This window comes from Miscanthus floridulus, chromosome 13, assembly GCF_019320115.1.
Source record: "Miscanthus floridulus cultivar M001 chromosome 13, ASM1932011v1, whole genome shotgun sequence".
In the NCBI taxonomy this organism is placed as follows: Eukaryota; Viridiplantae; Streptophyta; class Magnoliopsida; order Poales; family Poaceae; genus Miscanthus; species Miscanthus floridulus.
The window spans coordinates 66,207,812-66,268,759 of record NC_089592.1 but is presented as its reverse complement, the minus strand read 5'-3'; the positions used below and the strand labels follow the sequence as shown (position 1 = coordinate 66,268,759).

The following is a 60,948-nucleotide window of genomic DNA, read 5'->3' as shown; positions in this document are numbered from 1 at the left end:
GGCGGCAGCCGCTCATGGTGACCAGAGGAAAAGAGTGGTGGTGCCACCGCAGGGTCCCTCACCGATGAGCGCGCTCGCCCGAGGCTGAGCGCGCCGACGTTGAGTGACCTTGCGACGTTGCCCTTGACGCCGCGTGGCTCCGCTCTCGAAACCCTAACCCTCATTTTCTTCCTCCGCTTCTCTCTCCTCGCCACAACCATCGGCTTACTCTCCCCCTTCTCACCTGAAACACGATGGCCGAAGAGAAGAGTGATGGCGCCGTCATGGCGCCCTTCGCCGGTGCATGCATGTGGCCAGAGCCACGCGCGGCGCCGTTGAGCAGCACCGCGGTGGTGCTCTTTGCGCCCCCACACACACTCTTCCCTAAACCCTAGATCCCTTTCTCCTTTGTCAGCCCTCAAAGCAGCAGACGCGAAAGAAGAAGGGCGGTGCCACCGCGGGTCCCCTTGCCAGAGCGCGCGCTCCCCAGTGGGTGAGCGCGCTACCGTCGAGCGGTCCTGTGACGGTGCTTCTTCCCGCGCGTGGCGGTAGCGATGGCGGCGAGGAACCGGGTAGGTCCTCCCCTTTCTTCGTCCATCCATCTAGGGTTAGGGTTGGTGTTAAGGTTGGGGTTTAATCCGATTCATCTCCTTGATTTCTTTTCACTTTTCTACCCCAGTCTAGATCTACATACTCACAACACTGCTTTGATATCATTGATGGATCTGAAAGTACTTCTAGGCGTAGATCAGTGGGTAATACTTAGCTTAGATAGAAGACTTGGGCCGCCAAGCGCAGTCGCGGCCATGGTGACACAGCGACATGGCCACTGGTGTTGGAGTAGGGGAAGCCATGCAGGCGCGGTCCAGATCGTCGAATGCAGCAGCAGTGTAGGTGCGGTGCTATGGCGGCGACGAAGGTGATGGCGCTTCTCGTCGCTCACAGCACCCCTCTCGATCGGTCTAGGATTAGGAACTTCAGGGTGGGGCTGGCAGCTACCGGTGACCTCATGTCTTGTGCCCCAACCCCCACCGTTCTTTTATGGCGCTGTGCGATGGGGGCCCATCAGCCAGAAGAACCGTCTGAGTGCCCCCGGCCAGGGCATAGATCAAGGGCCCAATTGGTCGTTTGGCCAACTGGTGGAGATCATCCTAACATTACTTAGCCTTTTGACGTGCGGCCGCAAAAATTGATCTCACGTGGGAGCTTGGCCACGAGAAAGTAGATGAGTAGTAGCCGATCTATACGTGCTTGCCTCACGCCCACATGTGATCAGGCAAGATCTGTATTTGCTTGTTGCAAGATGCCCACATGCGCGCTCATGATGTCAAATCGCCTTTCAATGATGTTGACGAAAATCTTAATCGCCCGCCACTATAGCCTCGTTCCGGTGTCATCACATCATCACGTGATAGGTGCAGTTGCTGTCAGCAGGGACAACGGCGATCGGCCCTAGATGCAAGGATGCATCAATGAGTGTCGAGGCTGCCGCCGAACAACTCCATGAACCATCTTGTGCCGCTTAGCATAGTGTGAATTTGCCTCCGGATGTTGAGGCTTGTCGTGCGGGACACCGCTGCGATCAACTAGGTTGCCACGGTCAACGTTGATGTCGAGGTATGCCATCTGGTTCATCATGGGATAAGCACGCACATCCTCTACCTGGCGCGCCACTGTCGATGAATCGATGGAGATGCGAGTGAAGGGAACTAAAGGTGACACAGAACGTAAGAGACAGTGATTAGCTTGACGTAATACCCTACGTCCTGTGTCTTTGGTGTATTGTATTATGAGATGAGGTGCCTTAGGCTAAGCCTAGGATCCATATGAGGATGTTGACTAAGGGACCCCTGTCCCTCCTTATATACTCTGGACAGGTAGGGTTAAAAAGAAAGTATCCTATTTAGTATTATAATATCTAGTAAATCATATCTTCTTGTAGCCTTACGGTGCACGCCAAGTAGTACCGTGCGCCGCACGTCTTGATTTTGTGGGCTGGACCACCTCTGATGGCATGGCTCATGTCTTGTCTTGTGAGTATCAGGGGACATACCCCCACAACAGCCCACAATTCACAACAACTTTTTCAAAAGCCAAGTCTCAACTAAACAAGCTATCCACCGCGCTTCTTCCAAATCATTGCAGACTAGTAGATGATTACGCCAAACAGCTGTCACAAGAATTTGCCGTACGCAGCATGGCATCATCGCACTGCGCTATAGGAAAAGCACAAGCACAATACTTGCAGCGAACCCATGCATGACACCGCAGGCCCACGACAACAGGCATGTTTGGATCTCTGGATAGATTTTGCCTTGCCTTGCTTACACATATCAAGATAAAACTAGTGTTTGGTTTTCCGGTGAAGTTATCTTGGGGTTCGTGCTGGCAAGATTTTGCCTGCTGCAGGTGGAGGAGAGCCAAATTGCTTCACCCATGCTGGCAAAGCTTGCCTTGCTAAGTGTGGATTGTGGTGGTTTCGTAGTCTCTTCGTGTGTTCTCACTTCTCAGTCAGCACATGAAGAAGGCACACGTAGTAGGGTTATGGTGACCCTCTGTGCAGGAATTCAGCCCTCTCCTAACCAAAATGGAAAGGAGATTATCAGGAGTAAGTAAATTTCTCTCATGCCAAGGGAGACTCATACTGGTCAACTCTGTTTTTTCTGTCTTGCCCACATATTACATGTGCATTGCTTGTGGAGCAAGGGAGATATCAGTAGAAAAGGCACCTACCTTGCTGCTTGGGAACCAGCTTGTAGGCTCAAAGAAGAAGGTGGACTTGGGATTATTGATATGAGAAACCAGAACACAGCTCTGCTAATGAAATTCCTTGACAAATTCTACAATCATGCAAACATTCCCTGGGTCAAGTTAACCTGGTTAAAGTTATACCAGAACTCTAACATCACACCCCATGATAGATGCCCAAGTGGATCCTTTTGGTGGAAAGATATCATGAAGTTGTTTGGGAAATTTAAAGCTTTTGATTTGCCACCCTAACTCTGGTATTTCTGTCTTCTTTTGGAAAGACAATTGGACTGGTCAGGTTCTGGAAAACAAATACCCACACCTCTTCTCCTACACCAGGAAGGCAAATTGCTCCCTTCAGTTTTTCTTCAGTAACCAGACCAACCGAATCTTTTTCCTACGTTTATCAATGCAAGCCTCACAGCAGCTCAGTGATCTTCAGGAAATCATCAGTGACAATGGGATCTAAATACACATGATTCTTGGCATTATACATGGGGAAGTACTTTCTTCTCAAAGAGGGCATATTCCCAACTCCAGGGATCCTTGAAGGCATCACCACTCTTTAAATGGATTTGGAAATCAGGTAATTTGGGCAAACACAATTTTTTTGCTTGGCTTCTGCTTAAAGATAGACTTAGTACCAGAAACCTCTTAAGGAGAAAGAATATGTATCTTGATGACTACTCCTGTGTTCTTTGCCCCAATGGCCCTGAGGAAACTTGCTTCCACCTGTTTTTTGAGTGCCCATTTAGTGCTGACTGCTGGAACTCTATTAATATTCATTGGAACTTCAACCTTCAGCCTCTGGACATGATCATCCAAGCTAGAACAGACTTTGACAGTCACATATCCAGAGAAATCTCCATCTTCGCGTGCTGGGTAATTTGAAAAGCGAGAAATGGAATTGTTTTTGATAACCAAGCTGCCTGAGAGCACCTCTTAAGAAAGATCTTGACCATGTCTGTATCAAAGCCAAGAAGAGCATCTCGGACCCTTTATTTGTGTGGAGAGAGAATCACTTGTAATTTTTGCTCTCTTTTGTTTTTGGGCTTTGGAAGCCTTGTACTTTGTATTTGTTTTTTTTTTTGTACATCCCCCCTGTACAGTTGTATTTCACAGAAAATAAAAATAGAAAAAAATAGGTAGGGAACTTCCCTGCCGTTTCCTTAAAAAAAGGGGGTTATGGTGACGAATCTAGAAATATATATGTATACTACTTCCTCGTTCTAAACTGTAAGATGTTTTGTTGTTTCTAGATACACGACTTTTGTTATATACTTTGATATACACTACGTTTAGATACTGAATAAAATCAATATATCCAGAAAAGTCAAAACTTCTTACGGTATTGAACGGATGGAGTAGAAATGGACTTCTTCTTTTTTCTATATATATTTGACAACGTAGGTTCATTCTTTGGAAATCATAGAGACAAGAAAAGGAAAAAAAGAATTTTAATCAAATCAATAGAAGGAATGATCCCTTACCCGATTTGAATTTCGTCCTCCTTCAATACTAGGATATGCTCTAAGTTCCTAGACTTCCTATAATGACCGCAATGATTTTCTCCATTTTGTGAATTTCCATTTTAGTTTTGAGGACTTCTAGGCTCAGTTAGTGAAGGGCCCGAAAATATTTCTATAGTTATGAATCGGTTATAGAATTTGGGGTGGGGGTGGGGGGGGGGGGGGTGGAGGGTTGGTTACAATTTTGATTATACTATCTCTATAAAAAACAATTATAGGTAGGGATTGGATTTGACGAAATATTTATGACTTCAGATAGTTATACTATGAAATAAAAAAATGAAAATATATTTCATGATTAATCTAATGGTAATTATTCGCTGTCATATATGCTAGTATATTTTTTTTATAAATTAGTCTAAATTAAAGTTGTTTGACTTCTCGCTGAGTGGATCCATTCGTGGACCAAAATAGGATGTTAATTGATCTATGAGAGTCTTAATAGCCCTCTAGGGTAAAGCCTATTAGCATAGTCTATATATATGAGGTGTGGGGCTAGGGGTGATATATAGTTCTGTCTTCCCTAAACCCTAGCCGCCACTCCTCTCTCCCTCACCATGAAACCCTTAGTTGCGCGTGATGCTAGCACAACGTTTCATCCCCACACTTATGGATAAGAGTAAAGCACACCAACAGTCCCTAAACTTGCGCTGATCGATGATGAACACGAGCTGAATGGGCGAGGCGGGTGCACACGAGACTTTGAATCTCGATGAACATCCTATTAATAGTCTTCAAATCTTGATGAAGATCCTTGCTTAACTGGTTGGGCCGACCGCTACAGTGCCAAATAAAATAGAGGTCCACACAAAATATGCATGATTAGAAAGAGCCAATTTTATTGTACTACTATGGAGTTTAATGCCCCTTTGTTCATAGGAAACAACCAAAATTGTACTACTATGGAGTTTAATGCCCCTTTGTTCACAGGAACGAACCAAAAAATGGGGTTATTTGCCGTATACGTGTGTACTCAAAAGAAGAAAGAATCCATTGTCCATTGATGTGTTCTTATTGCTCACAGGTGTCGGTCGGTAGTACCGACACTAATGTGTTTGATTAGGACACGGGTTAGCATATCTGGCCTCCAAATTAAGGCGACACAGTTTCCGTCCTTTGATTGAGGAGCTGACGCAGGGCAGATAGAGCTAATTTGATCTGCCGAAGCAATGGCGACTTGGACTTGGTATTTCATCAAAAAAATGCAGAGTGAAATAATTAGCATAGATTTGGACTGAATGACTAATTCAGTGCAAGGTTGTACGATAACACTCATGGGTTTGCTTGTATATCTGTATACGTTCACCTAGCATCAGCACTTAGCAGTCTCTGAAAACACCCATTACGCCAAAAAAAAAAAACTTGGTAGGTTGGGTTAGGCCGTAGACAGGCGACCTGCTACCAGCCGGCAAAAGCCAACTAACCTCATCAGATAGCCTACCCGGCCGGCCCAGCCGTCACCTAAACTGAAGGCAAATTGTCAAAATATTCTTGTCCAGCACTACTCCGTAGCAAAGCATTTCAGAAATCGAAGTTGAGAACCATCATATCCTCGAGACCTCGAGTGAGCAGCAGTACGGTCGGAAACGGTCGAAAAACTCCTAAATTGTTTTCTATTTTTACATTTGAAATACAAAAACGAAAGCGAAAACGGTAAAACCGGACACGAAAACGAACGCGAACTTACGAGTTATCGAGAATTTCGAAAACGAACCAATTCGAGCGGATTTACGTCGAACACGGTCGATATATGAAAACGCAATACGGAATACCGACCCGTAGACCAAGTGCATGACTAAGTGCATACATGATTAAGTTCAAGTGCATATAATAATTAACAAGTGCATATTATAGAAACATGAACTCGAACTGAGTCAGAATAATTTTATTAATCTTTTTAGAATAGATGTAGTATTTTATTTTAAAGATTTATTCAGATTTTTCTTTTGAGTCACAAAGATTTATTCGGCTGATGCAAAAACTATCAAATGATTGACTTTGCAGGTGGAGGTTAAACCGATGAGCTTGATGGGCTATGGCCCAGGTGGGCTTTCGTGTAGATGCTGCTGGTTTCCTGACATTTAACACCATCTCGTGAGGTGAAGAGAGATGAGGCTGGGCGCTGTCTATAAGAGAGGGCAGCTAGCCACCAGTAGAAAGAACGCAGTTGCGTGATGAACAACCTGTAATTGGGCTGTATGACCTGTGCAGTTGGCCAAATTCGGTTTAAACCGAATTTTCAATTCGGAATATTTCAAATTAAAAGTAGAAAAGTAGAAAACGGTCAAAAAAAAATGTCTAAACCGTTTTCTACTTTTACATTTCAAATATGAAACATCTGAAATGCGAAATTGAAAACGATAAAGTCGGACAAGAAAATACGGATTTGATCGAATTAAATATAGAAAACGATGCGGTTCGATTTGTTCCGTTTTCATCCTTAGCCGGCAGGGCCAAAATCATGGTGGCACGACCCGTGCTTTAATCGGCAGCACAGTTGTCACCCTTGAAACCCTTTGTCCGGAGAAAAGGCGGCAGATTAGACTAGTGTGTGTAACTGCAGGTTGCAAAAGAAAAGAAGGGTCAAAAAGCTAAGCTAAGCGAGAGCGCCTCTTCTTATGTTAATTAATTGGTGCCTCAAATCATTGCAGATTTGCAATGGAGTACGATAGAAAAGAAGGGCTTAGCCGTAGACTAATCACTAATGACGACCAATGCAAGAGAGAAGGTAGCTAGCCTGCAAGCATCCGAAATGAGCTTGCACGCACACTTGCTTGGCGCAAGTGGCAATGGCAACTGCGAGTCTGCGAGCTTGCAGCCAGCCAGCCGCAATGCCTTCGCTTGACTGATAAACTACGGCTGAAAGTACTGTTGGCTGATTTGTTGTGAGAGAAAAATACATTTCGTTGGCTGAAAAAGTACGACTTATAAGCCAAACGAACATGACACCGTGGCCTGCCTGTGGAGCTTTTTGACACCTCGACAGCCTGTTCGCTTGCTCGTAAACGATCGTAAATTTCCAGCCAGGAACAGTGTTTTTCTCTCACACCAAACCAGCCAGCAGTAAATAATCCACGATACGATACGGCCTCCCGAACAGGCCGCGAGTTGACCATCTAATTCTTCACGACCGATCGCAGATGACCAGACCGTTTGATGCAGCTTATATGATCGTGCAGAATCTCTGTCGGAGACGCCAGTGAAGAAATGCAGACTACTCTGCTTAATTTGCTTGTTGTTAAGCTGCAACAGAAGAAAAAAAACCTACTCTATCGCGCTTGACACAGCTTTTGCTTGATCTGCGGGGGCTAAAGATTAAACTAAGTTAATTAACAGGGACTACTAAGCTGTCTAACAAACAGACGATGATATATGGCCTTGGCCCCCATGCCAGCAGGGACTGGGGAGCCCAGGCACCCAAACGTGCGGCCTCGTCTCGTATTTTGCCGTGGAGTGGAAACACCTGTCCCTGTCACGGCAGATGGGAGTTTGTTTGTTTTGGCACACAGCTGTCCTCTCTTCTCTCCGTTGGAAGACAGAGACGAGGGTGTTGGAATGAGAGGGACTTTCGCTTTCGATGATTCCAACCAATTCCTTTGTAATTCTGAATTCTCTATCTCAGAACTGGGGGAAAAAATGAACGGGATGCAGCAAAAAACGTCCTCCCCAACTCTTTGTTAAGGCAATCAATGAATATAAGCTCTTGCATTGAAATGTACATCTGTGGACACTGAGGAAAGGAAATTTAAATGGAAATGTCTGTTACACGACCGAGGAAATTGGAGAAGATGGAATGGAATCCAATCGAAAGAGCGGCAGCGGTCTTGGGCTGCATATATGGTAAACTCCTACAGTAACAACAATCAAATTAACAGCGGTGGAAGTAAATCGGCAGCGAGTGCGCCTCTTGGACTAGCACCGACGCCGAGAGCTACGCGAGAAGCAACGCAACATTCGGTAGTACCAAGATCCTACATACCCCTGGCAAGACGCACGGAATGATTGGGTTTACCGCAGCTATGAGCTTCTTTCAGCTCCGGCGGGCCGGGGGCTCTGTGCGTGCGGTCAGCACGCGTAGTAGTCGACGAGCTCGTCGAGGGACTCCGGCTGCGGGTCCGCGTTCTCCAGCATCCACAGCAGGTGCTCGAACAGCACCACCTCGCAGCCGACGACGGTAGTACCCGCCACCGCTCCCCCGGTGCGGTCGACGAGGGTCTGGAACAGCGGGTGGCCCACGAGCTCCTCGGCGATGAGGTACCGGCGCCGCGACTTGCCGACGTACACCGGGTGCAGGCCCTTGGGCACCTCGTCCGCACCGTGGAACGACGACGCGCCGCCGCCGCCGGAGACGATGGTGGCGCCGTCGTCGATGATGGCCGGTGGCGTGCGGGCGATGCGGCTGGACGAGTGCCACCTCCTGATCATGCACCGCAGCTTGCCTAGCCCGCCCTTCGCCATTGGATGGGTGCCCTCTCCACCGCCGCTTCTCCTTCGATGCGACGCGCGGTAGCCAACGACCCACGACCACGAATTCTGCGTGGAGAGAAAGAGAGAGAGGGGAACAGAGAGGTTTGAGCGAGAGGATTCAGGAGCTCGGTGGTGATGATTGGGAAGAAGGCAGCGGAGGCGACGGCCGGAAGCCGCTTCTTATATAATCGGGAGCTCCTCAAACTTGAAAGGGCAAGGTGGTGGCCGGGGACCGCATGTCCGACGGGCTCGTTTGGATGAGACCCTGGAGCGTATTTGCCTGGGTCCAAACCCTGCCTGGACCTTGCCCGTGCTTCGTCTGAATTGAGCCCTGATGAGATTCCTGAGGCAGGCAAGTGCGTGTGCGTATGCAGCGAGGCAAGCAAAATTGAGCGCCTGGGGCTGCTGTTTCCCGAGGTTGCCTGGACCAATGACTGTGATTATTAGCCATTTAATGGAACACAACTTAATTAATATTTTTATTTGGAAAAAAATAATCTGTTACTATTAGTCTATTATTAAATACATGAGACTTTGTGTTATTATATAAACATACAATATTAGTTAGCGTGTAAAGTAATTAAGTTATTAAGGCTTTGTTTAGTTCCTCCCCTAAAGTTTACTTCCTTGGAAAGTATTAAATATAGGCTAAAAAATAACTAATTGCATAGGCCTTGTTCGCTTGAACTTATCAACCGACTTATCAGCTAGAATCTACAGTATTTTCTCTCACAACAAAACAGCTCCAGCCGGCTTATCAGCCAGCTTATGTATCAGCCGAACAGAGCCATAGTTTGCGACTAATTTGCGAGACGAATCTTTTAAGCCTAATTAGTCCATAATTTGACAATGTGGTGCTACAGTACACACATGTGCTAATGACGGATTAATTAGGCTTAATAAATTCGTCTCGCGGATTACTGACGGGTTCTGTAATTTGTTTTTTTATTAGTATCAGAACACCCCATGCGACACCTCATGTGACACCCGATGTGACACTCCAAAACTTTACACTCTGGATTTAAACAAGACCTAAGTGTAGTTAACTTTTTAATAAATTATTTTTAGTTAATCAAAAAACAATATTAATCTAAATCATCTAGTTTATTAATCAAGCTATATAAGTATATGCTATTCTCACATCATAGATATTTTAATACACATCCATGTTAAGCATATTCTCACATTAATATTTTCAGGCATAGGCTTCTAACCCAACAACATTTTTCGGACTTGCCTGGCTGCAAATATCACTAACTTATAGACAGGTGGACTGTTGATATATATTGATGTAAATGTCTGTGTTTGCTGCTACAAACTAGGTTGGAGCCACCTAATGGATCATTGCTAGTTGGGTTATTGTCCTTTTATCAGTTATTCAATAAGCTTACCTCTGTTTTGATGAGCTATAACTTTTATTAGTTTTAGTTGATCCAAATAGGCCCTTAGAAAAAGCATGTGGATTTGTAGAGGTACCAAGAAAGCACAAGTGAAAAACTATTTACACATGTAATTGATGTAATAAGCACCTATAAATATTACTCCATCTATTCCAAATTATAAGACGTTTTGACTTTTCTAGATATATTGTTTTTATTATGTATCAGACATATTTGTGTAGCTACGTATCTAGAAAAGCCTAGACATTTTATACTTTGGAATGGAGGGAGTAGAACGATACCTCACGTATTGCTGCGAGACTTTCTTAAGGAATAAAAGTTTTGCATATGTGAGTTGGACATACATGTGTTCTTTCATTAGTTCTGATAAAAAGGCAAGGTAATGGAAAAACCAATACAAGCAACTAACTAAATGTTAGATCAAATTATAAGATGATAGAAAAGCATAAACAAATAGCAACATTTGGATGCCTTGTATTTTTGATAGATTTATAATAATAATTGAAGATAGTGGAGGATGATACGGATTGTTTGCATGTTACTGAAACTGCATAGCAGTCCACATAAATGTACCAAGCATTTATGTCACCTATGTTATACTGATTTTTGGAGTGTTCGGCTGGACTTTAAAAAGACTGTTTATACCGGTTTTACTGTTTATATAGGTTTTTTTTTAAGAGAAAAACACTGCTCCGGTTAAAAAAAGGATAGCCAGCCAGCCAAATCTGGCCAGCCGAACACGTCCATTATTTTAAAGAGAACTATTTCTCCTAATTATTACCATTGCTTTGTAACAGTCACTAAGAACCTTAGTATAATGCAAAACTTTGAAAAACTAGAGTGTTCCAAATTAAATTCCAACGCCATTGACACCAAACTCCCGGGATACAACCGTAGAGCTAGCTCGAGAAGTTAAAAGGTGCGTCGATTGCATGTTTGGTAGAGATTTTGGCATAGCTTTACAAAGTTGTTCTGCCACTTCTCTGTTCAAACGGTTCCAGGAAACAACTTCTGCTCACAATCTCCGGAAGATGCGCTCTCACATGCGAAGCGTAGAAGCTAAATGCCCTGTTGGCATGGATAAAAGTACTATTGATTTGATTTGTTGTGAGAGAAAAAAACTATTCGTTGATTGAAAAAGTATGGCTTATAAGTCAATCTCTCACATGCAAAGTGTAGATGGTAAAGCTAAATGTCTTGTTTGTTTGGCTGATAAGCCGTGACTAAAAGTATTATTGGTTGATTTATTGTGAGAGAAAAATAATATTCGTTTGCTAAAAAAGTACAGTTTATAAGCCCAGCGAAGAGGACTTAAGCAGCTTCATCTGATGCGGGTGGGTCCCAGCATTGCCATGGGCGAAGTTGCCCTCCAGGCCGACCGGAGGCGGGTACCGGCGCTAGAGCGATGCCCGGCGCGGTGGCGGACGCTGGTGCAGGAGCAGCAGAGGCCGTCGCGGTGGCGGAGCCCGGCGTGGGTGGGAGCGGAAGCCACACGGGAGTGGAGTCCGGCGTGGTGGCGGATCCCCGCCTGGGAGCGGAGCCCATCGCGGTGGTAGAGCCCGGCGTGGGAGCGGCGACCGGCTGGGGGCGGATGCTGGTGTGGGAGCAGAAGCCGGCGCAGGGGGCGGGTCGCCGTGTATGGGGCGGCGCAGATGAGGGCGCGGGTCGCCGAGACAGGAGCGAAGGCCGGCGCCAGGGACGGGGGGTGGGTCGCCCGGGACGGAGCGAGATGTGGCGTGTCGCACGCGTGTGGCAGGGACATGCCATGCAACGCGAGGCAACACGTTTGGCCCGCACCGTCACTGGCCACTGCGCTGTGCGGTGGACGGTAGTAGACCGTATGAGTGTGTGACTCAGCCTGCCGTAGACAAAAAGAGAAACACAGTCAGCTATGGAGAGCGACTTCCTTGTAGCCTTGTATGCCCGTACGTAATAACAAGCGTGACCGACTGGGGCACGCAACCTCGCTGGGCGCAAGCTGTATCCGAGGGTGCCGCTGCCTGCTGGACTGCTGCAGCCTGTTCGCTCGATGGTTTCAGTCAGTCCAAACTAGCCAGTCAACAGTGTTTTTCTTTCACAATAAATCAGCACCAGTCAGCCCAAACCAGCTCAGAAACCAACCGACGAATAGGCCGCTGGTAGCCTAGGCCCTGAGTTGTCACTGTGTTCTGTATGCTGAAATTTGTTCTCAGCTCAGGTACGCCACATTATTTGAACTGATTGATTCGCAGAAAAAGAGCCTTTAGAAATCAAATTCCGAGTTGGAAATTAGCAAACTACAATATTTCCCGATCCTTAGAATTGAAAATCATTTTAATAATCATAATTTAGACATAGATCAATTAAGTTAATATGGTTATATTCGGAATATATTTATATACTACTATTGGTCTTATGTGCTGTATTTCTGCCTTATGGGAACGAGCCGAAGAGTGTGCTACAATCTAGAGTAAAACATAGCATGGTGATCTATATAATCAATTTCCATCTTTCGTTCTATGAATTTAAGATAGGTATATATCTGAACTTTGAAAAGTTACGGAATATTAAATTTGAAGTCAATTCCGAAATGGCCCCTAATATAGATTACATATTAACCTGAAGTCTGAATCCTGGGTGCCGTTCTTTCGTTCGCCGTATCATGGCGTCATTTGGTATTATTGCCATGGATTTCTTCGTAAAGAAGCCAAGTGAGCTAGTTTGCGGAGAACATCACGGCGTTTTGAATGCATCCTGTTATCTGTGCTGGTGGAAGCATTAACAAAAACTAGCAAACAAAACAAAGGATAAAAGTGATACTCCTCTCTATCTCTTCTCCATCGCATATCTTGCATTTTCTATTTTTCTCATTCTTTTTCTTTTTCAAACAGCAGCTTCTTCATTCCAATTGCTCTAAACAATCATGATAGCTTGCAAATTGGAAGATTTCCCGGGCACAACATCAGGCCTCAATCTCAACACATGGTGGCAGCTAGGGATCGATCGATCGATAAGATATTACAGCCTGTAATTTTGAAAACATGTAATATTTATTTGCACTAATTGTTTCTCACAAAGTGACATATACTACTACTACAGGGAGTATTTCTGAAGATAGATTTTTTTTGTTAGTTTTTAGAGGCGGGTAAACCCTCCATCTCTAACCAATCATCACTGTTAATCACATCTCCGTAAACTAATTAACGGAGGCGGATATCTTAAGATGTCCGTCTCTGTCATTTGCTTCCACCTCTGTTAATGGTTTCCCCGCCTCTGTTAATGGAATCCAGAAAACTAAAAAAACAAAATAATTTATGTCTTTGAGGGTTCAAACCGAAAACCTTTAACAAACACATAACGCTTCTTTACCACTAGACTACACACTATTTTGTGAGTACATCTATATAGCTATCTTTTTTAAATCAACATGTCGTAACGTTATATTAAATATTTTAGCCGCCCCAAAATGATTTTAAAAGGAAAAAGTTTCGACTACAAAGTTTTATATCTCGCCGAGCTCCACAATTTTGATAAGGGTCGTGTTTCCATCCGAGATTATTTGAAAATTTTAAAAATTCAAAATATATGAATTTAAAATAATATTTAATAAGATACTAAAAAACTTTAAATCAAAAACTTGTCAACAGCAAACATGTAGATCAAGTTAGCCACTACAACTTTGGTATTAACTATGTAAACATTTAAGATTGTTTATAAATTCTAAATTTTGAATTTCAAAATCTATAAACTTAAATTCTTGTGACATCTTCTTGCTTTGTACCGCAATATTGATTTGGGCCATTTTGAGTGTCAACAACATCATACAAATAAAAGTGATGCACGCAACATTATACAGCAACTTTAGGCAATTGTATCCTATCGTCGCAACAGCATGTACTGACCACATAATAAGAACAGAGCACCAAGCTGTACATCTAGATAACGCAGGAGGATTCCTATTCATTTCCGATTGATCAAACAAACAAATTAGATTACTGATGACGACAGTGACAGACATGCGCAAGGAAGTTTGGTGTGTCGCTATCTATCCCCGGCTAAGGCCCAACACATTCCCCTCGTCTTGTTAATTCAGATTTCGGCGAGATGCCCTGATGCTTAAGAGCATGACCATGGTCCATGGGAATCGCTCGGAGATTTCTGCCCTCTGCCTAATAAATTGGTGTGATATCAAGTAATATCGCAACATTATTCTTACAAAATTCATGCAATCTGAAGGTGATATGAACCGCACATACGTACTCCATCCGTCCTAAAATAAGTGTACTTCTAGAGGATAGGTCAAGAGATCGAGGTTAGTGAGAAATTACATATATGCACCTATGAAGGTGTAATTATTACACATTGGAAAGAGAGAAAGTAGAAAAATACAAGTGAAGTTAGTTTGTCTTATATGTAAATGTGCACTTATTTTGAGAAAAAAAATTGAACTCTACAAATGCACTTATTATGGGACTGGAGGGAGTACGCCCGTTGGTGGTAGTCGGCCGACTGATCATGCAGCAGCATACTCTTTTTTTTCTTTTTTTTTAAACAAATTTGATTGCAGCAGCATACTCCCTTTGTCAAAAAAAAGAGTGTCGTATTTTACTGTAACACCCAAAAATTTTAGTCTTTTGAAATAAGAAGATTCGATTTAATTATGTTATTATGTGAGCATTGAAATATAGGAAAGAAATATTTTTTATGGAATTAAAATCAATTATAAGGTTAGTAACCTCTTAATGCATACATGTTGTTGCATATTCATTCTTGGGATGATTGGTTTGACCAAATTTGAAAACAATAATTCAAATCCATTTGAAAAAATACTTTTGAAAAACTCTAAAAATAAAAAGAAAAAAAGGGGATTTCTTCTTTTCTCTCCATCTCTTCCTCACTTTCGGCCCGTAGGCCATTTCCCTGGCAGCCGCCGGCCCAACTCCCCTCCTTCCTTGCGCACGCAACCGCCCGCGCCCTGGCTCACGCGGCCCAGCAACGCGCCGGCCCAGCTCGGCCAGGCAGCCGTTGCCGCGCGCCTCCGCCCCGCTCTCAGCCGCTGCCAGCCCGGGCCCACGCGTCAGCGCCATCCCTCTCCACCCGCAACCGCAGCGCCGGTCAAGCTGGTCTAGCCGCAACCGCCCCGCGCCCACTCCTCGCGTCGTGGGCGCGTCGCCCCGCGCCCGGCCTCTACAAAAGGGTGCCGTGACCCCCGCGCGCACCCCTACGGCCTATCCCCGCTCCCTTTTCATACTCGCTCGAGCCGTGGAAGCCGAAAACCGCTGCGCCGAGGATTGCCGTGGTCCGCCGTCCGCCTCCATGTGGCCGCCGTCCCCGAGCCGTCGACGACGTTGATTCTCCCCGCTGTGAGCTTCGCCGTTCTCCCCTCTCTCTCCCCGTGCAATTTATTTCTCGTTTTGAGGCTTCTAGAGCCTTAGCCGCGTGCGCCCGTGTGCTCTCGCCGTCGGCCATGGCGACCGTCGCCTCAGCCGCATCCTCCGGCCCCGTTCTCGGCCTGGTCGAGGTCCCCTGCTTCCCCTCCGTCTCCCAGTGTCCTCGGTTCTTCGAACCGTGGCCCGTAGGCCATGTTCCCCGCGTGTCGGTGACCACCTCGCCGCCGGCCATGGCCAAGCTGCCGCGGCTGCACTGTTCCCCGCCGGCCTCCCTCTCTCTCTTCCCCTCTCTAATCCAGGCCGTCCCTTGCTTGATCGACGGCCCAGAATGGCCGATACCCTTTCGCCCTGGCAGTTTTGCTTAAGAGACCCTGGGTTTTTCTAAGTCCTAACCCGCCGTCCTTAGCGCAGATTCCAAAGTACGCTTTCTCGTTTTGAAAACGTAAAGTACACTGTTTTAGTCCAAAATACGTTTTTAGTATTTACAGAAATGCCACTAGATTTGTTTTGCTCATAAAAACTTCGTTTTAGCTCTGAATTAACCCGTTCAAATTGTGTTAGCTTCATAATTTCATAATCTACGTGTTAGTACCACTGTTAATCAAGTTTGCAACTTTTAAATTTCATGGTTAGGTTTAATTAAATAAAGTGCTATAGGAAAACCCGTTTAATTCATAACTTTCGCGTTTTAGCTCCGATTTTCGTAAACTTCGCGTTGACGTGATCGTAGCGAGACGTAGGTTCTTTTTATAAACATTTTATCTTGTTTTCTATACTATTGGTGTACTGTTCTAACTATAGGATTGTTTACTTTGGATGAATGTTCCTAGAATGTTGTGTGTTGCCGTGTTGGTCGTGTTCAGACGGTGAGGAGAACGTTGGAGATCAAGAGTTCTTCGACGACCAGCAGGACCAGCAAGAGTTTGTGAACCAAGACAAGTATAGCATGGGCCTACCTTGATGTCCTATTCACTTTAATCATTTACTCATGTGCATGTGTCTAACTTTGATAACCATAAGGACATTCTAGTCATTTAATGACATGTTCCCTTGACTCCTATGGGTTAATTGTATATGGGTAGATTGCTAGTGCTCTAACTGAACATGATCTATACCATGGTTAATGGTTCTATGAAACTAAAAGTATAACATGATTTATAACAACTGATCCATAGGGCGAAGGTGCAAATGACTTTTGATCATGTTGCTCCCGGCCCTCCATAAGGACTTATCTGTCGATAAAAGCTGGGACTGACAGTGCAACCGTAAGAGTCATATGGCTCTGACTTTAGCTCAGTAATAGAACCTTTTCTAGCTTGTTAGAGGTTACCTTTATGACGCAAAAGGGGCTTGCCATGTTGGGTATAGGGCTGCCTCTGTTCCTATGTGTATAGCCGCGATGGATATGTGCCATAGAAAAGGGGGTTCCTACATCTGCCTGTCGAGGAAACCTAGCGGCCCTAACTTGTTAGAGAAACCTATGAAATGGCTTCATAGTGTACCCTGCCCGCTCACCTTGGCAGTGACATGGGAGTAATTAACCCGGGCATATGGGAATCATGACTCATGGTGAATGTGCACCACCTCTGCAGAGGGTTACAAACTGTTATAACAGCCGTGCTCACGGTCATGAGCGGCCTGGAAAACTCATAGAATAATTGGTTACCCATTGCGGTTCATTTATGAGAGTATACGATGATAATATAATGCAAATGACTTTGATATCTGCTTATGTGAGATTAAATGGGAGCTTAAGCATAACTTGATTAAACTTGATAATAAAATCTGGACTTACTAAAAGTGCTAACTGCAGTAAACCTGTGTCATCCTTTTTGAGCTACATAACCCCATGTTATCTTGTTAAGTACGGGAAGTACTTACGCTTGTTTACTTTCTATATTTGGATAAAAATCCTAGATGGGTAACAGATGACAACGGGTATGAGGAGTTTTCTGAGGATTATTAGGCTTGTAGTCAACCAGTTGACCTTCCCTGTGATGAAGTTCCACGAGAGAGTTATCTTTTATTTTTCCGCTATGATGTGTAAGACTAAGTTATATTATTATCGTGATGTAAGATACACTGTGATGATATTCTTTTATAATTTATCAGCTTGTGTGTGTGACTGATCCCTAGGCACACACGGGTTAGTGCATTCAATTTTATCCTTAAAATTGGGTGTGATAAATTGGTATCAGAGCCGTGTTGACTGTAGGACGCAAGCCTATTTAGAAATGGTCGTTCTAGCATCTTTGCTCCTCTGGTTTCATGCTTACTGACTTATTCTTGATATTTTATTAAAACATTTATGCTTTTCATACCTTAATCTATTATATAAAATTATTGATTCTAATTCTATCTCACTTTAAATCTATAGATGTCTCATAACCCGAAGACTGCCCGCCTTAGCACTGCAGGCTACCGTGCCTTGTTCACCCCACGTGCTCCATAGGCGGAGAAGGAGATTGTGATCATCTCTGATGATGAGGAGATGGCTACCCCGACACCTGCACCTGCTCCTACTCTAGCTGTTGCACTGGTCTATCCTGCTGTAGCTACACCCGAGGAGTCATCAGCTACTTCACCTACACCTGTGCCATCCCTAGCTGTCCCTATGATGGATGAGGAGATAGGCTAGAAGTGCAAGTATTACTTCAAGCCTGCCCCTGAGACAGCCTACTACCAACCCTCCTCACCTATGTGCTGGATGATTACTATCCTAATCTGCACGCCTCCATCAGCTATCATTGTGCAGAGTACCAGCATCCTTTGGAGGCAACCTTTTGGAAGGTAGAGCTGGTTGTCACCGCATGGAATGATATAAAGAATGGACATGAGGTGGAGACTGTCCACCGTGCCACTGCCAGGAGGGCCCATGCATTGGATGGCATGGAAGATGCAGCGCAGGACGCCTATATCTACTACCATGGTCGTCGCTTTGAGGCCATGAGGGAGGATCATTTCAGGTTCCTTCCTTGCAATGATCATGAGGGTGTTTGACAGGTCTTGGCACCACCAGAGAGTGACCCAACTCTAGAAGCAACAGTGCAGCATGTCCATGCCATGCAGGGGGTGGATGAAGAAGTCAAGGGAGAGCTGCGTGCATCATAGAGGGCCGAGAGACGCCTCCAGAAGCAAGTTGATGAACTATGTGCTTAACTTGGGCAACCACCGATCTACAAGAAGAAGCGTCGGTCGTTCACCATGATTGATACCGCCCTATAGGTGTTAGGTGCCTTGTTTAAGATTACAACGTTGTTAGTTCGTGAGTCATGTTTAGACTTGTTGGTCTTGTGAACTTTGATGATTAGATGTTTTTAATTGTGAACTTGGTTGATTTGAAGTTTGGTTGTTTGCTGGAAGTTTATGGGCATGTCCACAACTTCCTTAGGTTGGAACCTTAAGTTTAGATGAAATCTTAATGCAGATGGTTTGCTTTATCTTATCTCTGTTGTGCTGTTTTCTGGAGCAGCCTGTGATCTTTATTTGTATCTCGAAATCTGGGCTGTCAAAAATTCTAAATTTTTTGTGGAGATAACTAGACTTCTGTGTCTTTCAAATGTCTCTAGAATCATGTCAAAATCTGTTCAGGTTTGTGAGATCTAGCTGTCGCAAGTTGATGTTCCTGTGCATACTGGAACTCAGAACAGATTCGGTTTAGCCCTATTTATGACCATGTGTATGTCAGAATCTGTAAAAGCGATCTAAATAAAAGTTGTATCTGATCTCCTAAGCTTTCCAACCGTTCTTGGTACACCTCTGTTGGATCTCTGAAACTCGAGTTATAATAGATTTACTGAACTACTGTATTTGAATCTTGTCCAGAAAATTTTCAGCATTGTCCCTTATCTTTATAAGCTATGTATAAATGGGAAATTTCTAAAATTTTGCGCATTTGTTGAAAAACAGATGGCTGCAAGAGGAGGAAGAGGCAGAGGCCGTGGTCGTGGATGTGATGCTCTCATAAATCCACCACCGCCGCCACCTGTGACCATGGAACAATTGACGGGAATGCAAGCGCAGTTAATGCAAGCCATGATGCAACGCTTGGATAATGAACCTACAAGAGGACTACCACCTGTTCAGGTCAGGGATAAGCGTGGAGAGTTTATGAAGGGTCGCCCACCGGTGTTCACCCATGCCTTAGATCCTATGGAGGCAGATAATTGGTTGTGTGTTATGGAGAAGCAACTTAACATAGCACAATGCAATGATCTTGAGAAGGTGTTATATGCTTCTGGTCAACTCCAGGGAGCAGCTCAGGATTGGTGGGATTCTTTCTAGTATGGACGTCCCAACAACACTCCTGCTATCACCTAGCAAGAATTCACGGACAACTTCCGGTCATATCATATCCCCGATGGACTGGTGGAATTGAAGCAAGAGGAATTCAGATCCCTTAAGCAAGGATCCATGACTATGGCGGAGTATCATGACAAGTTTGCTCAACTGTTATGCTATGCTCCAAATGATGTAGCTGAGGATAAGGATAAGCAACGCTGCTTCCTCAAGGGGCTCTATGATGGACTGCAGCTTCAGCTGATGTCCAACACCTATTCTAACTTTCAGTCTTTGGTGAACTGCGCTATTGTGATCGATGATAAGCGCAAAGAGATGGAAGCCAAGAAGAGGAGGCTTCAAGGGCAAGCTTTTGGAAGCAACACACGCCTGCAAGCGTATCCCCAGTAGGGTTTTCAACAAAGGAATCAAGGACAATCTAACCAGGGAAACCATGGTCAGTACCCTTAGCGTAATCAGTTCCAGCAACGCCCTCAGTACCAGCAATAGTATGGTAATCAGCATCCCCCGCAATAGACTAGTAATCCGGCAACACACTAGGGAATGCCCAACAATGCTCCTATGAAGAGTGGTGCATCCAATAACCCCAATGCATGCTACCGCTGTGGAGAAGTAGGTCACTATGCTCATTAGTGTCCAAAGAAGCAGAACCAGCAAGTCCCTCGGAACCAGAATGGCAATCAAAAGTTCAACGCCCGACTACCTCACACTACGAAGGTGAACTATGTGTTATCTGATGCAGCTCAGGAGACGCCCGAGGTCATGTTGGGTACGTTTAGTATCAACTCTATCTCTACTACAGTACTTTTTGATTCTGATGCTTCGCATTCTTTTATTTCCCAAGCTTTTGTTAGAATACATAGCATATCTTTGTGTTCCATGAAAAACCCCATACTAGTAAATTCACCAGGAGGTAGTATGCCCACTTCTTATTGGAGTCCCTCAACTAGCATTTCCTTAAGGGAGGTAGACTTCAAAGTGAAACCAATTGTGTTGAGAACAGCGGGAATTGATCTTATCCTAGGAATGGATTGGATGAAACAACACCGGGCAGTGATTCAGTGTCAGGAGAAATCTATGGTTGTGACATCACTCAATGGAGATAGAATCTGTGTGGAAGTGGTAGTGCAAGCTTAGCCTACAGCCATAGTGAACCAGCTGGATGGTGATGCCCATAAACAAGATCGTGTTGTGGAGGAGTTCTCGGATGTCATCTCCGATGACTTGCCAGGTATGCCACCTGACCGAGACATTGAATTCATTATTGAATTATTACCTAGAACTGCACCAATAGCTAAACGTCCATATAGAATGGGGATTAATGAATTAGAAGAGCTTAAGAAACAACTAAAAGAGTTGCAAGAAAAAAGTTTCATATGCCCTAGTTCTTCCCCATGGGGGGCACCTGTGATCTTTGTGGATAAGAAGGATGGTAGTCAACGGATGTGTGTGGATTAGCGTTCACTTAATGAGGTTACAATCAAGAATAAATACCCTTTGCCTAGGATTGATAATTTATTTGATCAGTTGAGGGGAGCCTATGTGTTCTTCAAGATTGATCTCCGCTCAGGATACCATCAGCTTAAGATTCATAACTCAGACATACCCAAGACAGCATTCACTACACGGTATGGCTTGTATGAGTATATTGTTATGTCTTTTGGATTGACCAATGCACCTACATACTTTATGTATCTGATGAATAAGGTGTTCATGGAGTTTCTTGATAAATTTGTGGTGGTATTCATTGATGACATACTGATATTCTCCAAGACCGAAGAAGAACATGCTGAACATATAAGGTTAGTCTTGCAAAAGCTTAGAGAACATAAGTTGTACGCTAAGCGGAGCAGGTGTGAGTTTTGGTTGAAGGAGGTCTCTTTTCTGGGTCATGTTGTCTCCAATGGTGGAATAGCAGTGGATCCAGGCAAAGTACAAGATGTGTTGAATTGGAAACCACCAACCAGTGTAAGTGAGATTCATAGCTTTTTGGGATTGGCTGGATATTATAGGAGGTTCATTGAAGGTTTTTCCAAACTTGCTAAGCCTATGACAACACTATTGGAAAAAGAATGCTAGGTATGTATGGTCGGATAAATGCCAGGCAAACTTTGATGAGCTAAAGAAGAGATTGACTACAGCTCCAGTATTGATTTTGCCCGACTTAAGCAAGAACTTCTCTATATATTGTGATGCATCCCGTTTGGGCCTTGGATGTGTGCTTATGCAAGAAGGAAGAGTGGTGGCATATGCATCTAGACAATTGAGGAAGCATGAGTTGAATTACCCTACTCATGACTTAGAATTGGCAGCTGTGGTTCATGCTTTAAAAATCTGGAGACATTATCTAATTGGGCATAAAAGTAATATATATACAGATCACAAGAGTTTGAAGTATATCTTTACCCAATTAGATCTGAATCTAAGACAACGTCGTTGGTTAGAATTGATCAAAGACTATGACTTGGAAGTGCATTATCATCCAAGAAAAGCAAATGTTGTAGTTGATGCACTTAGCAGGAAGAGCTATGCTAATGGACTTGGGATGACATTTATGTCAGCAGAGTTGTGTGTTGAAATAGAGTATCTCAACTTGAGTCTTGTCACTAATGCAATGGAATTGGTGATAGAGCCTACATTGGAGCAAGAGATACGCAAAGGTCAATTGGAGGATAAAAAACTAAAAGAGATAGCGGATAATGTAGTTCTTGGAAAGGCACCAGGATTCAGGATGGATGAGAATGGTACCCTTTGGTTCGAGAAAAGAATATGTGTACCTAAAGTGAAGGCTATCCATGATGCAATTCTGCAAGAGGCCCATGAGTCTGCCTATTCCATACATCCCAGAAGTACCAAGATGTATTTAGATCTCAAGGAGAAGTATTGGTGGTATGGTTTGAAGAGGGATGTGGCAGAGTATGTGGCTTTGTGTGACACTTATCAAAGAGTGAAAACTGAGCATCAAAGACCTGTAGGGTTGCTACAACCAATGAAGATTCCTGAATGGAAATGGGAAGAAGTTGGTATGGATTTTATCGTAGGTTTGCGTCGCACTCAAAAAGGTTATGATTCAATATGGGTAATAGTGGATCGACTCACCAAGGTTGCTCACTTTTTACCAGTCAAGACTACCTATACGGGTGCAAGGTTAGCAGAGTTGTACATGGAAAGAATAGTGTGCTTACATGGTGTTCCTAAGAAAATTGTGTCGGATAGAGGCACTCAGTTTACATCGCAATTCTGGCATAAAGTACATAGATCTTTGGGGACAAAGTTGAATTTTAGTTCTGCTTACCACCCACAAACTAATGGACAGACTGAAAGGATCAACCAGATTTTGGAAGATATGTTGAGAGCTTGTGCACTATAGTATGGTAATAGTTGGGATAAGAGTCTACCATACGCAGAGTTCTCGTACAACAATAGTTACCAGAAGAGTCTCAAGATGGCACCTTTCGAGGCGTTGTATGGACGTAAATGTAGAATGCCTTTGTTCTGGAATCAGATTGGTGAAACTCAAGTGTTTGGACCCGATGTCCTTAGAGACGCGGAAGAACAAGTGAGAATGATTAGAGACAACTTAAGAGTGGCTCAGTCCCGACAGAAGAGTTACGCTGACACTCGCAGAAGAGAGTTGACTTTCGAAGTTGGTGATTATGTGTACTTGAAGGTGTCACGAATGAGAAGTGTGAAAAGATTCAATATGAAGGGAAAGTTGGTACCAAGGTATATTGGACCTTTTAAGATCCTAGAGAGACGTGGAGAAGTAGCCTATCAATTGGAACTGCCTGAAAGTTTGTCAGGTGTGCATGATGTGTTCCATGTTTCTCAATTGAAAAAGTGTTTGAGGATGCCAGAAGAGCAGATTCCTTTGGAAGAGCTTTGTAACGTCCCGCCTCTACAAGGCCGGGCCTGCTTACATCTAGTAACTTTTCTAGGACATAGACTGCCCTCGCAGACCCATACAAGTCTTTTCTGTGCACTTTGTCCGCACTCATATGCACCCGGGAAGGACTTCCCGGTCAGTCACCCATCCTAAAATTGTTCTAGACCAAGCACACTTAACCTCAGAGTTCTTTAGAGATGGGTTTCCAAAAAAAAAGTTGCAACTTGTTGGTATGAGTATCCTATTAATCCTGTTAAGCCCTGGGTCGGGATGTTACATCCTCACCCCCTTAAGAGACCGACATCCTCATCGGTCAATCCCAAGCCAGGAATGTCCCCTCTTGGTCACATTCGTGTGTCTAGTGTCAACGCATGTGCCATGCTGTGTGACCACTCTGGGACCACTCCAGCCATGCGCACCATGAGTGCACAACTGCGACATACGCGTCCGTGAAACCACGAGAGTCGGCTCTGATACCACCTATGACAGAACCGCCTAATCTAATGCCTCCTAGAAGTGCTTGTCTTCCATTAGACACTAAGCACCCAGGGGAGAACACTAAATTACTCGGTTCCGTCGGGCACACCCAGGGGAGAACCCGAAAATCCATATTTTTGCCATCAGGATCATAAATGAGAGAATAAAGCTTACATCATTCTTAACATTTCTTACATCACATTTAATACAACATCAGAGTATTATATTTATTATTATAACAGCGAAATGTACTCATATTATCAGAGTTATGAACAATTTAATTTAGCAACAGAATATAAACATGTGATCAGAATTATAGCGGAAATAAGTATCTAATCATGACATGATAAAGTATTGATATATGAACTATGACAACAGATTATGAAACTTTCATTTATAAAAGCATTTGGTGAGAGTTATAAATAACAGCTACGATCGTAGCGTAAAGGAATCCTCGCTAAGCCCACCAGGAGGTATCCAGACACAAGGGTCAGCTCTAGCATCAATCTGTCACCTGCAACAGGGGGAATAAAATGCTGAGTACTCAATTATACTCAGCAAGACTTACCCGATAGGAGAAAATAAAAAGACTCCAAGGATATGTAAGGCTATCTGGCTTGTGGGTTCATTGTATTTGCAGGAAGCATTACTAAGTGTGCGTCCTTATATTCAATTTTTATTATCAGCCACATTGGTTCATTAACTAACAATTCTATGTAAGCACCTGTGCTACTTTCAAGTAGGTGGTAAGCAATCAGATTTCCTTTTTCTATCTTTCATTTTTCAGTTCTTACTACGATGCTAAACCGTAGACAAGCCGTACCGGATTTCTCGGCGATTCGTGAATCAATGCCCCCAGCTGGGTACCCCGAAAACACACGCCCCGCTTGTACCCAAGGCACAAGAAGGACCAACCTATCACCCTCCTGTCCTGGGGTCTAGGTCCCCATCCAAACTAGGACTCTAAGCCCCCACCCTTGAGTCCCGGACTCAGTGCGGTACAAGGACCTCCTCCACCAAAATAAACCCTGACAGTCAGTCTGGAAAGAGCCAGAACCCACAACAAGAAAGCAACAAGTCTTCCAAGCGCCCGTACCCAAGTATGTGCTCAGGATAATAAGTCTGTGACTTGCCTAGAGCCTTATGCAACGACCGGTCCTTAACCGACCAGACAGGGAAGTCACAGACTTATTATCCCGAGCACATACTTGGGTATGGGCGCTTGGAAGACTTTTTGCTTTCTTATCATGGGTTCTGGCTCTTTCCAGACCGACTATCAAGGTTTATTTTGGTGGAGGAGGTCCTTGCACCGCACTGAGTCCGGGACTCAAGGGTGGGGGCTTGGAGTCCTAGTTTGGACGGGGACCTAGACCCTAGGACAGGAGGGTGATGGGTTGGTCCTTCTTGTGCCTTGGGTACAAGCGGGGCGTGTGTTTTTGGGGTACCCAGTTGGGGGCATTGATTCACGAATCGCCGAGAAATCCGGTATGGCTTGTCTGCGGTTTAGCATCATAGTAAGAACTGAAAGATGAAAGATGGAAAAAGCAAATCTGATTGCTTACCACCTGCTTGAAAGTAGCACAAGTGCTTACATAGAATTGTTAGTTAATGAACCAATGTGGCTGATAATAAAAATCGAATATAAGGATACACACTTAGTAATGCTTCCTGCAAATGCAATGAACCCACAAGCCAGATAGCCTTACATATCCTTGGAGTCTTTTTCTTTTCTCCTGTCGGGTAAGTCTTGCTGAGTATAATTGAGTACTTAGGGTTTTATTCCCCCTATTGCAGGTGACATGTTGATGCTAGAGCTGACCCTTGTGTTTGGATACCTCCTGGTGGGCTCAGTGAGGATTCCTTTACGCTACGATCGTAGTTGTTATTTATAACTCTCACCAAATGCTTTTATAAATGAAAGTTTCATAATCTGTTGTTGTAGTTCATATATCAATACTTTATCATGTCATGATTAGATACTTATTTCCGCTGTAATTCTGATCACATGTTTATATTCTGTTGCTAAATTAAATTGTTCATAACTCTGATAATATGAGTACATTCCGCTGTTATAATAATAAATATTATACTCTGATGTTGTATTAAAGGTGATGTAAGAAATGGTTAAGAATGATATAAGCTTTATTCTCTCATTTGTGATCCTGATGGCAAAAATATGGATTTTCGGGTTCTCCCCTGGGTGTGCCCGACGGAACCGAGTAATTTATTGTTCTTCCCTAGGTGCTTAGTGTCTAATGGAAGACAAGCACTTCTAGGAGGTATTAGATTAGGCGGTTCTGCCACAAGCTTGCTGTTAAGGAAGATCTTACATATGAAGAGTATCCGATAAAGATCTTGGAAACTGCAGAAAGAGTTACAAGAAGCCGAACAATAAAGATGTGCAAGGTGCAGTGGAATCGGTATACAGAGGATGAGGCTACTTGGAAAAGAGAAGAGGATCTAAAAAAGTATTATCTCCAACTGTTTGTGTAAGCAATCACCCGAATCTCGAGGACGAGATTCATCTTAAGCGGGGTAGAATTGTAACACCCAAAAATTTCAGTCTTTTGAAATAAGAAAATTCGATTTAATTATGTTATTATGTGAGCATTGAAATATAGGAAAGAAATAATTTTTATGGAATTAAAATCAATTATAAGGTTAGTAACCTCTTGATGCATACATGCTGCTGCATATTCATTCTTGGGATGATTGGTTTGACCAAATTTGAAACCAAGAATTCAAATCCATTTGAAAAAATACTTTTGAAAAACTCTAAAAATAAAAAGAAAAAAAGGAGATTTCTTCTTTTCTCTCCATCTCTTCCTCACTTTCGGCTCGCAGGACATTTCCCTAGCAGCCACCGGCCCAGCTCCCCTCCTTCCTTGGCCACGCAACCGCCCGCGCCCTGGCTCACGCGGCCCAGCAACGCGCCGGCATAGCTCAGCCAGGCAGCCGTTGCCGCGCGCCTCCGCCCCGCTCTCAGCCAATGCTAGCCCCGGCCCACGCGTCAGCGCCGTCCCTCTCCTCTCGCAACCGCAGCGCCGGTCAAGCCGGTCTAGCTGCAACCGCCCCGCGCCCGCTCCTCGCATCATGGGCACGTCGCCCCGCGCCCGGCCTCTACAAAAGGGTGTCGTGACCCCCGCGCGCACCCCTACGGCCTATCCCCGAGCCGCCAACGACGTTGATTCTCCCCGCTGTGAGCTTCACCGTTCTCCCCTCTCTCTCCCCGTGCAATTTATTTCTCATTTTGAGGCTTCTAGAGCCTTAGCCGTGTGCGCCCGTGTGCCCTCGTCACTGGCCATGGCGACTGTCGCCTCAACCGCATCCTCCGACCCTATTTTCGGCCTGGGCGAGGTCCCCTGCTTCCCCTCCGTCTCCCGGTGTCCTCGGTTCTTCGAACCGTGGTCCGTAGGCCTTGTTCCCCGCGCGCCGGTGACCACCTCGCCACCGGCCATGGCCAAGCCGCCGTGGCTGCATAGTTCCCCGCTGGCCTCCCTCCCTCTCTCTCTCTCTCTTCCCCTCTCTAATCCAGGCCGTCCCTTGCTTGATCGACGGCCCAGAATGGCCTGATACCCTTTCGCCCTGGCAGTTTTGCTTAAGAGACCCTGGGTTTTTCTAAGTCCTAACCCGCCGTCCTTAGCGCAGATTCTAGAGTACGCTTTCTCGTTTTGAAAACGTAAAGTACACTGTTTTAGTCCAAAATATATTTTCAGTATTTACAGAAATGCCACTAGATTTGTTTTGCTCATAAAAACTTTGTTTTAGCTCTAAATTAACCCGTTCAAATTGCGTTAGCTTCATAATTTCATAATCTACGTGTTAGTACCACTGTTAATCAAGTTTGCAACTTTTAAATTTCATGGTTAGGTTTAATTAAATAAAGTGCTATAGGAAAACCCGTTTAATTCATAACTTTCGCGTTTGAGCTCCGATTTTCGTGAACTTTACGTTGACGTGATCGTAGCGAGACATAGATTCTTTTCATAAATATTTTATCTTGTTTTCTATACTGTTGGTGTACTGTTCTAACTATAGGATTGTTTACTTTGCATGAATGTTCCTGGAATATTGTGTGTTGCCATGTTGGTCGTGTTCAGACGGTGAGGAGAACGTTGGAGATCAAGAGTTCTTCGACAACCAGCAGGACCAGCAGGAGTTTGTGAACCAAGGCAAGTATAGCATGGGCCTACCTTGATGTCCTATTCACTTTAATCATTTGCTCATGTGCATGTGTCTAACTTTGATAACCATAAGGACATTCTAGTCATTTGATGACATGTTCCCTTGACTCCTATGGGTTAATTGTATATGGGTAGATTACTAGTGCTCTAATTGAATATGATCTATACCATGGTTAATGGTTCTATAGAACTAAAAGTATAACATGATTTATAACAACTGATCCATAGGGCGAAGGTGCAAATGACTTTTGATCATGTTGCTCCTGGTCCTCCATAAGGACTTATCTGTCGGCAAAAGCTGGGACTGACAGTGCAACCGTGAAAGTAATATGGCTCTGCTTTAGCTCAGTAATAGGACATTTTCTAGCTTGTTAGAGGTTACCTTTATGACGTAAAAGGGACTTGTCACGTTGGGTATAGGGTTGTCTCTGTTCCTATGTGTATAGCCGCGATGGATATGTGCCATAGGAAAGAGGGGTTCCTATATCTACCTGCCGAGGAAACCTAGCGGCCCTAATTTGTTAGAGAAACCTGTGAAATGGCTTCATAGTATACCCTGCTTGCTCACCATGGCAGTGACATGGGAGTAATTAACCCGGGCATATGGGAATCACGACTCGCGGTGAATGTGCACCACCTCTGTAGAGGATTACAAACTGTTATAACAACCGTGCTCACGGTCACGAGCGACCCGAAAAACTCACAGAATAATTGGTTACCCATTGCGATTCATTTATGAGAGTATACGATGATAATATGATGCAAATGACTCTGATATCTGCTTATGTGGGATTAAATGGGAGCTTAAGCATAACTTGATTAAACTTGATAATAAAATATGGACTTACTAAAAGTGCTAATTGCAGTAAACATGTGTCATCCTTTTTGAGCTATATAACCCCATGTTATCTTGTTAAATATGGGAAGTACTTACGCTTGTTTACTTTCTATATTTGGATAAAAATCCCGAATAGGTAACAGATGACAACGGGTATGAGGAGTTTCCTGAAGATTATTAGGCTTGTGGTCAACCAGTTGACCTTCCCTGTGATGGAGTTCCACGAGAGAGTTATCTTTTATTTTCCGCTGTGATTGTAAGACTAAGTTATGTTATTATCGTGATTTAAGATACACTGTGATGATACTCTTTTATAATTTGTCAGTTTGTGTGTGTGACTGATCCCTAGGCACACACGGGTTAGTGCATTCAATTTTATCCTTAAAATTGGGTGTGACATTTACTTTCAGACATTTTGTTTGACCATCCGTCTTATTCTAATTTTTTGTATAAATATCATCTATTTTGTTATGACTTATTTTATCATTAGAGATACTTTAATAATGATTTATTCACAAGTGGGCTCTTGTGCTGAGTCGATCCTTTAAAAGAAGCCACTTAAAAGCACGATGGACATTCCTGTGACCAAAAAGATGTGTGGTTCTTGGCTGAGAAGAAAGATGATCCCCAAATGTAAGACCAGGCGTCAGAAAGGTCAGATAACTCCAGACCTGGTAAGTTGCAAGAACTGATTATATGCTTCAGAAGACAAAGGTAAATGGAAAAGAGAGTGAAACTCTGGTGTTGAGGCTGGCGGTGAAACTAAAATATAGATTAATTATAAAACTAATTACATAAATAAAGACTTCACAGCTCCGAAAGCACTGAGCACCGTATTGTAGTGTATTACTGTAGAAGGGAAAAAACGGCTTGGACTCTAGAAAAATGAACTAAAAAGTAAAGAGCCGAAGGAGCTGTATATTTAGAGTTTCTTTTAGCTCTGCTACCGTAGGAGCAAGAGCCGGAGAGAAACCCCTCTAAAAGGAGCCTATCTTTGCAAGGTTGAGCTGAAACGCTCTCTCCCTATTTTGTGTTCGGCGAAAGTCCCTCTCTGACATTAATAAGCATGAACAAATGAACAATGCCTCTATCCAACCTCCCTAACGTGCCTAGATTGCGTGCTGCATACACGTAGTGCCGGTCTCCAAAGAGCCTGTTCGTCTGATATTAAAGTCGGCTGATAAATCGGCTAAAACTGTTTTATTGAGAGAAAAATATTGTAGATTCTGACGGATAAAGTACTACTGCTGAATACTAAATGCACCCGCAGCAGCTAAAGTAAACTTCCTCTCCATAATACTATGGCCTTGTTTAGATGCCATTCAAATTCCAAGTTTTTTCACTCTCTCTCCATCACATCAATTTTTAGCCGCTTGCATGGAGTATTAAATGTAGGTAAAAAAAATAACTAATTACACAGTTTAGTTGGAAATCACGAGATGAATCTTTTGAGCCTAGTTGGTCCACGATTGGACAATATTTGCTAAATAAGACAAAAGTGATACTATTTATCGAGTTAAAATTTTTTCGCAATCTAAACGAGGCCGGCATATCCAGCTAGACTATAAACGATAATAAAGATCACACCTTCAACAAAAGAGTCCATAAACATTAACTCTCATGGGTCCCATTCGACTCGACGAGCAGCCGCGCGTCGTCCCTGCCCGCCGTACGCCATGGTTGGCCCCAGGAGCATCCCAGCTACATTCTCCATTGGTATTTTATTCTTAAGTTAGCGATGCACAGGTTTGACCATCAATTTCTAAAAATTTGTATGGTTAACAAAAGAAAATATTTATGTTTTTATATTCACTATGATAAATATTTTCATAATATATAGTAGTTCACATGTTGTGAAACTACATTGATTTTTTGAAATTGATGGTTAAAGTTAGAGTTGTTTGATTTAAGACAAACCTAATATGGCACGGAAAAAAAGGAGAGAGTACAAACGCCAATTTAGTAGAGTACGAATGTATAAATGAATTCTATAACAATGACCAAGTAGCTAATGATTTGATATTTTTTTTATCAGTTGTATTTTTATTTAACGTATCTTTCAAATATCATTCACATGATAGTGACATTGAAATCGATATCTCTCCAGCAACATTCAAAATTCTAAAGTGAAACAGTCCTAGGTGTTCCTGATTTTACTCGCGTGGAATTCGCTTAGTATCCACGTGATCTGTTTGTTTAGGCACAACACATGTCTAGAATTATCTTCATTATGTCAATATGCAACATGTCCAGATCACACGTCAATTGTGCGTGCGCTTGTGTGTCCATGATCAGTCATGCAGGGTCCACCACTTCCTCCACGTGCACCTAGGGCTGTTTGGTTCGTGGTCTGAGAAGCACGCCCAGGCAATTGATCCCATGCGTCCATTTTACTCGGAGCCTGGGGACATGATTGTTGCCTTACTACTGAGCTGCATGCTAGGCTGCATCCGAACAACTCCTTAGATTTTTCTTCCAGAGCTATGTCGTTCACGCCAACTTTGCACTCGGCACAATTCTCATTTTCGACCATAGCAAGTAATCTTATCTTACATTCAATTTAACATCAGACAGTTATGGCCCTTGATGGATAGAGATTTCATTGTGCAGTCACTTTCAATTTTCAACATATGTTCTCAGAGCACCTCGGAGAGTTTAGCCAAAATAATTATCCAAATTTAGTGATTTAGCTATTCTCAAAATGAATCTCACTTACAAAACTAGACTACTCCAACATATCTGAATTGAGACACATGAGCTAGGCTATCCAAAAGTAGAGAGCGAATGAGGTGGGATAGAGCTAGTAAAATTTGGAGTCATTTACAGAGTCTATTGGAGACGTTTTTCTTTTAATAATAACCAAATTTGCCGTTGGAAAACGGTTTGGCTAATCTCTTGGAGATACTCTTAGCGTCGTATGAATTGCGTGGAGCTTTTTATGGCAGCCATTTAGTGACAGTAGAACACTTTTTCATGATAAAATTTGTTCTAGAAATTTGCAATTTGACAGTGATGATGTGATAGCTGCACTCATATGTAATCGGAAATGTTGTCGTGCAGGTGTCCACCCATCCGGACGCTGCGCATCCGCACTCCGCCTCGCTGCTTCAGTCCGTTTCTCCACCGTGGCCTTCTCCAACGTGGCGGCACGGCACCCACGCCCCATCCCGCGCTGCTCTGCGCCACCATCCACCTTGCTTGTTGCAGAAGGGGAGGTCTGCGCCTGCGCCCCCATCCACCTCGTCCGTCGGCAGGAAGGTGAGGTCTAGGCCTGCGCTTGGGTATACGCTGGGCTGTTGATGCCTCCCTCACTAGCGTATGTTACAAGCATATGTTTTAAATGTTTCAGATGTATGTTGCAAGTGTTTCATATGAATGTTGCAAAAGTAGATCGGGATGTTGTATATGTTGTAATGGCTATACATGTATATTGCAAGCGTCTCTTCGAAATGTTTCATCTGGTTTTTTAGACTTATGTTGCAAGTGTGTTTATTTGGATATTGCATATGTTTCACACATATATTGCAATTATGTTTATCTGGATGTTGCATATGTTTGTAATGACTTTTCAAGTGTTTTTAGATGTTTTTTTGTGTGTTTTAGATGCATGTTTCAAGTGTTTTTCTGTCTTTACACGTATGTTGCAAATGTTTTATCTAGATATTTCAAAAATAGATCAGATGTTGCATATGTTGTAATGGCGTCGGTGGATGACAGCCTGCCATGGGGCTTCGGCTCCTACCTCGCGTCTTCCTCGCACGGCGCGCCTCGCCCTCTCCTCTCATCTCCCTCCCCTCTCTTCCCTTCCCTCCTCGCCGCGCCAGTTCGAGGAAGCGCTACCCGACCATGTCGTGGACCCTTGCAGAGGTGGTGGCTTCAAGTGGGCTGACGGCGGCGTGATGTCCATGTGCACGGTGGCGCCCTTGCAGCAAGCTGAGGCCGTGCCGTTCGCTCTCAGGCTGAATTTTTTACTATTTGGCCCTTTTTCGAAAGATTCTCACAAATAGACCCCTGGCGGAAAGAATTCTGGAAATGGACCCTTAGCTCGGCGCCAGAGTGACTGGCGCCGAGCTCGGCGCCACTGTCACTGGCATTGAGGTCCTGGGCACGGGGAAATGGCCTCCCAGGGGGCTCGGCGCCGAGCTCGGCGCCGTAGATCTTGGCGCCGAGCTCGGCGCCAGTCACTCTGGCGCCGAGCTCGGAAATATCTGCGCCACCACCGCTCCACCTTTCTTCTTCTCCCTCTCGCCCTAGCCTTCCCTACCCGCGCCGTCGCCACTCCACCACAGCGTCCGCGCCCTCCACCGCGCCCGCGCCACACCCGCGCAACCGCGCTCGCCCGACCGCGCTGCGCCACGCCGCGCTGCGCCGCTGCTCCGGCGGCCGAGCCCGTGCCCTCACCGCACTACGTCGTCTCTGCTGCTTCGACGGCCGAGCCCGCGCCCTCACCGCGTCGTCGTGCCCTCGCGGCGTTGCCCGTGGTTGGCTGTAGCGCCGCGCCGCCACGTCCTCCACCGCCATCCTCGCCTTGGTCTCCACCGGCGGCCTCGGCCTCGCCCCGCCTTGCCCTCCTCCACCGCCGGCCTCGCCCTGCCTTGCCGCTGTCCACCATCGGCGTGCCTCCCGTGCCCGTCGAGCCAGTCTAGCCGCACGGAGCGTAGGGCATCCCGCGGCCGTTGCGCGCCACCTCTGTCGTCGGCCACGCCACCACGGGCCCGGATCTTCGCCTTGACCTACGCCCGTCGTCCGCCGACCCGGAAAGGTAAAAATTATGAATATGCAATGTACCTATTTAGTTGGTGTTTGTTATTTACTAGTTACTATGATGACTCAATTAGTTGATTTAGTGAGATATATATGTAGATTGATAGAAACATAGATACATTTATAAATAGATATAGTTAAATAGCTACTTAGATATGTAGTTATATTTGTAGTTAACTACATATGATCTAGCTATTTAGTGAGTACACTATAAATATATACGTAGTTATTATCTTGATTACTTAGTTTGTAGTTAGAAAGTACTTGTTATGTAATATCTATAATCTAATTTGGACTAAAGGACATGTGTTTCGTTATATTTTTGAAATAGATGGACAACCTAGTAACCATATATCATGGAGGCACGGTTGAAAGCGATCGCTATGGATATGTTGAGTTTCTTGACATGCAAAGCATGCCTGTGCTATTCAATGATAGGCCTTCATTTAGTGAGATGGTTGCAAGGGCTCGGGAGGAGCTGCATTGCTTTGGAGATGATGACATTGTAGTTGATGGTGTACTACACCTAGGTTGTCCTCCGAACATCTTCAGACGAATGATCTCAATTGGTTGTGCGGATCAATGGGAGAACTATGTGAGATCGGCTATGAAGAGCCAGCTGCAATGTTTGGACGTGGTTGTGCGTCGGGTGTTAGTTGATCCAATCCCTCATGGGTTTACCCTAGCAATGGATCATCCGGCACACATCGACCCTCCCATTCTGGAACCTTACATGCATGTGCAGATTGCGCCTACGATTCCTGATGCTCAATCTGCCCCCAATGCGGTATTTAGAGATGGTTGTCATACTCATGTTTTCGTGGTAGATCCTCCTTATGAGATCTCTTTGACATAGAATCATTCGAGTAAGTGTCTTAACCGCATGGTTTTTGGGAGCTTATCCCGTTCCTTATATCTATTTCTTTCATTCTTTCCTCATTTCTGTAATGACATTGTAGGAGACATTCCTGAGAATATGGATGTGTCCCATGTTGCTGCGCAAGTGCACTTTAGAGATGGATTTCGTGGCTCCAATAGTGTTGAAATTATGAATGATTCGGAGCCATATGAGATGGCTAGGGCTCTTGATTCTAATGATGATCGTCCTGTTGGAGAGCTAACGGAGAGTGATGTTGAGATGATGAGGCGTATCTTTTCCGACCGCCGTGATCCTAGAGTTCATGAGTTTAGTGATCTTGCTCATTCCGATCTGGCGTTTGCAGAAGGATGTGATGATGAGCTCCTAGAAGCTCCTGAGGCCTGTCCTAACATGGTAATTGAGGAGGGGAGGGTGTTCAATGACCTCCCTGCTTTGAAGAGGTGGTTGCAGGCTTTTGCAGTGATACGAAAGAGGCCTTACAGGGTATTGCATTCATATGTGGAGCGCCGTTACACAGTTGTGTGTGACAAGGAACGCTGCCCATGGAGGGTTTGTGCAAGGAAGCAACAGGTGACCGGAAAATGGAAGATCGCAAAAGTTGTTGGGCCACACAATTGTGCTGACCATGAGCTGACACTGAGGCATCGACAGTTGACATCTACCCTCATTGCCAAGCGGTTGATGGAAATTTTGCAGGGAGAACCCAACATAAAGGTGTGAACAATTATCAGGACCGTTGAGGTGTTGTATGGAGGATATGTGATAACTTATGGTAAAGCATGGAGGGCTAAGCAGCGAGCGTGGAAGATGATATATGGGGACTGGGAGGATGGGTATGAGCAGCTGCCAGTTCTTTTCAATGCAATCAAAGCGGTGAATCCAGGCATGCATTATGAGTACATCCCAAAACCTAATGCATGGAAGGATGGGAGGCAGATATTTTTCCGTGCTTTCTAGTGCTTCCCTCAGTGTGTCGAGGCCTTTAGGCACTGTCGTCCCGTCTTCTCCATTGATGGTACGTTCTTGATTGGCAAATACCAGGGCACACTTCTTATAGCCATATCATGTGACACGAACAACAAGTTGGTTCCTTTGGCATTTGCTTTGGTTGAGAAGGAGAATAATGACAGTTGGGGATGGTTCTTGAGGCTAGTCCAGATACACGTGGTTAGGCCTGATAGGGAGGTTGGCGTCATATCTGATAGGCATCAGGGCATACTTAATGTCGTGCGAGAGCAGTTAGAGGGGTATGCACCTTTGCACCATCGTTGGTGTACTCGACACCTTGCCGAGAATCTACTATGGAAGGACGGTGTCAAGAAAAACTTTGATCTGTTCTAGGAGGCTACTCGACAGCTTGAGGACAAGTACTTTAGGGAAAAGTTGGAGCAGGTCAGAACCGCATCAAATGCAGAAGGTAGACAATGGCTCTCAGGTTTGATAAGGGATTTGGAGAAATGGACGAGAGCTCATGACGCCGGTGGCTGGAGGTACGAGTTTCAGTGCAGCAACATGGCAGAGTCATTCAATAAGTTGCTATTGGGGATACGTGGTATGCATGTGAATGCAATTGTTCAATTCACCAGAAAAATATTATATCATATATGTCTTAGCAAAACAAACAAAATACGATTTCATGTTTACCAGAAAAATAACGAACCTCATCATACTCAATCATATGGCCGCAATAATGGTCTATTCCAAGCTCCGAAGGGACTAGGCCATAGTTAGATTTTATACCACATTCGCACATGACAGGAGGTGCTTTGTAGATTACACGTTCTTTCTTCTTTTCCTTAACCCTCCATGGTTCTTCCGGCCATTGATTCTTAGGACCATACAACCACTCCTTGAAATGACACTTCGCCATTGAATACACCTAAATAATGAGACATTAGTACATGAACACATATAGCTCAAGATTTTGACACATACACTTTGCACTTACTTCATGCTTGTTTGGACACAAACTCCAACACATTCTCAGGGTTTATCACAGCTCAATCTTCGCAATCGCACAGAGGAGGTTCCTCGAGTCGTCTAACTGCGGCTAGGTGCTTCTCCTTAGCCGTTATTGCCGGAGGGTTAGGGGGGGTGGAACCCACCACTTGAAGTGCTCACGTGGATGTCTCCCTCTAAACCAATCGTCGAAAAAGAGGTACCTAGGATCAAACTTGTCTGCACCATTGATCCACTAAAAGAAAAAGCACCTCTCATGGTACTACACAACTAGATTTTAACAAAATATTAGTACCATACTTAAACAAATAAAGAAAAAGGATAGTACAAACAATTTCTTACATTAAACCGACTATATATGTAGAAGCAACGTGCGACTGTGTCCGGATGTTTCGATTGAAAAATATAGGCCGGGAAACTACAGTCACAGTTAGGGACAGGAAGGTCAGGAGGGATGGGGGCATCTTTGCTAGACGCGTCGGGTATAATTCTCGAGGACGACCCCGTTTTTATCAAAACTCCTCCCGAAACATTTCTTGCATCTAACAAAATGGATGTAATTTAACAAACATACATCAAAACATCACAAAAAATATCAATGAGAACCATAACTACAATACAACCAATTTCGTTCTAAGAACCAAAAGCAGTTGACATTATACCCTAAACCTAGGGTTTCTCATTTCATCCACAACAATGAACCCATAACATAACTACATGCGGCTTGGTTTGCTAGCTTTTTCCACGCATTGGAATCAACGTACGGTTGTATAATACATATATTGAGGGATACAATGAAACCCTAAGTGATGACGATTCTTAGGTTCAAAAATCCGACTAATATGTACTGAATCGATGCGAAAAAATAAGGAGGTGAGCGAGTATACCTTGCTCTCGAAGATCTACGGATCAAATCAAGATTTTCAAGGTCCAATATGTCGATTTGTGAGGTAGGGTGAAGTGGGGAGAGAAAAACCCGAGAGGGAGGAGAAAGAAGAGGAAGAACGCTCGGGGAAGAAGGGTGGGCTGGGTTAAATGCAGGTGGCTCGGCGTCAGTCACTCTGGCGCCGAGCCCCCTGGCAGGCCATTTCCCCGTGTCCAGGAGCTCGGCGCCAGTGACCATGGCGCCGAGCTCGGCACCAGTCACTCTAGCGTCGAGCCAAGGGTCTATTTTCGAAATTCTTTTCGCCAGGAGTTTATTTGTGAGAAACTTTAAAAAAAATAGCCGAATAGTAAAAAATTCGGGCTCTCAGGCAAGGGCGTCCATATGCCTGTGCGCTAGTCATACCGATACGACGTAATACGTGGACCAGTTAAGTGCCCGGCCGGCTGAATAGCACGAATTTGATTGGAACAATCTGCCACCATGCTCTGACGTGACATTTCCATGATACTACATTGTGATACAGTAACGGAGTTCAGAAAGCATTGTTTCACAAGGTCATACCGTGTCACTGTTGCAGACCCCCAAGGTATCGCAGTGTCGCTATAGCTGAAACAGTCCCTGAAAATTAACAAGCAGAATGCAGAAACAACAATGCCTCTGTCGTCATCTGTCAGTCTGCATAGATTGCGTAGATTGCGAGTTGTTCTCCCGGTTGATTTTGGGCATTTAATAATTTGTATATATAAGTACTAATATTAGTACGTCTGAAAACATAATAATTGAGTGGGTGTCGATCGACGGAGCTTCGCTTTTGCATCCACCTGTCCTCGGGTCTTTTGCATGCATAGCAGAAACGGTTGTTCTCTCCAAGCTCTAAATAAACTTATATGTTTAGCTCTAAAAACTCCAAAACTCCAAATAGATTTGACATTCTTTCGCGGACCAACTGCCTTTTTCTATCTGTACATTGGTATGCAAAGACAAGTGCGGGACACCGACACAATTCGTAGTGTGTGTACCAAAGTGCGTGAACGAAATAAAATATTTTCCAAAAAGAAGTACAGATAAACTAGGGCCCTATTTAGTTCCACTTCATTTTGCCAAATTTTTCAAGATTTCCCGTCACATTGAATCTTTGGACATATGCATGAAGGATTAAATATAAATAAAAAATAAAACTAATTACACAGTTTAGACGAAATCCACAAGACGAATCTTTTAAGTCTAATTAGAATATGATTAGACACTAATTGTCAAATAACAACGAAAAGCACTACAGTTGCATTTTGCAAAAAAATTCGGATCTAAACTGGGCCTAGAATGGCGAGACATACATCAGTAGTTCAGGTGACGTTTAAATCTAGAGGCTAAAATTTAGGGGTCACATTGAATATCACATGGAAATGTTACATGAGAGTGTTCAGATAGTAATAATAAAACAAATTACACAAGTCCTCGGTAATTCGCGAGATAAATTTATTAAGCCTAATTAATCCGTCATTAGCACATGTTTACTGTAGCACCACATTGTCAAATTATGGACTAATTAGGCTTAAAAATTTGTCTCGTAAAGTAGTCACAATCTGTGTAATTAGTTATTTTTTTAATCTATATTTAACACTCTATGCATGTGTCTAAACATATGATGGGATAGAGACTAAACTTTAAGGGGAGGAACTAAACCAAGGCAGTCCAGTTTAATCAGGGCATGCAACTACTACAAATCATTTCAGTCTTTGTAGTTTTTTATTGCGCTTCAATATTTTGACATGTTTCTTTGTTAACCTTCTCGCCTCCTTCTTGCTTTGTACCGCAATAGTGATTTGAACCATTGTGTGTCAACAACGTCATACAACGGTGATGTACGGAATATTCTACAGCACCTTTAGGCAATTGTATCGTATAATTGCAGCAGCATGTACTGACCACATAAGAACAGAGCACCGATCTTGGTCACCAAAGATTCAAGGATAACGAAGGAAATTTCAAATTCATTTCTGATTGATCAAACAAACAAATTAGATTACTGACGACAGTGACAGACATGTGCAAGGAAGTTTGGTGTGTCGCTATCTATCCCCGGCTAAGGCCTAACACATTCCCCCTGTCTTGTTAATTCAGATTTCGGTGAGATACGCTGATGCTTAGGAGCTTAACCATGGTCCATGGGAATCGCTCGGAGATTTTCTGCCCTTGTGTAATTGTGTTGTGGCAATGCCAATGAGTGATCCTTATCGAAGGATTCTGCCTAATAATTTGGTGTAATATCAAGTAATATCACAACATTATTCTTACATTACAAAATTCCTGCAATCTTAAGTGCTCTGGACCACAAATACGTACGCCAGTTGGTCGGTGGTCGATCGACTGATCATGCAGCAGCATACTCTGACGTGGCATTTCCATGATAGTGATACAGTGACTAAAATTAAAGAATAAGTTTAGGACCCTACTACACACTGACACTGTTTCAGCCCTCGTCACGCTGAAACTATGTAAAAAAAATAGCAGAGCTCCGGGTGACACGAAATTGAGCCACGTATATGCAATGAATTCCTTCATCACACTAGTTGAGCATTGCAATAAATTCAAGCCATTTCTTCATCATGGCTTATGTTGCTCACACTAGTGTACTTATAGACTAATCATCTATATATCTCAACATAAATACATATTAGTACACCTAAGTTGTCACTCAATTACCGAAACCAAACTAGGGTCTTTCAATGCTCCATTTTTGGTAATTGATGACAACTCTACAAAGATATAAAAATTAAACGTATTCCAAGTTAGGACTTCACACAAGTATAAATTGCTAACTTGGTTTGGATTTTATGTTACTTATCCAAGTTTAAGACTGCTTTTTAAAATTTTGGTAAGCACCATAAAACCCGACTTGGTAGTAATAACTCTCCCTACATGTGTGCTCGAATGGTTTGGTTTCAAACTTGCACACATGCATAAATATGAAATCTATGGGAGTGTTATCACTACTAAGTGATGCTAAGGTATACAAGATAGAAATATACTTTTGTTGCGTGTATACCTTTTGTTAATACCATCCTTAGCATCAACATTTGCTAAAAACAAGTGGAACTAGATACCACATCAGATCAACATTATAAATAAAAGTTCTAGTTACCACTTGATACACTAAGACTAGGCTCTACATACTAAGAGTTAGCAAAACATCATCCAAGTCTTAGTTCTAGCAAACTCTTGCACACAATCTAGATACAAAATGATAAACTATATGCAAGCAAGCGACAGTAATGCACATTCAAATGCATCAAACATGAATTCATGAGCTTTCTCCCCTTACCTGTGTGCTTTTCTTGTTCAAGATTTTGATCCCCTTCTATTTAGCTTTTGATTCCAAATTGCTATTCTCCTATTGAGCTCTTGATCCAATTGGTGTATTTCTAGCAATGAATGTAGCTCTTGATCCACTTGTTATCAACTTGTTCAACTCAATTAATCAATAGCTCCCCCTAAGTCCATCTCTAACTCTCCCTTGTGCATTAATTTCATATCTTTGTACCAACTTCTTCCCCTTTGCCATTAATTTCCACAAAATGGTTGCATCAAGGCTTTGCGAAGGTTGACACACTTGAATCTTGTATTTCTTATGGACACCACCTATATGATGTATGGCATACCACATAGACAAACCATTTTTTAAGATTCAAAGTCTTGTAGTGATGGAAGTCTTCTTCTTCATTTGATGATCACTTAAAGCTGAGGATCTCTTAAAGTCTTGTAGGATATACCAATTGTTAGTTGACACTAGTTTATGATTGAACTTGATATCCATTTGTATTGTTGTCTTCTTCTTGAATTAGTTTGTTTTCATGAGCTTCTTTCTCTTTAACTTGAACTAAATGACTTGCATAAGCTTCCAAGTCCAGTTTGAACCCTATCTAAGCTTCTTCACATGCCATTAGCGGTTATCTTATTGAGGCTTTGCTTGGCACTTGATTGCAATCCAAAATAGATGAAGTACTTAGGTTCACTAGCTCATGAATAAACTCATATACTACTAGTAGTTTCAAATCAACCAATCAAGCAATAGTGGTAGGCTATGAATTTAAACTTTTTATTTGTTATGCATGACCCCTATTAAGTATGTACTATATGCACTAACCGCATACTAGTAAGGGATGATCATGAACAATTCAATGGTACCTTTGCTATCTTGGAGTAGAGGATAGTCATATATGCTACAACAGTTCCATCATAGCCGGTTCGTAATCCCCCATCATCGCCGGTTCTAGCCCTCGGTAGTGAAGTGTCAAGTGTGATGGTCATGGTCATCACCATCCATTCACAACCGACTATCATAGGTGTTAACACCTCCACTTAGTAGTTTCATCTGCTTGTGTATAGGTCAAGATCACCGTCATTTTGAAGTATAAATCGTCTATGTATAGGTCATGATCAACGTTGATTTGAAGTACAAGATGTCTGTGTATAGGTCAAGATCACCATCATTTTGAAGTATAAATCAACGTTGATTTTGATGTACAAGTCGTCTGTGTACATGTCATGACCACCGCCGCTTCACAAAACATTCTTGACGGTAATTTCATCATACATTTGCATAGTCAAAACCATCAACAAAACACTATTTTTGGGAGATAACAAGCATAGGATTAGTGATTTTTGTACAAACAACATGGTTCCAGTTGTACACGTCATGTACTTCGAAATGGAGGAAAGCCATGACAGTGGGCGCACTTAGGGCGTCGGCCGACCCACCCATAGTGGCCCCATAGCTTCTCAACCCTTCCACAAGACTTGGTGATCCATCAAACCCCCCAAGCAGTATCAACCCTTGGATGGATGTTGTTTTCTCTAGATGGCTCACAAGCGAAGCACACGGATTGAAGGGTCCACATCTCACTCATTCGCACCAATTTGGTGGCCCCACCAGAGAATACCCACACATGAAGATAAGGAGAATCACCCCACCCTTGGGGTGTGGCCCACCTGTCATGGGGGTCGGTGGAACTCCCCCCCAAGGTGGTAGGGCGACCATCCCCAAAGTACCACCGCCTATTGTATGCCCACATGTAAAGAAACACAAAGTTAGAAGATCTCCACCTACAATTTAAGGCGGTTTGATCCAAAGGTGGAGGATGTGGAGCACATGGAGTAGCCCCTACTCTTCCTCTACAAGGAGGAAACTACTCTCTCTTTAGCTTCCAAGCTCTAGTAGTAGTAGTATGCAAATAGGGAGAGAGTGAGGGTACCTGCCACTTCAGCACTTTGAGAATCAAACTTTATCAGTTTTCACAATGTTCTGCTAGATGTATATATTGTTTCAGAGGAAGCCATTGTCCTACTGTATGAATCATTTGATGGACTTGATGCATACCAAGCCACCAATCGATATATTTGACGAAACCTCATTCGGTAGTTTTTCCTCAAGGTAGCAAAGTTGCGCTGTTCCAGATGCTCTTTGTGCGTATTATTATTCTTTTGTATCGAAGAGATGTTCTACATGGACTTGACAAGCTGACACGTGTCAATGATTGGAGAGTCAAATCGTTAAAAAAACAAGGTGTTATTTGGAGCTTTTGGCCAACATGAATATGAGACTGGGGATGATCCATACATATTCTTATTTTACCATAAGTCCTGGTATCATCAATTGGAAAAAAGAATCATATACAGTAGCAATGTATTAGTACATTTTTTATTCTGTGTTTCCAGAACTGCTCCCACGGTTGCGAGGTGTTCTTTACGCAGCAAAACAATTACACAGCACATTCATCATATTCTCTATTCAATTTCCAATAATTGATGCGTACATTCTGAATCATATGTGTTTGCTTGTAACTTTGTGGTATTGAGTGCTAAGATTCATGTGCTTTTGTCTAGCAAATCATAACCAATCCTTCATCCTTCTTAATGCTGCAAGGATGTGTATAATCAGAAACTATTAAGCTTACTATTTTGCAGCCTTGTGGATGCCTTGTTGATGTTGTCTGGACGCCAAGAGATGTAATTTGTGTTTCGTAGTGGAGATATGTGGTAAAAGTTTCTTGGATCTTAATATAGAGTTGTGAACTTCAAATATGACCCAAGCCTTGGTCTTGTATATTTGAATTTTGAAAGCATAAATCGCTAATAACTCAAAAAAATGTTCCAAGAAATCAGAAAAATTCCATAAATGAGAAACCTGTTGCAAGATCATTAATAACTCGAAATCTTCACCATATACAATCATCCATACGTTCAAATTTCGTGACCTCCGTATAAATTTTAGAGGTACTATAAGGAAAGGTGCACCATTGAAGATAACAAAAGAATGTGTCTAGCAACAAGTTAATTGATACAATGTTTTTGAAAAAAAAAAACCATCTCCATGGTCGAAAGTCAAGCAAACGCCCCATCTCCATGGGAAAACTATAACAAGCAGAACTCAATAACGCCTGTGTCGTCGCCTGTCAGTCTGCATCTAGAGAGGTAGAGAGTGTTCAGCTCGATGGAATTTTTTATTGTTTATGCTGGAATGTTGTGAGAGAGAAACACTACTCCGGCTGAAAAAATAAGCCAAACAAGCCGGAATTCAGTCCAACCGAACACTTCCATAGTAAATTGCATCAATTAAGGTGCATAGATTGCGAGTGGCTCTCCCCGATTGATTTAGGGAATTTAATATATTTTTTTGTATATATAAGAGTACTGAATACTGCTCATAGTAGTATGGCTGAACACATAATAATTGAGTGGTCCCCAGGACTTTTTGCATGCATGTTGGTTGTTCTCTCCAACCTCTAAATAAACTTATATGTTAGTTTCAAAAAATAAATAAATAAACTTATATATGTTTAAATAGTAATAAGCTCTAAAAAGTCCAAAATTCCAAATAGATTTCACATTCTTTCGCGGACCACCAACTGCCTTTTTCTATATGCAAAGACAGGTGCGAGGCACCGATACAGTTGGTAGGGTGTGCGAGCAAAGCGCGTGAATGAACTAAAATATTTCCCAAGCAAAAAGAAGTGCAGATACACTAGAGTGGCAAGTCATAGAGTAGTTTAGCCAGGTGCACGCATCAGTCTACTTTAATCAGGGCATGCAACTACTACAAATCATTTGATGTCTGCTCCTTTAGTTCCTTGCAAGAATCAAGGGAGCCAGGCAGCCAGCCACCAGATTGGGCAAATAAAAGCAAGCAAAGAAAGAAGAAGAAGATGATTGATGATGTGCAATGTGCTACAAAACCACAAAGGCATCCAACGATCCCCTTCATACTTCTATTTTTGTGTAACCCACAACCCAATTTTTCATATATACTTCTATTATTCTAACCTTCTAATAAGCTTTTGACCAGTCCAATACACAGGTTACATAGACACTAATGAGATGTTCAGCTGGCATAGATCGGCTGGCTAGGTCTGTCTGGATAGTGGCATCCTAGGCGAGCTCCCGGCCAGGCAGCCATCTTGGCATTTCGGACGCCTCGGAGCCGCGCTTGCGCCAAGTAGCTTTGCCTGGGTCGGATACAAACATATTCTAAGAGCCTGTTTGGCAGGGATTCATCACTGGAAAAAGTGAATCTGGATCTGGGATTCAACGTGGATCAGCTCCACCGTGGATCTTAGATCCAGCCTAGATCTACCAGGGAACTGTTTGGCTAAGGTAGCAGCTCTAGATCCACGCAAGGGCATTTTCATTAGAATGACCAGAATTGCCCTTGGACTCTGGTGTTCTCTCTGTCTCACTACCAACATGGGCCCACACATCAGCTCTTCTTTATCCTCCTATCGAGCATAGCACATTGCACGACAGGCAGGCGCAAGGTGGCGGGCACGGCCACGGCGGACAAGCACGAGGTCGGTGACCCTGTGGCCTCATCGGAGTTGGGCGACGAACTGGGCGATGCGGATCGACGGTGCGGGGTGGACGGTGCTCCAGCGGTGTGGGGCGAAGGGGCGTGGCCACGGCCGAGGCACGGGGCCGGCGGAGGGTGAGGGCGAGGGCACGGTTGCCGGTTGGGGCTCCGGTGGGCACGGTTGGGGCTCCAGTGGTGCGGCACGGGGCCGGCGAGCGCGGTCGGCCGAGGACAATGGCGAGGGCGCGCGCGGTGCCAGCAAGCACAGCCGACGATGGGGCACGGCTCCTGTGGTGCTGGCACCGGGTGCGGCCACGCGAAGAAGAAAGGAAAGAAAGGAAACACAACAAAGCGTTATTTGTGTAACCAGTGGTATTGGTGGGTAATTTTTCCCAACTCCACCAAACTTGAGTTGGTGGAGCACCCCCCGAGGAGCTCCACCAATTTGGTGAATCTGGCCTCTAGATCCACCATTTTGGTGGATCCAGATTTGGTGGCTCTAAAGTATTTGGAAAATTTTTGGTGGAGTAGAGCTGAAAATGGTGAATCTAGAGTGTTTGGGAAGCACGTGAGTTCTCATATGTGCGCAGCCTAGCCAGCACAATCCGTGCAAGACGACACTGATTGGTTTCGAGTCTATTTCTGACCCGGCTGCTGTGAGAAGAAGATTTTTCGTCACATTAAACTTATGGTTCATGCATAGAGTACTAAATATAGACGAAATCAAAAACTAATTGTACAGTTTGCTTTAACTTTGTGAGACGAATCTTTTAAGCCTAATTAATCAATGTTTGAACAATAATTCATAAATATAAATGAAATACTACAGTGGAGAATTGTGTACTATGCAAAATTTATAGGTGCAAACTTTGCCAAACTAAACACGCCGTAAGTCACTCGGGACGGTGACGCCAACTTGACGGGCGGTCGGAGGCCTAGCGGTAGGCCAAATCTAGCCCAGCCCTGTAGACGCCGATACGTGAATACGTCCTTGGAACAATGCAAGCAGCCACGCTGGCCTGTCACCTGTGCCGATCGGAAATTGGCGTCCACGGCCGGTGGACCAGACAGGCAGCAGTGGCCATGCATCGGTCAATTTCAACTTTAAAGCTCCGGTCGGTCTGTGGGCGCGACGACGATGAGCTCCTCGGTCAACGATGTTCACGCCTGGTTCGCCGCTCTGATGACCGCCTGCATTACTGGCGTTGGATCGCTCTGACTTGTGAGCGTACAGGCGCCACGTACCGTCGTCCGACGACCCATAAATTCCCACTGTTATCGAACGGCCGATCGTGATTTACAAACTGATGGGTCAGGTCTGGTCGTATTCGAAAACGTACACAGACCTTGGCTTTCTTTTTGGTTTTATCATTATCTGTAATTTTGGGCTGTGTACATCTACGGATGTAGAGGCCGGATGTTTATCCATTATCTAAAAAAAAATGTAGCGGATCCGGAGCAGGTGGTCGAGTGCGCGTGCCTGTGTCTGTGTACGTTGACAGGTACTGGTACACCACTGTCATGCACGTGCTGTGATTGTTGTGGTATTCATCCATCCTGAAACAGACGCATGTGAGAATCGAGGAAATGATGAGGAGGAGGACCCATATCGAGCGAGCAGCGGCATGCCCAACACAAGGACCACGGTACTACTAGGTAGCTGGCTGCGCGTGCATGTGCTGTGTGGACGACAAGACGAGGGGAGCTGAGCTCACGGCTTCGACCGACCTTGGAGATCTGTGAGCCGGTTTTTCCTGTGCGTCATGCCGTACGAGTACGTACGTGGTGTCTGCAGCCCTTTGTTCCGAGACAAAAACAGTGTGCTGTGCGGAGCGGTGGTGCACGCGCCGCCGGACTGTTAACTAGCTAGCTATCCTATCTGAATGTCCCATACTCCTAATCTGCATGCATTTATTGCTACGCTATTTTAAATGTCTCCGCTCAGTTCGGCTCGTTGAAACTGGTTCGAAAGTGACTGAAAAATACTGTTTTTGCTGAAATATTGTGAGAGAAAAACACTGTTTTGATTGAAAAAAGAAGACGAATAAGCCGGATATAAGATAAGCCGAACGGGCTCTATATATGGCCCGGCCACGTTTGGGGATTTTTTATTATTTTAATAACATTTTTCAAAATATTATTTAAAAATAACATACCTTAAAATCTATTTGGTTCAAAAATGATTTTAAAATCCAAACCGTTTTGGCCGTCACAGTTCAGAGTCACAGGCGTTGTTGGCACAATCTATCACAGTGGCGAAACACGGATTCTGCCACGCGTAAACAGCTCTCACCAGCCGCGCCACCGTTTGGCATGGCAGGCCTGCCGCTACCTTTTTTTTCAACTGTGTTTTTTTTATCTCTGTAGAGACGTTGTATATTTCTTATTTTTTTATCTCTGTAGGTTTTGGTAAAAAAAAACCTACATATAGATAAAAAAATAAGAAATATACATTAGACTCTAACTTAACCAAATGTGCCAAGTGTTGAGAAATTGGTGCCTTAACCTTTAGATTCACCAAACTTGTTGATACCACTTATTTTATGGACTCTATACTCACACAGTACTACAATAAAAACTTCACACTGACATCAACAAGGGAGATCGACTCTTTATGCTTAGAATATGGTCGACGTCACAGACTAGCAGGGAGGACGCCTAATACATATGAGGTGAATATGTTTCATCTTGTTGTTCCTGTCTAGATACATGGATGAAAAAAAAAAAAAACAAAGCGGCTCATAATTTGCAACGGAGGTAGTAATATGAATATAAAGTTAATTAATAGAAGAATTGGTATTACACAAGTTTGATGTCACATCCAAAGAAGTCAGAGTCGGTTAGGGCACTAATTTCCCAAACAAACCATCTTGGGAATGGAATATTCCTATGCAAGTTGGTATTGTATATGTTAGAAAAATATATGTATATTTCATACTCTTCATCTCACTTAGTTTTTTTTATTAAAGTTGAGTAATTATTATATTTTATTGGTGGTTTGAAAATGCAGAAAGTTTCTAAATTTTCCAAAGCCAAATGACCCGTTGTAGCAAATAATATATACAGTAGGCTACTTTGGAATTAGATTTTTCATAACATATAGCACTTGGCATTGCTAACACTATATTAAACACACAAGTTTCGTACAATGTAGAGTTTAACTACTAATTTATTTAGAAGGAAGAAAACGCTATAAGGAAGAGGCGACAATAGCGCTGCCACGCCAAAGTGTGTGACACGACAAATGGGAGTTGAGGTTGGTGTGACAAGAGCTATCATTGTTAGTACATCTTACTTGCTGGCAGATTTGTCGCTCCAATGCACGTGGCGCGGCGGGTATTGTTGTGGCACACGGACACGAGAAAAAACGTTAGATCTAAAGATATATTTTTAGGATGGATTTTTTGAAAATAATATTTTTAAATAAAAAAATACACATTTGGTGGTCATCGTTGTTCTCGGTAGCTAGGTACTCCCGGAGTCCCTGTTTGCACTTCGGCTGTTCTTTCCTTTTTGCACACAAACAAAAAAGCTTAAGAACTAAATCAACCACCTTTATAACGATTTAGAAACTTTTCACTAAATATTTTTTTATAATATTTGCAATAAAAACATTTTATCCATAATTCTCAAAATAACCTTTCAACAAATATTTCGAAAATAACTCGCGTTGTCCCCAATAAAATTCCACCTAGAATTTCAAAAAGAAAAACAGAGAACAAACAGAGATGGGCAGAAATGGCGAGCATCAAGATGATATCCACCGCCAGCTGTCAAAGCCGTAAAGTGAGCTTACTACATGCATTACATATCCATGTAATTTCCTATAGTAAAATTTAATAATCAATCCATGTAAAGAGTTTAACCGGCACGATCTTGCGTTGGAGAGCATGTATTTTGAGTCGGACGGAGGCAGAAGGAGATCATGATACTTGCTGATGAATCTGCCAGCAGCCAGCAGCGAAGTTGTAGTTGCAGCAGTAAATTTTTGACGATTACTCGCAAATTCTTCTGCATTAGCGATTTAGAATCGACACAAGGATACATCGACTTGTTCGCTGGTGGGTTTTTGACCGATAAACACGACTAGTGCTGATTTATTATGAGAAAAAAATACTATTAACTGACTAATAAACTCTAGCATAAATCAATAAGCGAACAGGGCCGATTAGCTGAAGCGAATCAATCCGGCGCTTCAATTCACCCTCCGCATCTGCCATTTATCACAACTCTACCCTACACAATACAGAATACACACACGGATGCCGAACAAATTGATACATCAGCTGAACTAGCACCCAACTCCGTCGGGCCGGGCGGCGGCGCCGGCGCGGGGTGAGGCTCTGTCTGTGTCTCTGTCTCAGCACGCGTAGTAGTCGACGAGCTCGTCGAGGGACTCCGGCTGCGGGTCCGTGTTCTCCAGCATCCACAGCAGGTGCTCGAACAGCACGACCTCGCAGCCGACGACGGTGGTACCCGCTGCTCCCCCGGCGTCGCCGCCGCCGCCGGTGCGGTCGACGAGCGTCTGGAACAGCGGGTGGTTCACCAGCTCCTGGGCGATGAGGTACCGGCGGCGCGACCTGCCGACATACACCGGGTGCAGGCCCTTGGGCACCTCGTCCGCGCCGTGGAACGACGCGCCGCCGTCGTCCTCGCCGCCGGGGCCGGGCGACGGCGCGCGGGCGCCGATGCGGCTGGACGAGTGCCACCTCTTGATGATGCACCGGAGCTTGGTCAGCCCGCCCTTCGCCATTGCCACGCTCGCTCGGCGGCTCGGCTGCCTCTTTCTTCGTTGGACGCTGCCAATGGAGCGGAGGGAGAGGGGGAGAGTTGAGGAAGACGGTGGTGATGCTAACGATAACGACGAAGGCAGGGGAGGCGACGAACCTGCTGGCTGCATATATAATCGGGAGGAGCCGAAGAGGGACCGAATTTTTTTTTTATTTTTTAATCTTTTTTTTAGTTTTTCATAAATACGTTTCTGGTGGAAAGATTTCAGAATCTGAACACTTAACTTGGCGCCACACGTCTCGGCGCCAGCGTCTCTGGCGCCGAGCTCTTGGGCTCGAGACACACGTGGAGGTAACATGGCAGGGAGCTCGGAGCCGTAGATCTTGATGTCGAGCTCGGCGTCAGGGTGAATAGCGTCGAGCTTGTGTTTAAACCCCGGCCCCAACCTTCCTGCCCGAGCCTTATTTTTCTTTTTTCTCCTCCCTCTCAGGTTTTTTCTCTCCACACTTCGTCCTACCTCACGAATCAGTATATTGGACCTTAAAACTTTGATTTGATCCATAGATCTTCGAGAGCTAGGTATCCTCGCTTTCCTCCTAGTTTTTTTTCGAATCAATTCGATATATTAGTTGGATTTTTCAACCTAAGAATCGTCATTACTTAGTTTCATTCTATCCCTCAATATTTGTATTATACAACCGTAGGATGATGTAAAAGCATGAAAAAGCTAGCAAACCTAGGCACATATAGTTATGTTATGAGTTCATTGTTGTGCATCAAATGAAAAACCCTAGGTTTAGGGTTTAATGTTAATTGCTTTCGGTTCTTAGAACAAAATTGGTTGTATTGTAGTTATGGTTCTCATTAATATTTATTTGTGATGTTTTGATTTATGTTTGTTAAATTACATCCGTTTTGTTAGATGCAAGAAATATTTCGGGAGGAGTTTTGTCGAAAACGGGGTCGTCCTCGAGAATTATACCCCGACGCGTCTAGTAAAGATGCTTCCATCCTTCCTGACCTCCCTGTCCCTAACTGTGACTGTGGTTTCCCGGCCCATGTTTTTCAATCGAAACATCCGGACACAGCGCGCGCGGTGCTTCTACACATACAGTCGTTTTAATGTAAGAAATTGTTTTCACTATCTTTTTTCTTTATTTGTGTAAGTATGCTTCTAATATTTTGTTGGAATCTCGTTGTGTAGGACCATGAGAGGTGCTTTTTCTTTCAGTGGATCGATGGTGCAGACAAGGTTGATCCTAGATATCTCCTTTTCGATGATTGAATTAGAGGAAGACATCCACGTGAGCACTTCAAGCGATGGGTTTCACCCCCTAACCCTCCTCCAATGACGGCTAAGGAGAAGCACCTAACTACAGTTAGATGACTCAAGAAACCTCCTCTGTGCGATTGCGGAGATCGAGCTGTGATAAACCCTGAGAATATGTTGGAGTTTATGTGTCCAAATAAGCATGAAGTAAGTGCAAAGTGTATGTGTTGAAATCTTGAGCTATATGTGTTCATGTACTAATATCACCTTATTTAGGTGTTTGCAATGACGAAGTATCGTTTCAAGGAGTGGTTGTATGGTCCTAAGAACCAATGGCCGGAAGAACCACGAAAGGTTAAGGAAAATAAGAAAAAAAGGGTAATTTACAAAGCACCTCCTGTCATGTGCAAATATGGTGTTAAATCCAACTATGGCCTAGTCCCTTCGGAGCTTGGAATAGGCCATTATTGCGGCCATATGGTTGAGTACGATGATGTTGGTTTTTTTGTGGTAAACATGAAATCGTATTTTGTTTCTTTTGGTAAGACATATATGATATAATATTTCTTTTGAACAGAGCACTAGGAAATACAGGTGGGAATGTTATGATGGTCAAGCTAAGTTCTTGAATGAACTGAAGGGGAGGTAATTAATTGCACGGAAAAGGGGATATGGACCTTACTACGTTAACCTATTCATTAAACATCACAAAAAAAAGATGCATGAGTTTGCTAGACAGCGCGGTATTTGTAACCCGATCGATGTTGGCCTAAACAAATCGGGATTGGAGAGGCGGATGATGTTAGAGGAGGAGAGAACAAGGAAGGAGGCAAGGGAGAAGACAAGAGTATAGATACAGGTCTTGAATGAGCATGTTGTTGCATTATTTGCCAGTGTGTGCTTGAAAGCCTTTTCTTTCGTTGCCTGATTTTAAATATAATATAATCATGTTGCTAACTGATTGCATTTTATACATAAAGAGATTGGTTGCAGCGAGGAACATACCGTAGAGGTGGCTCATGCAAGGTATGAGGAGAAGAACTTAGATGAGCATAGATCGCGAGCTGGTCGTACCGTTCAATCACCGATTTTGTTGTCTGATGAGGGAGACGAGGATGGGGACGACACTGGCAGACTGAGTGAACTCATTGCTCTAGCAGAGACAGGCTTGCAGGCGCAGGAGGCTGAGGACGATACTGGCAGACTGAGCGAGCTCATCGCTCTAACAGAGGCGGGCTTGCAGGCGGAGGAGGATGACGACGCATTCTTCACTTAGGCCGCATCGGCCGCAGATGAAGCGAAGGCCGCTTACTACAGGCGACAGGCAGGTTAGAGCAACACAGCTGAGCCTAGCCACAGCAACAGGGTTGTGGTACAGGACTGGTACTCGGATGATGAGTTGCTTACTCAGTATGTTTCAGACTGAGGATTTAAAAGTGCATTTACCCCCTATATCTACTGTCGGCACGTACTTTTAATATTATTATGTTGTTTAATGTGGCATAGTATTGGACTTTTTATTATGTGGTTGTTTTCATTATTTATGGTCTTAATATTCCGCTTAAAATTACAGACGTATTGAAAATGCATTTGTGCCTTTTTAGTAGTGTAGTATGATTAATGATTCACGAAAAAAAATCGCAAGAGTTTCCCTTGTTTCAGGAGCATCCACAGTTTCAAACAGAAACATCATTATATATTCCAAACATTTAATCATCGAAGGAGCAAAATGCAACCACAACGAACATCACAACCAACATAACATGTCCTGCACAGTCTCAATAGTCCACAATGTCCATACAGTCCGAAATAGTCACAGGAAAGTAAATACAAAATCTATAATAGTGCATACTAACATCTACCACAACCCTCACTGTCTCCTACTCTTGCCCTTACCCTTGTGACCGAGAGCGCTTGTACCTAGAGTGTAAGGGTCACACGGACGGCGTCGTCTAGTGCCTGGAGGCGGTGTAGGCTGAGTCGAGGGAGCGCCATGGAGCTGAGAGGGGCCAAGCTCCTCGTGCCTCTGGTGAACGGCATGTCTGTCCTGCAACCACAATGAGTAGCCACACAGCGTAGCCGACATGACAACCTATGTTGTACAAAATTATGTTAACTAAAAAAATCTAACGTATTAATAATATGTTTGAAAGAATATTTTGAATCTTACGTCCAGGAAGCTAAGCATGTAGTCGTCCCTAACTCTCGGCCGAATATGCTCAATCTCTTCAACGGAGCATTTGAGTGTATTGCCCTGCAACAAAGTTCTCAGTAATAATACTTCTGAACAGATAGCAATATGTTTCCTTTTTCTTTTTTTTACTTACCACTCTATCCAAGATTGGTCCTGCCTTCCTGCACGAGTAGATTGACCTAGGTGCAACACACCATCAACTGCAATGTCATCATCTCCAAAGCAATGTAGCTCCTTCCGAGCCTATGCAAGCATCTCACTAAATGAAGGCCTATCATTGAATAGCACAGGCACGCTTTGCATGTCAACAAACTCAATATATCCATAGCGATCGTATTCAACGGTGCCTCCATGATATATGGTCACTAGGTTGTCCATCTAGTTCAAACACATAACGAAACACATGTCCTTTAGTCTAAATTAGACGTTAGATAGTACCTAACAAGTACTTTTCTAACTACAAACTAAGTAAATAAGATAACAACTTCATATATAGATACAATGTACTAACTAAATAGCTAGGTCCTATTTAGTTAACTAAATATGTAACTACCTATCTAAGTAGCTATCTAACTATATCTATGTACCTATGTATCTATGTTTCTATCTATCTATATATATATATCTCACTAGATCACTAACTAAATCAACTACCTAAGTCATCACATTAACTAGTACATAATAAATGCCAACTAAGTAGATACATTGCATATTCATAATTTTTACCTTTGCAATGACTGATCCGCGGACGTCGGCATGGGCAACCAATTAGGCGAGGCCGGGCGCGAGCGGCGCGGCATGGCACGACGGGTGCCAAGTAGCACAGCGCGGGCGCGATGTGGCCACGGCACGATCATTGCACGACGAACACGGCGCCGGCGCGGCATGCACAAGGCGAGCGCGGCTGGCAGTGGCACGGGGTCGGTGCACGCGCAGGGCGTGGGCCTGGAGCGATGGCCGCCGCGGCCATGGCCGAGAAAGTGGGGAAGGGCGGCCAGCGCGGGCCGCGCCGCGGGCTCGGCGCGGGCGCGAGGTCAGTGCGGCCACGAGGCTCGGGGAGGGCACGGTGCTAAGACGGCGACCGGCGCGGGCTCCGGGCGCGGCGCGACCTCAGGTGGCTGCGCGGCGCGGGCGGTCGGTGGCGGGCTCCGGCGTGTGCTGACGAGGGTGAGGCCGAGCGGGCTTAGGCGGCCGGTGGTGGGCTTCGGGCGTGGCAGCGGCAGTGCTCTGCTCAACTCGGGCGAGGGAGATGCGAGAGAGAGGGGGAGAGGAAGAAAGAAAGGATTGGGGCCCATACGTAATAAAAGCTCGGCGCCATTCACCCTGGCGCCGAGCTTGGCGCCATGATCTACGGCGCCGAGCTTAGCGCCAAGGCTACCATGTCAGCTCCACGTGGGTCTCGACCTAAGAGCTTGGTGCCAGGGATGTTGGCGCCAAGATGTGTTAGCTCGGCATCAGCATCGATGGCGCCGAGCTAAGGGTCCAGATTCTTAAATCTTTCCTCCAGGGACGCATTTGTGAAAAACTTAAAAAAGGCTAAAAAATAAAAAAAATCGAAAGAGGGGGAGCGCGGGGACCGCATGTCGGCGAGTGGTGGAGAGCCAGCCAGCCTACAGCCTCTAAGCAGTCGACAGTGTAGCGGCAACTGGCCCGGGGGCAGCTATCAGCTGGGGGACTGGACTGCCCACTGCTCGGAGCAGAGAATGTAGCCTGGACCTAGCTTTCTTTTCTCTGTCATTCAATCACCGATTTTGTTGTCTGATGAGGGAGACGAGGATGAGGACGACACTGGTAGACTGAGTGAGCTCATTGCTCTAGTAAAGGCGGGCTTGCAGGCGTAGGAGGCTAAGCACGATACTAGCAGACTATGCGAGCTCATCGCTCTAATAGAGGTGGGCTTGCAAGCGGAGGAGGATGACGACGCGTTCTTCACTTAGGCCGCAGCGGCCGCAGATGAAGCGGAGGTCGCTTACTACAGGCGACAGGTAGGTTAGAGCAATGTAGGTGAGCCTAGCCATAGCAACATGGTTGTGGTATAGGACTGGTACTCGGATGATGAGTTGCTTACTCAGTATGTTTTAGACTGAGGATTTAAAAGTGCATTTGCCCCCTATGTCTACTGTCGGTACGTACTTCTAATATTATTATGTTGTTTAATGGGGCATAGTATTGGACTTTTCATTATATGGTTGTTTTCATTATTTATGGTCTTAATATTTCGCTTAAAATTACGGACGTATTGAAAATGCATTTGTGCCTTTTTAGTAGTGTAGTATGATTAATGATTCACGGAAAAAATTCGCAAGACTTTCCCTTGTTTCAGGAGCATCCACAGTTTCAAACAGAGACATCATTATATATTCCAAATATTTAATCATCGAAGGAGCAAAATGCAACCACAACGAACATCACAACCAACATAACATGTCCTGCACAGTCTAAATAGTCCACAATGTCCATACAGTCCAAAATAGTTACAGGAAAGTAAATACAAAATCCATAATAGTGCATACTAACATCTACCACAACCCTCACTATCTCCTACTCTTACCCTTACCCTTATGACCGAGAGCACTTTGTACCTAGAGTGTAAGGGTGACACGGACGGCGTTGTCTAGTGCTTGGAGGCGGTGTAGGCTGTATCGAGGGAGCGTCATGGAGCTGAGAGGGGCCAAGCTCCTCGTGCCTCTGGTGAACGGCGTGTCTATCCTGCAACCACAACGAGTAGCCGCACGGCGTAGCCGATGTGACAAGGTCTATTGTACAAAATTATGTTAACTGAAAAAATCTAACGTATTAATAATATGTTTGAAAGAATATTTTGAATCTTACATCCAGGAAGCTAAGCATGTAGTCGTCCCTGACTCTCGGCCGAATGTGCTCAATATCTTCAACGGAGCATTTGAGTGTATTGCTCTGCAACAAAGTTCTCAGTAATAATAATTTTGAACAATAGCAATATGTTTCCTTTTCTTTTGTTTACTTACCACTCTGTCCAAGATCGGTCCTGCCTCCACCAGCCTTCCTACATGAGTAGATTGACCTAGGTGCAATACACCATCAACTGCAATGCCATCATCTCCAAAGCAATGTAGCTCCTTCGAGCCTATGCAAGCATCTCTCTAAATGAAGGCCTATCATTGAATAGCACAGACACTCTTTGCATGTGAAAGCTCTAGTTTGGTTTTGGTTAATTGATGAAACCCTAAGTGCTAACCTAGTTTATCAAGTGATCATGAGATAGGTAGCACACTCCAAGTGATGAAGCAAATGAAGATCATAGCATGATGATGATGATACCATGATGATGATCAAGTGCTTGGACTTGGAAAGAAGAAAGAGAAAAACAAAAGGCCCAAGGCAAAGGTATAAATTGTAGGAGCCATTTTGTTTTGGTGATCAAGACACTTAGTGAGTGTAATCACATTTTAGGATCGATAGCCATACTATTAAGAGGGGTGAAACTCATATCAGAATGCGGTTATCAAAGTGCCACTAGATGCTCTAACTCATTGCATATGCATTTAGGATCTAGTGGAGTGCTAACACCCTTGAAAATGTTTGTGAAAATACGCTAACACATGTGCACAAGGTGATACACTTAGTGGCTGGCACATTTGATCAAGGGTGGTGAAGTTTAGGTGTAAGGGTAAGTAACTCCACCGGCGGAGTGTCCGACGGTGCCACCGGCACCCCAGACAGAAAAGATGGAGGTCACTGGAAGTGACCGGATGCTGGCCTCGGTTGGACCGGCGCGTCCGGTTAGGTGTAACAGCGAAGACGCTGGCGTCGGTCAAATGACTGGACGCTGGGTCGCTCTGCGACCGAATGCTGGCAGGGTGCATCCGGTCAGTGCTGACGTACGCTGACATAGGGCGCACAGAGGAGATGTCGTCTGACCGGACGCTGGCAGGGTTTGGTCAAGCATGACCGGACGCGTCCGGTCGGCAAAATACGTTTCTAGAACCTTACTGGAAATGACCAGGCGTTGGTGGCTCGGAGTCCGGTTAGCTGTAGCGGAGCGTCCAGTCAACAGATGACCATTAAGATCAGATGACTCCAGTTGAACGCAGTGTGACATGCGGTTGACATCGAGCGACCGGACGCTGGGTCCTGAGTCCTGTCGATCGGACCGGAGCGTCCGGTCACCCCGCGCTATACCTAGTGAAGGAGAACAATGACACTATTTCGTGGGGGCTTCTATTTAAGTGCCATGGCCGGTTCAAGCTTACTCTCTTGGCCATTTGCATTGACATAGCAACCTTATGAGCTTAGCCAAAGCCCTCCCACTCATCTCCATCATTGATTCATCATCTTTGTGAGATTGGGAGAGAATCCAAGTGCATTGCTTGAGTGTTTGCATCTAGAGGCACTTGTTATTCGTGTTTCGCTGCAGGATTCGCTTGTTACTCTTGGTGGTTGCCGCCACCTAGATGGCTTGGAGCAGTGAGGATCGTCGAGCGGAGGTTGGTGATTGTCTTCGGCTTCGATTGTGGTGATTGTGAGGGGTTCTTGACTTTTCTCCGGCGGAGAGCCAAAATGTACTCTAGTGGATTGCTCGTGGCTTATGTGATCCTCATCTTATGTTGGTTGTGCGGCACCCTATTGAGGGTTTGGCGTGTGATGCCAATTAGCGCGTGAACCTCCAAGTGAGTGAATCGCCACAACGAGGAGTAGCTTGCCGACAAGCAAGTGAACCTCGGTAAAAATCATTATGTTCATTATTTGATTCCGTGGTGATTGGTCTTCATTGTTATTCATTCTTGTGATTGATTGGCTCCTTCCTCGATGAAAGGATCAATATGCCCAAGAGGGGGGGGGTGAATTAGGCTAATTCTAAATTTTCTTTCAATAATCAAATCCTACGGTTAGCCTAATTAACCCCTTGTGCCTAGAAAAGTGTTTCTATTACTCTAATGCACAAAGGACTTGCAACCTAAGTTCCAAACTTACTCTAGCATGGTAATTCTATGAATGTAAAGACAAGTATTGAATTGCTCAAAGTAAATGCTCAAAGTAAATAGAGAGAGAGGAACGCGGTGATGTTTTGCTGAGGTATCGGAGAGTCACCACTCCCCACTAGTCCTCGTTGGAGCACCCACACAAGGGTGTAGCTCCCCCTTGATCCACGCAAGGATCAAGTGCTCTCTACGGGTTGATTCTTCAACACTCCGTCACGGCGAATCACCCAAAGCCGCTCACAACTTGAGTTGCGTCATCCACAAGCTCCGCCGGGTGATCACCAAGCTCCCAATCACCACCAAGCCATCTAGGTGATGGCGATCACCAAGAGTAACAAGCACGAACTCTCACTTGACCACTCGAAGCCTAATGAGAAGATGGATGCACACTTGGCTACTCTTGATTCACTAATGAGGCTACTCTCTTGGATTCTCAAATCTCAATCACCTCACTAGGACCTTGCTCTTCTTGGCACACACAAATGTGTTTCTCAGCTGTTGGAATGAGCAAAAGTAACTCCACACACGAGTGGAGCTTCTATTTATAAGGCAGCCTAAAAAACGAACCGTTATGAGCTTCTGCGGGGTGACCGGACGCTCCGGTCATTTCAACCCGCATTCCAGTGATAATGTGTTGACCGGACACTGGCAGGGTCAGGTCACCACTGACCGGACGTGTCCGGTCGCATTAAACACTTACTGGAACCTTACTGTACTCAACCGGACACTGAACCCCCAGGGTCCGAAAAGTACTGACTGAACGCGTCTGGTCGTAGATTCCCTTCTCTGGAACCTTACTGGAATCGACTGGACGCTCTCTCTCAGTGTCCGGTCACTTGACCACTCTAGCGTCCAGTCGCACCGAACGCAATCTCTTGATCAAATGAACTGACCGGACCCTACGGCCAGCGTCCTGTCACACCGGAGCCAGCGTTCGGTCAGCATTTGACCCTCCATTCACTTCCAACTTTTGAACATATGTGAATGAAGTTTGCTTCAAAGGATCTTAGGCATTCGTAGGAGCTACCTAGAGCTAGTTTTAACAAGTGTGCACCACACCTAACTCGCTAGACTCACTTAGGTCAAGCTACCCGTCCATACCCCCCTTAATAGTATAGCCAAAGGAAAAACAAAGTCCTAAACTACTCTAAGTGTCTCTCCAACTCCAATCGACACTTAGAACTCGTCATCCTTAACCTTGTCGTCCATCCTTTGAAAACCAAAATGATTTCCATCGTAGGGGCATGACAACCTTGATTGCCCAATTGATCTCCATTACCATGACCTAACTTAATTGTCTTTGCAAAAGACACGTTAGTCATAGTAATCTTGTATTATCATTATTCACCGAAACCCAACTAGGGGCCTAGATGCTTTCAATCTCCCCCTTTTTGGTGATTGATGACAATACCACCTCAAGTATGTAAAAGAGTGAGGTTTTTGACGAGCTTGGTTCATATAAGCTTTTGTCGATAAGAACAAAAGTGTTAGTCAAGCTTATATGACCCAAGCCAACACGATGTACTTAAAGGATATGAAATAAGCATGAGTACAAGTAACAACGCTCATTAGCATTGAAGTATAAATGCGGAAGCAAAGGCAAATGAGCATAACACAAGTGATATGACATATAAATAATGTAAAGTAGAGAGCACACATGTCATTTATCACAATCACGTAGATATCACTATCACATAGATATAATAATATGCATGAAAGTAACACACAAATGTATAAAAGTAATAGTGTATCACATAGATAAAACTCCAAATGTATATAATAAGCTAATACTAGATAACTAGCTCCCCCTAAATGTCGCTCCCCCTGAGTCTAGCTCCCCCTAAATGTTGCTCCCCCTAAGTCTACATACTCTAAACCTCTCCTCCTTTGGCGTCAAACACCAAAACCTAAGGATCGGTCGATAGGGCTGTAGCGAACGAGCCAGGTGCTGAGGTATGAGGAGCAAGCTGGAACTAGGTGCCATCATCATCTGACCCTAAGCTCTGTACTGACTAACCCTCTATGGCAGGAAGTGTCGCTGAAGTGGTCTGGGTCTGAGCTGGGGCAGGTGCGGCCTGTGATGCTGCTGGTACGTCTGTCGTAGGATCTGAAGAGGCGACAAACAACAGGAGCTACTGAGTAGTCATGACAACTGGAGCTGCTGTAGAAGGACCGACAGCATGCATATGTGGAGGTGTAGGCATGCCGGTCAACTCGCTGAAGGATGCTCCAAGACTCCTGGAGACTGACGTGTCAGGCACAAATAGCGAGGAAGACTGATCCG

The 60,948-nt window shown here is 44.2% G+C and overlaps 2 protein-coding genes across 2 annotated transcripts; both read right to left on the bottom strand.

The window, feature by feature from the left end:
• Positions 1-7,942: 7,942 nt before the first annotated feature.
• Positions 7,943-9,000, bottom strand: LOC136501803 (auxin-responsive protein SAUR76-like). The gene has a single exon (XM_066497339.1). It carries the CDS (start codon positions 8,712-8,714, stop codon positions 8,322-8,324), a length of 393 nt encoding a protein of 130 aa, XP_066353436.1. The 5' UTR covers positions 8,715-9,000; the 3' UTR covers positions 7,943-8,321.
• Positions 9,001-49,657: 40,657 nt separating this feature from the next.
• Positions 49,658-50,358, bottom strand: LOC136502127 (auxin-responsive protein SAUR76-like). The gene has a single exon (XM_066497599.1). It carries the CDS (start codon positions 50,259-50,261, stop codon positions 49,869-49,871), a length of 393 nt encoding a protein of 130 aa, XP_066353696.1. The 5' UTR covers positions 50,262-50,358; the 3' UTR covers positions 49,658-49,868.
• Between the last annotated feature and the right edge of the window lie 10,590 nt (positions 50,359-60,948).

Bases quoted from the DNA above. Each gene is read 5' to 3' on its own strand.
- LOC136502127 (XM_066497599.1), bottom strand. From the start codon at position 50,261: ATGGCGAAGGGCGGGCTGACCAAGCTCCGGTGCATCATCAAGAGGTGG.
- LOC136501803 (XM_066497339.1), bottom strand. From the start codon at position 8,714: ATGGCGAAGGGCGGGCTAGGCAAGCTGCGGTGCATGATCAGGAGGTGG.